The following is a 72089-nucleotide window of genomic DNA, read 5'->3' as shown; positions in this document are numbered from 1 at the left end:
TGTATTGCCCATTTAAGAAATATTACACACCACTGAGGGTCATATGACATTATAAAGACCGGCCAGTCAGCTAACGAAGGTGTCTATTCACCTTCGGGGGCTGACTGGCCGGTCCTTATAATGCCATTTGGCCCGAAGTGGTTTGTACATATTTCTTATATTATACCGAACACTTTATATTACCATTCAATAATTTTAAAGCACTTTTGATGTGTTTTATTGAACATTACTTATAATGTTTACTTCCGTTATTTTTTGTATTTGAAGTTAAACGTCATATACATGTGTTTGCGGTCCAAATCGAAAAAAATCTTACCCGAGGGCAAGTACGGGCGATAGCGAACTGTCTCGACAGATTATAAGTATCTACTATGGCTGCTCGTGCCAACCCGAGCGTAGGGTGTTATGTAGTGTAGTGTGCAATGATGACGACATGTAATCGAAAACGCAATAATTTAGAACTGTAACGTAATGTTATTGTGATTAAAAAAAATCTACAGTAAAAGAAATAAAGCTTTAATTCATAATATACAATTGTATGTGAATTTGAATCCCTTAGAAACTAGCATTCGGATATGACTTTATGGCAAGAATGCTTACGCCATCTTTTACGTATTTATTTTTCAATAAAGGACATTCAAAAAGAAATGTTTTAATGTAATCCGCGGACAAATCCTTAAGTTGAATTTTAAAGCCAAACAACAATCGATGACATGCTTTCAAAATTATTCCAGAAACAGATTCATTTGCCATCTGATCAATCAATTAGTAAACAAGTGGCTAGTAAACAAAAACATTAATTTTATCGAGCGTATATTTGCTCATTTATGTTGACACTTTGCAGAAGTAACGACAAACTGAAATGATCAGCATGGAGTTGATTTATTTCGTAACCTTTATCAGTATTTGCGTTTTGAAGACACTAAATATAGTACTACGACAATTTCAATTATGATAGCAATTTTTAACGAGTGTACGTCCACTTACCAAAATATTTGTATTTCCAAGTCGTGGCAACAATACACGCATTCCTCGAGAGTGACAACAAAACCTGTATTCCCAGTCTTGACAACAAAACGTGTATTCCCCAGTCGTGACAACAATACCTGTATTCCCCAGTCGTGGCAACAAAACGTGTATTCCCCAGTCGTGACAACAATACCTGTATTCCCCAGTCGTGGCAACAATACCTGTATTCCCCAGGGCGTGATTGCAATACCTGTATTCCCCAGTCGTGGCAACAATACCTGCATTCCTCGAGAGTGACAACAAAACCTGTATTCCCGAATCCTGACAACAATACCTGTATTTCCCAAGCGTGATTGCAATACCTGTATTCCCCAGTCGTGACAACAAAACTGTATTCCCCAGTCGTGACAACAATACCTGTATTCCCCAGTCCTGACAACAATACCTGTATTCCCCAGTCGTGACAACAAAACCTGTATTCCCCAGTCGTGGCAACAATACCTGTATTCCCCAGGGCGTGATTGCAATACCTGTATTCCCCAGTCGTGGCAACAATACCTGCATTCCTCGAGAGTGACAACAAAACCTGTATTCCCGAATCCTGACAACAATACCTGTATTTCCCAAGCGTGATTGCAATACCTGTATTCCCCAGTCGTGACAACAAAACTGTATTCCCCAGTCGTGACAACAATACCTGTATTCCCCAGTCCTGACAACAATACCTGTATTCCCCAGTCGTGACAACAAAACCTGTATTCCCCAGTCGTGACAACAAAACCTGTATTCCCCAGTCGTGACAAAAAAAACTGTTTTCCCCAGTCGTGACAACAATACCTGTATTCCTCAAGCGTGATTGCAATACCTGTATTCCCCAGTCGTGACAACAAAACCTGTATTTCCAAGTCATGACTACAAAACCTGTATTCCCCAGTCGTGACAAAAATACCTGTATTCCTCAAGCGTGAATGTAATACCTGTATTTCCAGGTCGTGGCAACAAAACCTGTATTCCTCGAGAGTGACAACAAAACCTGTATTCCCCAGTCGTGACAACAATACCTGTATTCCCCAGGGCGTGCTTGCAATACCTGTATTCCCCAGTCGTGGCAACAATACCTGTATTCCCCAGGGCGTGATTGCAATACCTGTATTCCCCAGTCGTGGCAACAATACCTGCATTCCTCGAGAGTGACAACAAAACCTGTATTCCCGAATCCTGACAACAATACCTGTATTTCCCAAGCGTGATTGCAATACCTGTATTCCCCAGTCGTGACAACAAAACTGTATTCCCCAGTCGTGACAACAATACCTGTATTCCCCAGTCCTGACAACAATACCTGTATTCCCCAGTCGTGACAACAAAACCTGTATTCCACAGTCGTGACAACAAAACCTGTATTCCCCAGTCGTGACAAAAAAAAACTGTTTTCCCCAGTCGTGACAACAATACCTGTATTCCTCAAGCGTGATTGCAATACCTGTATTCCCCAGTCGTGACAACAAAACCTGTATTTCCAAGTCATGACTACAAAACCTGTATTCCCCAGTCGTGACAAAAATACCTGTATTCCTCAAGCGTGAATGTAATACCTGTATTTCCAGGTCGTGGCAACAAAACCTGTATTCCTCGAGAGTGACAACAAAACCTGTATTCCCCAGTCGTGACAACAATACATGTATTCCCCAGGGCGTGCTTGCAATACCTGTATTCCCCAGTCGTGGCAACAATACCTGTATTCCCCAGGGCGTGATTGCAATACCTGTATTCCCCAGTCGTGGCAACAATACCTGCATTCCTCGAGAGTGACAACAAAACCTGTATTCCCGAATTCTGACAACAATACCTGTATTTCCCAAGCGTGATTGCAATACCTGTATTCCCCAGTCGTGACAACAAAACTGTATTCCCCAGTCGTGACAACAATACCTGTATTCCCCAGTCCTGACAACAATACCTGTATTCCCCAGTCGTGACAACAATATCTGCATTTCTCGAAAGTGACAACAAAACCTGTATTCCCGAGTCTTGACAATAATACCTGTATTCCCCAAGCGTGATTGCAATACCTGTATTCCCCAGTCGTGACAACAATACCTGTATTCCCCAAGCGTGATTGCAATACCTGTATTCCCCAGTCGTGGCAACAAAACTTGCATTCCCCAGTCGTGACAACAATACCTGTATTCCCCAGTCGTGACAACAATACATGTATTCTCCAGTCGTGGCAACAAACCCTGTATTCCCCAGTCGTGACAACAATACCTGTATTCCCCAGTCGTGACAACAATATCTGCATTTCTCAAGCGTGACAACAATATCTGCCTTTCTCGAGCGTGACAACAATACCTGTATTCCTCGAGCGTGACAACAATACATGTATTCCCCAGTCGTGACAACAATATCTGCATTTCTCAAGTGTGACAACAATACCTGCATTTCTCGAGCGTGACAACAATACCTGCATCCCTCGAGCGTGACAACAATACCTGTATTCATCGAGCGTGACAACAATACATGTATTCCCCAGTCGTGACAACAAAATCTGCATTTCTCGAGTGTGACAACAATACCTGCATTTCTCGAGCGTGACAACAATACCTGTATTCCTCGAGCGTGAAAACAATACATGTATTCCCCAGTCGTGACAACAATATCTGCATTTCTCGAGTGTGACAACAATACCTGCATTTCTCGAGCGTGACAACAATACCTGTATTCCTCGAGCGTGAAAACAATACATGTATTCCCCAGTCGTGACAACAATATCTGCATTTCTCGAGTGTGACAACAATACCTGTATTCCTCGAGCGTGACAACAATACCTTCATTCCTCGAGCGTGACAACAATACCTGTATTCCTCGAGCGTGACAACAATACCTTCATTCCTCGAGCGTGACAACAATACCTGTATTCCTCGAGCGTGACAACAATACCTGCATTTCTCGAGCGTGACAACAATACCTGTATTCCTCGAGCGTGACAACAATACCTGTATTCCTCGAGCGTGACAACAATACCTGTATTCCTCGAGCGTGACAACAATACCTGCATTCCTCGAGCGTGACAACAATACCTTCATTCCTCGAGCGTGACAACAATACATGTATTCCCCAGTCGTGACAACATCTACCACATTACCTGTATTCCCCTGTCGTGACAACCTGTACAACAATACCTGCATTCCCCAGTCGTGACAACCTGTACAACAATACCTGCATTCCCCAGTCGTGACAACCGGTACCACAATACCTGCATTCCCCAGTCGTGACAACCTGTACCACAATACCTGCATCCCCCAGTCGTGACAACCTGTACCACATTACCTGTATTCCCCTGTCGTGACAACCTGTACTACAATACCTGCATTCCCTAGGCCAAAAGTATTGAAAAAGTGTGTTCTGACAAGAGCTGTTGTAGGTCAATAGACAACATTCGAGAAACGCTCCCTCCAACCATTTCCGGAATTTCCTCAACGAACGAACATAGTAGACAAGTTTATTCATTAAAAGTATCAGAGTCAAAGACATTGAAAACATCATGTTCTTAAAAAGGAACAGTAATTGTCACAAGGAGTATGAAAAACATCAGGAATCTCCCTTGCCAAGCACGGCGTGGGTACATTATCAAAGTCTCGTTGCCTAATTCAATAATAGCAGTGTTCATGAAAACAATCTCATAGCACAAAATACTCATTGATCTGAGCAATGGAAGTTTTGGCATTCTGTATTCCTCACTAGGGTATTTACACTCACCGACAATAAATTGAGACGGGAACTTCAGCAGAAGCGTACACGTGTAGTTTCATAGAAATATTGAAATATAAGAATGAGTCCGAATAACATTTTATCAATATATATTTAGCTTTACAATTCGACTCAATCATACTTGATATTTGTTGAACCGTACACTTTTCACTAAAACTAGAATGATTTCTGTTTGATACGGAGCATAGAAATGTTTGTTTTTTAAATGTACAAAATTAAGCTATAATTTTATATTGTATAATTTGTCGTCAAAGATTGGCCGAATTGAGTTTCTGCCATTTGGTATAGTCAAAACTTTCCTTACAGCCACGTCACGCCACAAACCAAAATAATTATTTCTAAGTATACTGAAACTAGTTTAACAAGTAAGTATTGGATGAAAGTTAGGCTGACTGAAATATACTTTATGAGACTATTTCTAGGTGCATTGGGCACTATCGATATACGAAAAATTAATTAACGGAAACACTAAAGATATACAAGAGACACTTGAACTGTGTCGCAATATACCCCCTCTGCGCCATATCACTGTAAATAAAAGTTGTTTTTGTTGAACTTAAACGATGGCAGAATTACACGATTCATGAACAACTGTGCCGAGTTTGTACGGATATAGGAGATAATTACACCATTTATTCGTTTGTCCCTCATTTAATAATGAACAAAATAATTGTGCAACTATTTCAATATACCACTGAATTTACTATGGTTAAATTTCATGACCTCTTTAGCAGCGAAAGATAGTCGCAGCTTTCATAAATCACGTGTATCTTTAAATCCTTAAACCATTTTAATTAGAAAATGATATGAAATACAGTCGAACCCCGTTGGCTCGAGTTCGCATGGCTCGAATTCCTTATTGGCTCGAACTGGATGTTAACGACCGATTTCTTTATGCTGAATCGAGAATTCCGGATTGGCTCGAAATTTCTGTGACTCAATGTATTTTTGCAGGTCCCTTTAAGTTCGAGCCTACGGGGTTCGACTGTAGTTAAAAAAAATCAAAATCATTCTATGCACGTTTCAACTAAAGTATTAATTTAAAAATTGTCTCTTAAATTTAACCTTTAAATGCTCTCTCCACCATGAAATGAGAACAACGTGCTTCAAACGCAATCTCCACAATGAAATGGGTACATCGTGCCTCACAAGCAATCTCCACCATGTAATGGGTACCACGTGCTTCACACCCAATATCCACAATTTAATGGGTACCACGTGCCTCACACCCAATCTCCACCATGTAATGGGCACCCGTGCCTCACACCCAATATCCACCATGTAATAGGCACCTCGTGCCTCATACGCAATCTCCACCATGTAATAGGCACCTCGTGCCTCACACCCAATCTCCGCCATGTTATGGGCACCTCGTGCTTCACACGCAATCTCCACCATGTAATAGGCACCTCGTGCCTCACACCCAATCTCCACCATGTTATAGGCACCTCGTGCCTCACACCCAATCTCCACCATGTAATGGGCACCTCGTGCCTCACACACAATCTCCACCATGTAATGGGTACATCGTGCTTCACACCCAATCTCCGCTATGTAATGGGCACCACGTGCCTCACACCCAATCTCCACCATGTAATGGGTTCCTCGTGCTTCACACCCAATCTCCGCCATGAAATAGGCACCTCGTGTCTTACACCCAATGTCCACCATGTAATAAGCACCTCGTGCCCACACCCAATCTCCACCATGTAATGGGTACCTCGTGCTTCACACCCAATCTCCACCATGAAATAAGCACCTCGTGCCTCACACCCAATGTCCACCATGTAATAAGCACCTCGTGCCCACACCCAATCTCCACCATGTAATGGGCACCTCTTGCCTCACACCCAATCTCCACCATGTACTGGGTACTTCGTGCATCAAACCCAATCTCCACCATGTAATGGGCACCTCGTGCCCCACAACCAATCTCCACCATGTAATGGGCACCTCGTGCCCCACACCCAATCTCCACCATGTAATGGGCACCTCGTGCTTCACAACCAATCTCCACCATCATGTAATAGCTACCTCGTGCTTCACACGCAATCTCCACCATGTAATGGGCACCTCGTGCCTCACACCCAATCTCCACCATGTAATGGGCACCTCGTGCCTCACACCCAATCCCCACCATGTGATAGGTACCTCGTGCCTCACACCCAATCTCCACCATGAATTGGGTACCTCGTGCTTCACACGCAATCTCCACCATGTAATGGGCACCTCGTGCTTCACACCCAATCTCCACCATGTAATGGGTACCTCGTGCCTCACACCCAATCTCCACCATGTTATGAGTACCTCGTGCCTCACACCCAATCTCCACCATGTAATAGACACCTCGTGCCTCACACCCAATCTCCACCCTCACACCCAATCTCCACCATGTAATGGGTACCTCGTGATTCACACGCAACCCCACCATGTAATGGGCACCTCGTGCCTCACACCCAATCTCCACCATGTAATGGGCACCTCGTGCCTCACACCCAATCTCCACCATGTAATGGGCACCTCGTGCCTCACACCCAATATCCACCATGTAATGGGCACCTCGTGCCTCACACCCAATATCCACCATGTAATGGGCACCTCGTGCCTCACACCCAATCTCCACCATGTAATGGGCACCTCGTGCTTATAATAGGCATCTCTTGCTTCAAACGCAATCTCCACCATGTAATGGGCACCTCGTGCCTCACAACCAATCTCCACCATGTAATGGGCACTTTGTGCTTCACAACCAATCTCCACCATCATGTAATAGGTACCTCGTGCTTCACACGCAATCTCCACCATGTAATGGGCACCTCGTGCCTCACACCCAATCTCCACCATGTAATGGGCACCTCGTGCCTCACACCAAATCTCCACCATGTAATGGGCACCTCGTGCTTATAATAGGCACCTCGTGCCTCACACCCAATCTCCACCATGTAATGGGTACCTCGTGCCTCACACCCAATCTCCACCATGTAATAGGCACCTCGTGCCTCACACCCAATCTCCACCATGTAATGGGTACCTCGTGCCTCACACCCAATCTCCACCATGTAATGGGCACCTCGTGCTTCACACGCAATCTCCGCCATGAAATGGGTACCTCGTGCTTAACAAAACAAAATTCACCTCAAAATTGGACCATTGGTCTTCACGCTCAATTCACGGTCACCATGAAATGGGTACCTCGTAATTCACACGCAGTCCTCACCGTGACATGGGACCTTCGGAACTCATTTGCCAGTTTCCATCGAAAACAACCTCGGATGTACATGGACGGTTTACAATGTTAGAACTCTTTACATTTAATTTCAAGTAGATCCAGCAGGTTCAGGCTGTTTTTCAAATCACAAGTCATTCAGATTCAAACCTATTGACTGTAGCCAATGGTATGAAATGGTATAACGATGCTTTGATTTAATGTGCTAATGAAAGGAAATAAGGTATGCAACAATGGGTATGTACTTTCTGATTGGTGTAAATTGCCCTGAGTGCCTCGTTCATAGTTCCTAGGTTAATAAAATGTTAATAAATTGTACGGATGCAAACGAATGTTTGAATATTAGATCAAACGTTTGGTATTTGAATATTAAAATCGGTATTCGAATATTTGGAAAAAACTGTTGAATAAATAGAATTCAAATCCTTTTGCCAACAACTCTGTTGTTGTCTATAAAGTGCGTTTGTCTTGTTTTTACCAGGATTGTCCCCTAATGATAGAGATGCAAATGTGATGACAATACACTAAACACGCGTCATGTGTCATTTAGGGACATATCGTCAGGTACCATAAAAAGTCCCCGTAATTTTACAAAAACTGACTTTTAGACAATTGATATCAAAATATCATTTATTTTCGGTGAATTTAAATGCCTATGGCAAAAAAGAATTTAAGGAAACGGCCTTCACACCAATGTGTTTGCCTTGGCTGCATATTCAGCTGTGCAACATTGCTTAAATTGCCTCGCTGATATGTATATGTGCTACAATAGTGTAGTTACATGTATATATGCTTTAAACTGTTTTCAATGTTTCGATACAATGCTCGTGCTTTGAAATGTAACTGTATAGTACAGCGTTTTAGTATAAATTTCCTCTATTGATGTACAATAGAAGAGTCAAAATCCACATATGTTTTCGTTTTATTCTTTTACTAGTTCCCGAGTTGGTTTGGTTTTTCCATAGTTATATTTAGTAGAGGTCAATCACAGAACGAGGGTGCTCGTTCTACGGAAGGACCCTTCATTGATGCATAACGCCATTTGACCTGGAAACCATGTAATTTCACATTATTTACAGGCAGCGGAATTGAAATAATTCGATTTTGTTTGTTCGTTAATGTTCGTATTTTGAAAATGGGGAATTTCAGAATCATTTTGGGGAAATCATGGTCAGCCGCGCGTACTGGCGAAGACATGGTAGGGTTTAAATGCCCTGGCTATAACTTTAGCGAATAATTATAATAGTTTACTACAACTTCTAAAATATTAATAAAATAATAGGTAATTTTTTGGTTATCGAATATTCGAATATTTGATAGAAAGAATTACCGAATATTCGAATATTAATTTTGCCATTCGTTTGCATCCCTAATGAAGTGTATATATTGCAATGTTTGATAATCCTTGAATGTGAAAACTCAACATTCTTAGTTCATGTATACTTATGTATTATAATATTATTTTAGCGCCTTATTTTGAAAATGACGGGATACTACAGAAAACAATCAGCGTGGTCCAGAAAACGGACAGGGTACTGCAGAAAACGGGCAGGCTACTGCAGAAAATGGGACGGGAAGGGTAGTGCACAAAATGGGAAGGGTAGTGCAGAAAATGGGACGGGCAGCAGGGTACTGCAGAAAATGGGAAGGGTACTGCAGAAAATGGGAAGGTTATTGCAGAAAATAGGACGGGCAGGGTCCAGCAGGGAACGGGTAGGTTACTGCAAAAAATGGACGGGCAGGGTACTGCAGAACACGGGCAGGATACTGCAGAACACGGGCATGGAACTGCAGAAGATGGGCAGGGTACTGCAGAAGATGGGCAGGTTACTGCATAACACGGGCAGGGTACTGCAGAAAATAGGACGGGCAGGGTTTTGCAGAAAATGGGCAGGGTATTGTAGAAAATGGGCAGGGTACTGCAGAACACGGGCAGGGTACTGCAGAAGATGGGCAGGGTACTGCAGAAGATGGGCAGGGTACTGCAGAACACGGGCAGGGTTTTGCATAACACGGACAGGGTACTGCAGAACACGGGCAGGGTACTGCAGAAGATGGGCAGGGTAGTGGAGAAATTCGGCAGGGTAGTGCAGAATATGGGCAGGATGCTGCAGATAATAGGACGGAAAGGGTTTTGCAGAAAATGGGACGGACAGGATATGGCAGAACAGGGACAGGATACTGCAGCACACGGGCAGGATACTGCAGAAAATTGGACGGGAGGTGTGCTCCAGGTAACGAGCAGGGTACTGCAGAAAACGGGCAGTTATGTAGTGGCATGAGAAAGGAGCACAATGTTTCGGGCTGTGAATAATTTTAGTATTATGGTTTTGACAGAAAAAAACTAGGTTTAACAGTCAAATATAAAAAAAAATCATAACCCTTTAATATTTTGAACGAATCAAAAGAAATATGTGATAACCATTATTGTAGAAGAGAGCACGTGCTGGTAAAATCAACGCCTTGAAATGATACCAAATGTATATGAAGTACCAGCCTTCTCCTGATCGATGGCATGATTTTACCCAGTTTTCCTATGGATTGCAGGATTACAATTTGTATAACTACTTCCTCTTCTAGACGAACATCACAATCACGAACAGAGAATAAGCTAATGAAAAACAAATTTAATATTGCACTATTATTGCTCACATGTTATTTTCATTAACAGAGTTTAAGGCAAAACAATATTATGATCTCATTATACTATAGCACTTACCTAATGCACACTCTTAATTGATTACATGCCTACTATGAGTTCACATTATTTCTTTAAAGTAATTCTTCAAGTTTTTATTGATTTAAAAAAGACCTAAGGTATTCTTATCGTTGTAAGACATTGATCAAAATGAGTGGGAAATCGGTTATAGCTGAAAATGACTACATATAAGGTGACGGAAACAATTATATTCATGAATATCAATAGGTAAAATGTTGATGAATATATAGACTGTTATATGTGCATGCTGTAGCAGCTGAAAGATGTGAGTGGTTTGCCGAGATTTAGTCATTCGCAGTTAAGTTAAACTAAGTCATAATTTCATCTGCGCATTTGGTAGTTTAAATGATTAGTTCCTCACGGTTCAAAACTCCTGATCAAACCATTGTGGCTTTTATCTTCAATTTGGTCAGAGTATTGACAACATTCAAACCTACTATTTAGGTGGTTTATTCGAATTTCAAAGGTTTGTTTATCAAAATGCTTTAACAAGTGTTTATGTATTTTGCAGGGTTAGTTTAATATCATAAATGTTGATGAAATATCACATGACTGTGGTGGCTAAAGAGGCGTGCTGCACTAAAAGCTTTGTTGTGTATTGAAGCCGTTTGGGAACGGATAAATCAGAGCTTAGGTCCATAATTGGTCATACAACGGTCGTTTTTAAGTTTTTATAGCATAGGAGATAAAAGTAATGGTTCCAAACAATCGATGTTGATATACGTGATGGTAAGATTTATTCTAGTGGTCGTGTTAATTGAAAATAAACTACTTTATTAGCCGGCGAAAGGGGGCGTTGACAGTATTTGAACATCCGAAGGATCTCCTTTGTTGTAGAACACTGTTCAGGCACTGATTTATGGATATTATTTTATTTACTGAATTTAACAGTCATTGTATTTATCTCGGTTATAATAAAATTAATAGTGATAACAATAATAATAAATATGATAATAATAATAATAATAATAAAAATAATAATAATAATAATAATAATAATAATAATAATAATAATAATTATAATAATAATAATAATTATTATTATTAATAATTATAACATATAGATCACGACTGACATATGTTTACAGTGTTTACAAGATATTTTGTTTACATTTGTAACTCGAAAAGTATGGCCTCAGAGAAGCCGAGATGATGTATGGTACGTATCGGACATACGGTAGAAGCCGAGATGATGTATGGTTCGTATCGGACATACGGTGGAATATGACACCGGGGCGAACATTGAACGTCAAAGAAGTAGTGGATGACAGATTTCTCGTCCCGAGAGTGCATCAATGGAAGTTAACCGCGCCATGGTCGAGACTGAATTCGTGGTCTTTTAAACGTGCATTATTGCCTGACTGGTAAAAGTTCGGACAGATCATATGCACCCTGAGCAGTATTTACAACCGGCAGAAATCACTAGTTTGTCATAATAACATATGTGTCGATCCACTACACGAGTTAAAATTCGCAAAAAAATGAACTTGTCTTATCCTTTTCGCGTCGCATTTGAGATTGCGAAATATGCACACTTATTTTTTCTTAAGAAGCTAATGGACGATATTTACCAGTTTTGATAATTGTTAAATTTGAAATAATGTGTTGATATAAGAATTATAAATTATATAGAAATAGCAGGACTTGCTTTGTGCAAATGGCTATTTATGTTAAATGCATTTATATCTTGCGGTTTATAGGATTGTAAGGTTAAAATAAAACATAGGCTTGGTTATTCGTGCAAAAATAAGGAGGTTTCGTCGTAGAACAATTGTACTAAGTTGTTTATTCGACACGCAGGCGGAATAAACTAAACATCTAATGGTGTGGGGGGTTTTCAAAAGTGTCAACCTTTCTTTTTGCTCTGGATGTCTATACAGAGAATTTGTGATGCATACATCATTTTTGAACACTGTCTCATTCATATTTATCTTTTCAGCTTGGTATTGTTTCTATGTTGAGTCTAAGAGCGGGTGCAGCAGTGGTTTTGGACATTTTACGACTGCTTCAGTCTAGCAGTGTGTTTTCTCTATTTGTGATATGTACAAGAACAGTAGAACTAGGTCAGTTAGCCGGCACGATTATTTTATAATTTTCATTTGAGAACCATTTGCTTTGCATGTGAGTTGATTTTCGATTCAAGCATCCCGTCTGTGGCACACCTATTATATATGTGTTCATTTTGTTTTATTCTCCTAATGGTAAATAATAAATGACTTATGTTCGGAATGTAATGGAATGATACGAAAAACATAAGCTGCATTGAATACAGATCACTGTAGTGTTGTAGTTTTCTCATAAACAAATCACGTGATTTGGTGTCACCGGAGGGGCTGCTATAGGAACCTGCCTAATGTATTGCCTCTCAGTTCGTTTGATTTCTTCGCATTAATAGACAATGTCTAAATTGGAATGTCACATAACTAAAAGACAATGCTTCCCGGTGGTGTAATATCGTATTCAGAAAGCGAGTTGCCCGATATCCAATAGTTTCGAAAACGGCAACACTAGATTTAAGGGCTTCTTTAAGCAGATAAAATGTATTCAATCTGTCTTCGTCAAATTACTTCTACGAAACACTCATGACATTTGGTCTTGTCTTTGGTGAATTAAATAAAGCAAAATAATAGAATAACTTTAATTTCACGTTGCGTAGAGCAGATGTTCTCGTTATCGTGTATAAAGGCCGGTCAACAATATGTTCATCTCAAAATGCACTTGCAGTGTATTTCTATAAGTTGCAAAGCAAGGAGAGTAAAATCAGCGTCAACAGTGTCGTAAATAAAACAAAAAACCCAGAGCATTGAAGGTATTGACCTTTCTTATAAAATCTGCCCAGCACATATGATGGCATCTAGTAGTCCAACAATACACTCACTGTGGAAGTACAGTGCAAGTATAATACAAGAACAGTGCAAACACATGTCAAGAACAGTGCAAGAATAGAACAAACACAGTGCAAGAACAGTTCACGCATAGCTCAAGAAAAGAACAAGCATAGTGCAAGAACATTACAAGCACAGTTCAAGCACAGTGCAAAAACAGTTCAAGCACAGCGCTAGAACAGTTCAAGCACAGTGCAAAAACAGTTCAAGCACAGTGCAAGAATAGTACAAGCACAGTGCAAAAACAGTTCAAGCAAAGTGCAATTCTCATTTGTCACACGTTTTAAACATATATGTCACAGCTCCTGGGAAGTTTGTGATCGAACCCGTTTTTATGTACCATGAAATCACATTCCTCACAGGTAAAAAATTGCATCATTTTTTTAACAAAAAAAGTAAATTTTACAACTGAGTCACATTTGTCACAGATTGCTATTTCCAGTATTGCAGATATTTTTTGTTGATATACATGTATGCGTATATTTTCTAGTCATAAAGAATCGTTGATTATGTTGGTGTCGTTTCTGTTGTTGTTGTTGTTGTTGCTGTTAGTTGGCTGCAGTTGTAGGCGCATTGGCGGTTGTTGTAGAGATAGTCGTTTTATTTTTGTATGCTGTTGCTGTACGGGTATTAGTGGTATAAATAGGAATAGTATTTATTCTTGTTGGCACCGTAATAGTTGGTGTATGCCTAGTAAAGGTAGATGGCATTGTTTTGTTGTCGTGCGTTGTGTTGGCATAAACAGATGTACTGGAAAAAGTATTTCCAACGCTTTCAACGGCTAAATTTCGGGCAAGCAGTGAATACCGCAGTGCTAGAGGAGCTTTGGTTTAAAGATAGTTCTGTTCCGAGCTTGCCTGATATGGTCGATCATTTACGATAGTGTAACAATTCACACTCAGGGACACAATCTGACCAAGATAAATATAGAGAAAATTTTAGTTTTAAAGGGACTGTACACCAGATTGGCACAAAAAAGTTTTCTTCTGTAATGAATCTCAGGACAATTATTCAATAAAATGGTTTACTCGTTGATATCATAATTGTAAAAAAGAATACCAAAAAAAAAGGGTCGAAGAACCGGTGTCGCCAAAATTGCAGTCCAGCGTTGTATCCACTGAGCTACGAAGGCTTCGTCTAGAGGTGTGATATACTTAAGCTATACACCTAACTCGGTAATATCACGTTATAACATCGACTAGCCAATCACGCATAAGGAATGAATTCTACTATGTAGACATACCCAGTAAAAATGTTTAATGGAAAAATACGAAAACACTGACAAAAAAATAAATTAATTGTAAACTAAGTGGTACTTCAGTTAGTAAGTGTCAATGCATTGTACACATCGATACCAAGATTTTGTCAGTTTTCGACATTTTTTTTTTCGCTATTTCATCATACGGAGTACAGTCCCTTTAATTAAGAATTGGTGATGGTGTTGTTGTAATTGTTGTTGTAGGAATATGTTTTATTTTTTTGTTTGAGACGTAGTTTTAAAAAAGTTGTTGTTGTTGTTGTTGTTGTTGTTGTTGTTCTTCTTCTTCTTCTTCTTCTTCTTCTTCTTCTTCTTCTTCTTCTTCTTCTTCTTCTTCTTCTTCTTCTTCTTCTTCTTCTTCTTCTTCTTCTTCTTCTTCTTCTTCTTCTTCTTCTTTTTCTTCTTCTTCTTCTTCTTCTTCTTCTTCTTATTACTTTTATCATGCTATTATTATTATTATTTTATTTTTTATTATATTTTTATTTCTTTTGATTATTACATGTTTTAATATCAAATTTATCAAACAGCGAGCTATGTCATCGACAAAATCTGTGAAGAATATGATTCTCTTGCTTACCACCATTTTGGTCAATCATATATGTCACAGTTTGAAACTGTGAAGAATAGGATCCTATTTTTCCCAGAACTGTGAAGAATATGATCTTGAAATAATAAGGTCCTACAAAGCACAGTGCAAAAGCAGTACAAGAACAGTATAAGAACAGTGCAAGCACTTTGGTCATATTAAGTGTTTCAGTAAGTAGTGAATACTACAAATTTCATATTCTAGAATACTTTACCTTTTGCAATCGGCAATTAATCCAAAGCTCATGTGAAGTGTCACAAACGTTAACGATGGAACACTGTTACTACCTACAGTATCGTTCAAAATCCTGCTAATGTTGGACATGTATGTTTTCGTTTCAACACTATTATGATTTTAAATATAACAACTAATCCACTTTGTTCTAACAACACTATGAAGAGATATTCAAAATGTATGTCCATAGACTATATTTTCAAACAACACTGTTAACGATAAAACATTTCGCAACTTTGTTTAACTGTATATTTTGCGTTATGTCCAAAGTCTGTTTGTCAGTAAGGCTATATTAGATATAAAACATAAGTATAATCCGATGTGTCAAAACCTCGGAATCGTGCAAATGCTCGAGCCTTTGCCTGGAACGGAAGTAAACGAATACTACAGTACGGCTCGGTCGTGACTCGCAGATTCTAAGCTGGTTGTATTGTATTCTGATCAGGCCAACAATTATCAAAACATCAACGAAGGCCAGTTAACGGCATTAAAACATTCACTTTCGCAACAAAACTCGATAGCTGTTTGATAATTCGAGAATAAGGAACAGCTGTCAATTTCTAGAGAGTTATCGGTAAACTCCGAAACTATTGTTAGAATGTTTTCTTCGGCAGATGGTTTACAAGAGAAATATAGAAAGCATTGGAGAATTTGTTGAGTTCGATACATTCAAAGATGTATTCATTTAAAAAGCAGGGATGAAAAACAATTCAATATAAAATGGTCGCCGAGGCATACACCACTAAAAAATTGACTTTCCTGTTATCTGAGTAAAGATGCTCATTAATATTCAACATAATTATATTATGACGAAGAGACACTGCTTGCTTACACAATTAAACTAACAGACAACCAGCACATGAACCCGGTGTTTTATACAACTGAACAACATACTTGATAGGTTTTGATAGCTAAGTTTGCGTATTATTTGTGTCAATGAACGTATTTGCTTCTTTTTCCAGATTTTGATAGACCGCCGAAAGTGTTGAATATTTCATTTGAACAGAATCGCAGTTTCAAAAATGATCTCTCTTCTTTCTTTTTTTTATCTCAAATCATGTCTTGAGTTTCTGACAGTTAATGGATGCCAAAATGTTGACAGAATTTGCTTCCATATACTTTATTCAATAGCATAAGTCTGGATATCTACTTATATAAGTTGTTGGGGATAAAAAAAAACATGTTGGTTATGAATAAATACTTATTCGATTAGGATGGCTGAACAGACTATTCATTGACAAGTTATCGTTTAAATCGTTTAAATCGATAGATCAGACCATCATCACGTGATATGTTGAGTCGTTGAAGGTTACGCTGCCTGAACAGCGAAGTGATGCGCCAAAGTAGCAAGGAGCTTTAAACAAAAATCTAGTTAACCGAATGTAGTTTGAATATAAATATTTTCGGATTTACAATACAGTCATGTAATTAGGGATTAAATGTCTACTTTTACACATTTAGCCATGAATTTATGTACTGTTGTATTGACGAATTTTTGGATTAATCAATATTTTAGGTACAAGTACATGTATATGCAATATATATGATAAATATGACAGATCAGCGGGAAGCTAACTCCGTAATATACTAAAGGCTGGATGGTCGTGGCGTAACAGCGTCGAACCTTTATATTTATGGTATAAAATCCTTTCGTATAAATTATCTTTATTAATCTTGCTTTTTTGGTGTTTTATAACACTCGGAAATAAATGATATTACAACACACACATGCCCATGAAAAAAGTAATATGTATAAAATTAGGTCTGTTTTATTTAACTTTCAACAAAGTTAGAACATTCCGTAATTGGAAGTCTAAATTATACAATGAAAAGTGCATGGCCTGTAGTCGAAAAATAAATAATAAAAAAAAAAACATTTTTAGAGATACAACAAGGGCGGCCAAAACGATAATGAATAAGTGACACAAACGAATAAACTAAAATTGGTAATGCGCTTAGTTAAAATGATAACTGTGTCCGCAAGGGCATCTAACTCATGAAAGATAATCATACAAAATAGCGTACTCTATCCATTTATGCTATAATAGAATAGTCAAAAGAAATTTTGATTTCATGTTGTTGTTTTCTTTCCAGCAGAGGAAACGCTTACCGGTCAAAATCCGATTTTAAATAATACGTTGTGCATAGCTATAATTTGTATTTCCTGTCAACATCTGTAATAATCGGACAGATTCAGGAAGACGTGTCTAGCAAAAATTGTGTTAACATTTGTACTACCTTGACCGATATATACAATATTGACCAAGATATTCAATACTGACCCAGATATACAATAGCGACCGAAAAATGCAATACTGACCGAGATACTCAAAAGTGACCGACCTATACAATACTGACCGAGATATTCAATAGTGACCAAGATATACAATACTGACCGAGATATGCAATACTGACCGATATCTACAATACTGATCGAGATATTCAATAGTGACCGGGATATACAATACTGACCGAGATATGCAATAATGACCGAGATCTACAATACTGATCGAGATCTACAATACTGATCGAGATATTCAATAATGACCGAGATCTGCAATACTGACCGAGATATACAATACTGATCGAGATATGCAATACTGACTGAGAGCTACAATACTGATCGAGATCTACAGTACTGACCGAGATCTACAATACTGATCGAGATATACAATACTGATCGAGATCTACAATACTAACCGAGATCTACAATACTGACCGAGATATGCAATACTGTCCGAGATCTACAATACTGATCGAGATCTACAATACTGACCGAGATATGCAATACTGATCGAGATCTACAATACTGATCGAGATCTACAATACTGACCGAGATATGCAATACTGACCGAGATCTACAATACTGATCGAGATCTACAATACTGATCGAGATCTACAATACTGACCGAGATATGCAATACTGACCGAGATCTACAATACTGACCGAGATCTACAATACTGATCGAGATATGCAATACTGATCGAGATCTACAATACTGACCGAAATCTACAATACTGACCGAGATATACAATAGTGACCGAAAAATGCAATACTGACCGAAATATGCAATACTGACCGAGATATTCAATAGTGACCGAAAAATGCAATACTGACCGAGATATACAATATTGATCGAGATATGCAATACTGACCGAGATCTACAATACTGATCGAGATATTCAATAGAGAAAATGCAATACTGACCGAGATATTCAATACTAACCGAGATATACAATACTGACCGAGATATACAATACTGACCGAGATATGCAATACTGACCGAGATCTACAATACTGATCGAGATATTCAATAGAAAAAATGCAATACTGACCGAGATATTCAATAGTGACCGAAAAAATGCAATACTGACCGAGATATACAATACTGACCGAGATATTCAATAGTGACCGAAAAATGCAATACTGACCGAGATATTCAATAGTGACCGAAAAAATGCAATACTGACCGAGATATACAATACTGACCGAGATATTCAATAGTGACCGAAAAATGCAATACTGACCGAGATATACAATACTGACCGAGATATTCAAAAGTGACCGAAAAATGCAACTGACCGAGATATACAATACTGACCGAGATATGCAATACTGACCGAAAAATGCAGTACTGACCGAGATATACAATACTGACCGAGATATTCAAAAGTGACCGAAAAATGCAATACTGACCGAGATATACAATACTGACCGAGATATGCAATACTGACCGAAAAATGCAGTACTGACCGAGATATACAATACTGACCGAGATATGCAATACTGACCGAAAAATGCAGTACTGACCGAGATATACAATACTGACCGAGATATGCAATACTGATCGAGATCTACAACACTGACCGAAATCTACAATACTGACCGAGATATGCAATACTGATCGAGATCTACAACACTGACCGAAATCTACAACACTGACCGAGATATTCAATACTGATCGAGATCTACAACACTGACCGAAATCTGCAATACTGACCAAGATATTCAATACTGATCGAGATCTACAATACTGACCAAGATATACAATACTGACCGAGATATGCAATACTGACCGAGATCTACAGTACTGATCGAGATATACAATAGTGACCGAAAAATGCAATACTGACCGAGATATACAATACTGACCGAGATATTCAATATTGACCGAAAAATGCAATACTGATCGAGATATTCAATAGAGGAAATGCAGTACTGACCGAGATATTCAATTGTGACCGAAAAAATGCAATACTGACCGAGATATACAATACAGACCGAGATATTCAATAGTGACCGAAAAATGCAATACTGACCGAGATATACAATACTGACCGAGATATGCAATACTGACCGAAAATGCAATACTGACCGAGATATACAATATTGACCGAGATATGCAATACTGACCGAAAAATGCAATACTGACCGAGATATTCAATAGTGACCGAAAAATGCAATACTGACCGAGATATACAATACTGATCGAGATATACACTACTGACCGAGATATACAATACTGATCGAGTTCTACAATACTGATCGAGATATACACTACTGACCGAGATATACAATATTGACCGAGATACTAGGAAACAATACTGACTGAGGTTAATAATACTGTTATGGTGAAGCCTGCAGACACGTTTATGTAGTGGTAAGCCGATGTAATGGTGAAGCCTGCAGACATGTGTATGTGGTGGTAGCCCAGTGTAATGGTAAAGCCTGCAGACACGTGTATGTGGTGATAGTCCAGTGTAATGGTGAGGTCTGCTGACACGTGTATGTAATAGTAACCCGGTGTAAAAGTGAAACTAGCACACCGCGCTCTGGAGAACCGGGGGCGCGGGGCGAAATAGCGACGATGTTCAACTCAAATCACGTGTTTTTTGCTATGAAAAGAAATAAAAACACAATTAAAAATAAAAAGATGCACGGATGAAATGTTGCGTCTATTTCATACATTTTTATGAGTGAAGTCATGTGATTTACGTAGCGTACATACAGGTTGGGGGCCGGTTTCTTGGGCAACTTCAGGGGGCGAGGGACGAAGATGACCCTAACAGGATTCCGACAGTACATATACACAAGTAATGTAAATGTAGAAACAGTTGAATGAGTTATGCATATGATTATCTTAAAAATAGGATGCACTGTATTAGCGAGATATATGGAGCTACACTGTGTAATGTTTAGAATCGGAAAATTTACTCCCCGGAGTATTGCACTATACATGTTCTTTGGTAATAAATCTCCTAAAATATCATTATAATTAAAACGTTTGCCAAGTTGGGGTTCTGTTGTATGCTCCAGGAATGTCATAATTATTTAAAAACCATGCTAACTGTTTCAGACTCGTAACATTGATTGCTTAACGTTTGTGAAACTAAACAACGTAATCATATTACCAGAATGTCTGCAAACAGTCGATTTTTATGTACTGGGTGAATGGTTACTGTCTTCTTTGAAATAAAACAAGTTCGTTAACGTTTTAGTATTTAATTGTGTGTTGTTGTTTCTTCTTCGTCATATAGTTCGCATGTTATATTGAACTCAATCAGGAACAACAATTTGAGAACAACAACTGTTGGTGGAAATATCCCTGGTAATTTTGAGTAGCACCTATTTCAAGCGCAACAGAAACCCGGAATAACTGTGTGCATGTACGTGTAGAGATAAAAAGTACAGGGTCACGCTCAGAAGATTACTGATGTAGTGCATAATGTCACAAACAGTAACCCCCCGGAACAAACTATCTAAAATACATAGTAACTTCAATCAGTTTTAATAAAGTATTCGTGTGTAGATATCAAACGGTGAAATAATCTTATTCTATTCATATGAAATTTAAATAACTCTACTGATTATAACGTTACTAGGCGAGTGACTCTTGTTATCGAAAAAGTGCGAATTGGATTCACATTTCATTTGTTACTACATGTCTAATTGTAAATAACACTGTCCAACCACTGTGTTGGTAATACAAGCACAATAAGCGTTTTTTTGAACAGGGTTGTTTTCAACCCTGTTCAGTGTAGCCACAAACTCGACACTCACAACATAAAATTCCTATTTATAGAAACAAATGTCGCCTGCCCGTTTACCACCAAAAATATAGTTTGAGAAAGTGCAGACTATATAAATTGCAAGCTATGTTTCCAATAACCGAGGTAGATTTGACAAAGCAAGAAGCAATCATAACGCAATATCTATTTAAATCTTTTAATCTGTTGAACTTAGATAAAGATAACATTAAAGTAGTATCCCTGCGCCAAAAAATGAATGAACATCGAAACGTAAACTTAGAATTAATATCCACTCAAATCACGTGACACAATGATGAAGCCAAGTGAATTTTCAGTCGACGAGAGATAATCCTGTAATGAGATAATGTTGTAAGTTAATCAGATTTCTCTCCCTTGTAAAGAAGAAGCGGGAAATCTCAAGCTTGCTTGATTGATTGAAGTCTACAGAGATGTTTGTTTTACTTTGTTTTAGAAAACTTGATTGTTTTACTTGGAATCTGATGTTCTAATGGTTAGTATTGATTTGCATTTGTAGTCTTTTGTGTTTGTCTTGGGTTAGCAATGGATTGGAATGAATATTATTTCAGTCAGCTGCATTTATTTAGTTTTGTCATGTATTTTCATGACATCAGCAGATTTTGTATTTAAAACGAGATTGGCAGTTCCGTGATATTTTTTTAGCCTCTTTCCATATACTAATACAGTCGAAACTCGTTGGCTCGATATCTCATGGCTCGAACCAAATTAAAAGGACCGATTTTTATTTACTCTTCATATAAATTTCGATCGGATGGCTCGTTATCTTGAGGGTCGATATTTCTCCACGCTCGAAGTCGTTTTCGCGGTCCCAAACAAGAATTTCACACTTTGATTTGATTGCTTGGGTCGATGTCATTTTCGCGGGTTCAGTTAAGAATCTCACGCCTTGATTTGTTTGATTGGCTTCATTTAGCACAAGGCGCTAATCGATTAAAATTGCTTGACTGATATTATAATTATTATCGAATTTAAATGGTTTAACAGTTTGAATAAACATGCCATGACTTTAAGTTATGTCTCTAATTGTTATCCATCCCTAAATTACTATGCATTTTGATATAACTTTTAAGCTATGTTTGTGTTACCCACTGTTTACAATTGCTTGTTTTCGCATAAAGGTATTTTTATTATAAATAAAAATAAATTGATATTTTCTAATAATCGAATAAGTCATATATCGAAATTTAGGGTGCGTAACTATGCCCAATAAATACTCTTCATTCTCTTGCGGAGATAGCATAGCCAGTAACAAACGAGGTAAATAAGACTTTATGAAACAAATGAAAAAATAACATTCTGTAAGCAATCCCGCTTGGCTCGATATTCTCGAGGCTCGAAGTACTTTGGCCGGTCCCTAGAATATCGAGCCATCGAGTTTCGACTGTACATGTATATGTGGGTTTGGCTACGGATGATAACATGCATGGATAACAGAAGTCACTATGGGAGTACGAGGGAGTAGGAGTGTTTGATTCCATAAATCAGTAAGTTACATGTCAATGTTTTGTTTAATGATGTACTGTGCTGCTGTTGTTGTAATCGCTTGTATAATATGTGTGTTTTATATGCTTTAATCTGCCACTGCACACGATTAAATCATATAAGATATAAGACTGTTTACGATGTTAACTTATAAACATGTTATTATTCATTATCTTATGATTGTTCATATTTATATTTTCAGGACGCACCGATATTATATCTACAATCAATAATGTTGAATATAGAAATATTGAAGAACACTGTGTTTGTTGTTTGAACTATTAAACTGCTACATATGGTAACCTGGACATATAGACCCACCCTCGCTTAGGAAATACAAATGTATTCTCATCTTAAAACCTGGAATGACCTAGAAAGCAACAATGGTCTCAATGTTGGAATAACAAACGCACGCCATTTTGACAGGCACGTACTAAAGTGCTGACGAGTTACCTGACGATATAGAAATAGATGAGAGTTGCTGACCATATAGACAATGAAGGAAAAAAAGTTTTGAAATTGAAGATTTTACGATAACTTTATTTTATATATATACCCTTTTTATAGTGTACGTATAGACGGATGTTTGTGCATTTATTTTTGAAAATGGAATTTTATTGAAATGAATCGATTTCTATTTTTGCTGGTTTGGTGTAAATATGAGAAAATTTAGAGAGGATTTAATAACTTTTTTAGGTGTTTCATCTACAATTGTTTTAAATCATTTTTTTTTTAATTTTCATCATTTTAATTAAGAAACTATTTCTCTTTAATCTGTTGTATTTTCGAAGTTGTTTTGTGAATAACAAGGCAAACATAGGCAAACTCTTTCTAATGAGTAAAGTTTGATTAGTATATATATATATACTCATATGTAACACCATATGATGGAGTTCTGCTTGGATTGGTTACATTCTCTATCCTTGTTTGCCTTCTTACACAGCGACATTAATTTTATTGTCAATAAAATATTGATTTGTCATTTACCATCATGCTTCAATAAACCTGGGGCGGCCCCTGTGGTTGTTTTACACGGGGACTCATGTGCAACATATCAGCACCTTATTAATACACACATGATCGTGAATCATAATGGTGAAAACCCGTATAAAACCCTGTTCATGCAGCGCTATAAGCGTTTTGATATTATATACCCATCATAAATCCACACGGAATACATATCGCAAAATACGGTAGTCCGTATTCCACCCCAGTGCAATTCGGCCGTATTCCACTCATGTGACGTCACGTCATAACAAGTATCGTTGCACGATGTTAAAATGACGTCATGAAACAAAATAGTGCGTCGTTAAAATGACATTTCTTATGAAAAACATGCAGCTTTTAAGTAATATAACCAGTAATGTATATAATAAAAGTGTTATTAGTACTGCGTTTTGATCCAAAATGTCGTATTCGACTCGAGTTGATTTTTGCAGATTGGGAAATCAAAATCTGCAAAAATCCACGCGAGTCGAATACAAGATTCCGGATCAAAACGCAGTACTAATAACCCTATTGTATTATCCTCTCCCCTTCCCTCTTTTAAATCAGGTTAAGATATACTGGCTTGCAGAAAGAAGTTTACGACATCTCCTTCTCGGTAAACTTATTGTCCCATGTAGATGATACATGGCGTTCCTGAATATTAATGTAAGGATTAAAATCAAGGCAGTAAAAAATAAAACGAAAATAAATCATTCTTTTTATTATCTCATTAAAATGCAAACTAATGTTCTGGTCCGTATCTTAAATGTTTTTGTGAGGGATGAAGACATTCAATCCTCAGAGGAAACCACATTACAGAGGGGTTTATTATGATGGTTTAATAAAACAAAAAGACCGTTGATAACTTACAATCATGCATACAGATGAATCAAGTTGAGTGTCCATGGTTATAAAGCGTTACTTAATATGATGATGTGTCATGCGATCCTCAGTGTTGAAGCACCTTGTTAGTGGTTGTGCCGGGTTGTTGGAGCAATTGTCACAAGAATGGGTCGTAAGCAATATCTTACTGTTTCGGATGTCTTCGTATTGGTGAGTTTCATGTTTTCTCTCTCTTTTTTTTAAATCCGACATTTCCAAACATGATTGTGAAAATAAAAACACGAAACACATTGTAAGATTGGGAAGTATGTCCCCGATCTAGTATAGCATTGACTAATCTATATCATTAAACATTGCAAAACTTGAATGAATATACGTTATTTGCTTTTCAAGATATCAGTTTTATGCATAAAATAAAGCAACTAACAAGAGTACGGCTATTATTTGTTACTCCAATGGGTCAGAGTGAACATTAAGTATCTAGGTCGGAGTTTACATAAATTATCATTCACGGTCTGGAGTGGATATATAGTGTGTTTCTTGGGTCGGAGTACACGTAAGGTGTCTTCCATGGGTCGAAGTGGACATAAGGTGTCTTTCTTGGGTCGGAGTGGACATAAGGTGTCTTTCTTGGGTCGGAGTGGACATAAGGTGTCTTTCATGGGTCGGAGTGGACATAAGGTGTCTTCCATGGGTCGGAGTGGACATAATGTGTCTTCCATGGGTCGGAGAGGACATACGGAGTCTCCCTTGGGTCGGAGTGGACATAAGGTGTCTTCCATGGGTCGGAGTGGACATAATGTGTCTTCCATGGGTCGGAGAGGACATACGGCGTCTCCCTTGGGTCGGAGTGGACATAAGGTGTCTTTCATGGGTCGGAGTGAACATAAGGTGCCTCCCTTGGGTCGGAGTGGACATAAAGTGTCTTTCATGAGTCGGAGTGGACATAAGGTGTCTCTCTTGGGTCGGAGTGGACATAATGTGTCTTCCATGGGTCGGAGAGGACATACGGCGTCTCCCTTGGTCGGAGCGGACATAAGGTGTCTCTCTTGGTTCGGAGTGAACATAAGGTGTCTTTCACGGGTCGGAGTGGACATAAGGTGTCTCGTTCGGGTCTGAGTGGACATACATGGTTTCCCTTGGGTCTGAGTGGACATACAGTATCTACCAAGGGATGGACTTGACATGAGATGTCTTCCAATGGTTGGAGTGGACACAAGGCGTCTCCCTTGGGTCGGAGTGGACATAAGGTATCTCTCTTGGATCAGGAGTGTGTCTTCCGTATGTCGGACTGGACAAACTGTGTCTTCCATGGGTCGGAGGGGACATACTGTGTCTTCCGTATGTCGAAGTGGACATACAGTGTTTTCCGTATTTCGGAGCGGACATACAGTGTCTCACATGGGTGGAAGTGGACATAACGTGTCTTCCATGGGTAGGAGTGAACATAAGGTATTGCCATTGGGTCGGAGTTGACATACAGTGTCTTACATGGGTCGGTGTTGACAAACAGTGTCTCCCATGTGTCGATGTGGACAAACAGTGTCTTCCATAGGTTGGCGTGGACAACAGTGTTTTCCATGGTTCGTAGTGGACAAACAGTGTCTTCCATGGGTTGGAGTGGACAAACAGTGTCTTCCATGGGTTGGAGTGGACAAACAGTGTCTTCCATGGATCGGAGTGGACAAACAGTGTCTTCCATGGGTTGGAGTTGGCAAACTGTGTCTTCCATGGGTTGGAGTGGACAAACAGTGTCTTCCATGGATCGGAGTGGACAAACAGTGTTTTCCATGGACTGGAGTTAAGAGAAGGTATCTTCCATGAGAAGAAGTTGACAAACATGTCGTCTGTCGGTCGGAGTGTACATATGTGTCTTCCATGGGTCGGAATAGATAATCAGTGCCTTTCATGGGTCGAAGTAGACATGCCGTGTCTCCCATGGGTCGGAGAATACAAACAGTGTCATCAATGGGTTGGAATAGACATGCAGTATCTCCTATGTGTCGAAGTTGGCATATAGAGTCTCCGATGGAACGGAGTGGACATATTGTGTCTCCCATGGGACAGAGTGGACATATAGTGGCTTACATGGACGGAGTGGACATATAATGTCACCCATGGGACGGACAGGACATATAGTGTCTCCCATAGGACGGACAGGACATATAGTGTCTCCCATAGGACGCAGTGGACATACAGTGTCTCCCAATGGGCAGAGTGGACATAATAATAGTGTCTCCCATGAAGCGGAGTGGACATATAGTGTCTCCCATGGGACGGAGTGGACATATAGTGTCTCCCATCAGATGGAGTGGACATATAATGGCTTACATGGGACGGAGTGGACATACAGTGTCTCCCAATGGGCAGAGTGGATATATTAATAGTGTCTCCCATGGGGCGGAGTGGACATATAGTGTCTCCCATCGGATGGAGTGAACATATAGTGGCTTACATGGGAAGGAACGGACATATAGTGTCTCCCATGGGACGTAGTGGACATATAGTGTATTCCATGGGACGTGGTGGACATATAGTGTCTCCCATTGGACAGAGTGGACAAATAGTGTCTCCCATGGGACGGAGTGGACATATAGTGTCTCCCATTGGACGTGGTGGACATATAGTGTCTCCCATGGGACGTGGTGGACATATAGTGGCTTACATGGGACGATGTGGACATATAGTGTCTCCCATGGGACGGAGTGGACATATAGTGTCTACCATGGGACAGAGTGGACAAATAGTATCTCCCATGGGACAGAGTGGACAAATAGTGTCTCCCATGGGACGGAGTGGACATATAGTATCTCCCATGGGACGGAGTGGACATATAGTATCTCCCATTGGACGTGGTGGACATATAGTGTCTCCCATGGGACGTGGTGGACATATAGTGTCTCCCAATGGGCAGAGTGGATATATTAATAGTGTCTCCCATGGGGCGGAGTGGACATATAGTGTCTCCCATCGGATGGAGTGAACATATAGTGGCTTACATGGGAAGGAACGGAAATATAGTGTCTCCCATGGGACGTAGTGGACATATAGTGTCACCCATGGGACGGACAGGACATATAGTGTCTCCCATAGGACGCAGTGGACATACAGTGTCTCCCATTGGACAGAGTGGACATAGAGTGTCTCCCATTGGACAGAGTGGACATATAGTATCTCCCATGGGACAGAGTGGACAAATAGTGTCTCCCATGGGACGGAGTGGACATATAGTGTCTCCCATTGGACGTGGTGGACATATAGTGTCTCCCATGGGACGTGGTGGACATATAGTGGCTTACATGGGACGTAGTGGACATATAGTGTCTCCCATGGGACGGAGTGGACATATAGTGTCTACCAAGGGATGGAGTGGACATATAGTGTCTACCAAGGGACAGAGTGGAAATAAAGTGTCTCTCATTGGACGGAGTGGACATATAGTGCCTACCAAGGGACGGAGTGGACATATATTGTCTCCCATGGGACGGAGTGGACATATAGTGTCTACCAAGGGATGGAGTGGACATATAGTGTCTACCAAGGGACAGAATGGAAATAAAGTGTCTCTCATTGGACGGAATGGACATAAAGTGTCTCCCATTGGACGGAGTGGACATATAGTGTCTCCCATTGGGCGGAGTGGACATATAGTGTCTCCCATTTGGCGGAGTGGACATATAGTGTCTCCCATTGGGCGGAGTGGACATATAGTGTCTCCCATTGGGCGGAGTGGACATATAGTGTCTCCCATTGGACGGAGTGGACATATAGTGTCTCCCATTAGGCGGAGTGGACATATAGTGTCTCCCATTGGGCGGAGTGGACTTATAGTGTCTCCCATTGGGCGGAGTGGACATATAGTGTCTACCAAGGGACGGAGTGGACATATATTGTCTCCCATGGGACGGAGTGGACTTATAGTGTCTACCAAGGGATGGAGTGGACATATAGTGTCTACCAAGGGACAGAGTGGAAATAAAGTGTCTCTCATTGGACGGAGTGAACATATATTGTCTCCCATGGGGGGAGAGGACATATATTGTCTTCCATGGACTGGAGTTAAGAGAAGGTATCTTCCATGAGAACAAGTTGACAAACATGTCGTCTGTCGGTCATATGGACATATTGTGTCTCCCATGGGACAGAGTGGACATATAGTGCCTTAGATGGACGGAGTGGACATAGAGTGTCTCCCAATGGGCAGAGTGGACATAATTATAGTGTCTCCCATGAAGCGGAGTGGACATATAGTGTCTCCTAAGGGACGGAGTGGACATATAGTGTCTCCCATCGGATGGAGTGGACATATAGTGGCTTACATAGGACGGAGTTGACATACAGTGTCTCCCAATGGGCAGAGTGGACATATTAATAGTGTCTTCCATGGGGCGGAGTGGACATAAAGTGTCTCCCATCGGAAGGAGCGGACATATAGTGTCTCCGATGCGACGTAGCGGGCATAAAGTGTCTCCCATGGGACGTAGTGGACATATAGTGTCTCCCATGGGACGTAGTGGATATATAGTGTCTCCCATAGGACGTGGGGGACATATAGAGTCTCCCATTGAGCGGAGTGGGCATATAGTGTCTTCCATTGCACAGAGTGGACATATAGTATCTCCCATGGGACGGAGTGGACATATAGTGTTTCCCATGGGACGGAGTGGACATATAGTGTCTCCCATTGGGCGGAGTGGACATATAGTGTCTTCCATTGGACAGAGTGGACATATATTATCTCCCATGTGACGGAGTGGACATATAGTGTCTCCCATGGGACGGAGTGGACATATAGTGTCTCCCATGGGACGGAGTGGACATAAATTGTCTCCCATGGGACGGAGTGGACATATAGTGTCTACGAAGGGATGGAGTGGACATATAGTGTCTACCAAGGGACGGAGTGGACATATATTGTCTCCCATTGGACGGAGTGGACATATATTGTCTTCCATTGGACGGAGTGGACATATAGTGTCTACCAAGGGACGGAGTGGACATATATTATCGCCCATTGGACGGAGTGGACATATATTGTCTTCCATTGGACGGAGTGGACATATAGTGTCTACCAAGGGACGGAGTGGACATATATTGTCTTCCATTGGACGGAGTGGACATATAGTGTCTACCAAGGGACGGAGTGGACATATAGTGTCTACCAAGGGACGGAGTGGACATATAGTGTCTACCAAGGGACGGGGTGGACATATATTGTCTCCCATTGGACGGAGTGGACATATAGTGTCTACCAAGGAACGGAGTGGACATATAGTGTCTACCAAGGGACGGAGTGGACATATATTGTCACCCATGGGACGGAGTGGACTTATAGTGTCTACCAAGGGATGGAGTGGACATATAGTGTCTACCAAGGGACGGAGTGGACATATATTGTCTCCCATTGGACGGAGTGGACATATATTATCTCCCATGGGACGGAGTGGACATATTGTATCTCCCATTGGATGGAGTGGACATATAGTGTCTACCAAGGGACGGAGTGGCCATATAGTGTCTACCAAGGGACGGAGTGGACATATAGTGTCTACCATGGGACGGAGTGGACATATAGTGTCTCCCATTGGGCGGAGTGGACATATAGTGTCTTCCATTGGACAGAGTGGACATATATTGTCTCCCATGGGACGGAGTGGAGATATAGTGTCTCCCATGGGATGGAGTGGACATATAGTGTCTCCCATAGGACGGAGTGGACATATAGTGTCTCCCAAGGGACGGAGTGGACATATATTGTCTCCCATGGGACGGAGTGGACTTATAGTGTCTCCCATGGGATGGAGTAAACATTTAGTGTGTTCCATGGGTCGGAGTGGCCATTTAGTAGATTTCATGGGTCAAAGTTGAAGTACAGTGTCTTCTATGGGTCGAAGTGTACTTAAATTGTCTTCCATGGGTCGGTGTCTAAATAAAGTGCCTGTCGTAGGTTTGAGTGTCAGATAGGTGCAGACTAATATAAGTTCACGGAAATGATCTTTTCTGTAAAATATCCGGAACGAGAGTGTGGATGAATGCATAAGCAACAAATAGGCAGACAGACAAACATACGTGTTAATTAACTAAACCTGTACTGGGCGAGTACCTAAATCGGAACAGTACCTAAATATGGAACACCCATCATAAATGTGTTTTTCCGATCGAGATCAGTTTATTTACGATTTTAATCAATAAAGAAGCTTGCTTCAGATACAAGTTCCAAAGAACACAATTCTCCGGTAAGTATTTCAAATATTGCGATCATTTAAAGTTTTTCAAGTTTAAATGTCAAAACATGGCACGCGGGGGAAAGACTCCATGCTTGCCACAATCACAGCATACTGGTACAGCCTGTATTTTATTGAAATCATCAAATTTTACTGACAAAAATTACAAAAAAGACAAGCTGGAAATAACATAAATTATTGATTTACTTAAGCAAAACATGGAGCAATAATTTTAAAAGAATACATACAAATAAACAACGAATTAAAACTGTTCCATATTTAGGTACTCCGAGGACGAAAATGGCAGTTCTTCATTGTGCGGTTAATAAAGTACTTTTCATGCAGATTGGTAGTCTTAAAAATGCCATTTATATCAACCAATTGGTCTTGAATCCTAGTATACTGATGGAAAATTTTGTAGTTGTGGTGCAAGTCTAACTAAAAATATTTCAAAAATAGTGCCGAAAGTGTTCCGATTTAGGTACTCACCCAGTACAATTTCTTGGCAAAAATAATATGTATGGTATTAACATGGCCACAGTGGTTTATGGAAATTAGCATCATATGAGGAGAAATAATTAAGAAAAAAAGGAATATATTAGTATTAAAGTGATATCGGGAGGCTAACAATAATAATAACTTATTCTTACATGTTCTAAACTATGGTATTTAGGATATAATTTCCAACGGCAATATTTGAGATATCTAGTATACATGTACTGAGATTTCTGGTCCATATGTATTTGATTTCCGGTTTCAAAAGACAGTATACTTATAAACATACGTGGGCTGCTTATGTAGTAAAAATGACTACGTCGGTTTAATGGGAATGATATGACTTAAATTTCAATATTGTAGGTGATGTTACTGTCGCTTGACTGCGGGATTGGAACTCACGCGAACCACATGGCGTCCGAGACAGTCAAAAATCAATGCTCGGTACGTATAATATACAAAGCATAATTATGACGGACAATTTTACAAATTGGGTGAAAAAAACACAATATAAAGTCTTATAAACCAATTACGTTGTTGTACGGTTTAATAACATGAATGGGTAAATATATTTTCGAATGATTGTGACCGAATCGTTGATGATATTCATCGGTAAATGTCTGACAGTTAAAATAAAAAAATAAAAAAAATAAGAAATAAAACAATAATAATAATAATAATATTAATAATAATAATAATAATAAGTTTCAAGTTTGCAAGTTTTATTGATAATAAACCAGAAGGAGGTCGTAGACCCATGAGGCATAGAGTGCACAATGTAATGGTGACAAATACAAATAATATGTAATTATGCGGTAACATATTGACTAATAAATTTTATGGCAATAGCTATAATACTAGACTGTTCAAAATTGTCTATTTGACATAATGTGAAAAGCTTTGTAAACAAATACACTCAAATTCTTCAATGTTCCTTCATTTTTAGTGTTAATCAACTCTATAAATGTGTGCATACTAGGAAGTCGTAAATAGTAGGAATGCAATAAAGAGTTTCGAATATCATTATATACAATGGACATTCAATAACACAATCGAATTCGTCTTCTAAAATATTACAATCGATATATTTTCTCTCGAACAAAAATATGTGTTCCAAGTTGGTTTGCCGACCATGTTATTACATGTTATATAAAGAAACATTATTAAATTGAGTTGATATTGTACTTTTTCAATGAGTGTAAATAACATTTTGATACTTTTCAGGGTTTTTTTTAATTGGCTTGGACACAGTTTTTAATGACGTCATTTCCGAACTGGCGTTATGTTCTCATACAATTTGGCGCGATTTTCAGAAAAACTACAATTAAATGTCATTTTATATCCTTTTAAGGCATATAATAAAAATATAAAAACTATTTCAGTGTAAGATCACTTTATTTCACATCGTAAACACTAAAATTGATTATTTAACGAGTGGCTAAGCCACTTTGTTTCTCACTCGGTGAAATGTACTTCTATCTTACACTAAAAAAACAATTATCCTCTGTTTAACACCAAAGTCAGTGTTCTTGTCAATGTGTTCTTGTTAAAACCTTGTTTTTAGATTGCATGTCCTCGAGCTCATGCCTGTCAGCTGATCAGCCGGACGGGAAAGTTTTTCTTGCGGTGTGCTCGTATGTATTCCTGAACTCATTAGTATATTTGATATTCCAACTAAGGGACTAGTACATAAATTGCAGAACTATGCTTTCAATAGTTTCCACGTTGAAAGATATAATATGAAGTTTAGTATATTTTATAAAATTGTACACTTCAGTTGATAATGAATACTTAAATCATAATAGCTCAGCTTATCATTTTAAAAAAAAAATGATTTTTAATACCAACTCAATCATAACAACTCGGCCATCTCCGAGATAGATACAGGCCGAGGTGTTCCGATTGATATCAATTTCCGCTCAAATAGATGAAGGTAACACGGTACTATTACAATATCCTTTGTTTGCAAACCTCCTACGCAGTAGTCTCCCCTGGCGACAGCAAAAATGCCGAGTTTTAAAAAATTAACATTGAGCTAAATGGTTTGTTTAAAAAAAAATCCATTCGAAAGAATGAGCTCCAGATAATTCCCTCTTGATGTATAGTTTTTTTTATCCCCGTTTTATATACTCATATGAGTGAAATGTGTTACAAAAACTTATACAAAATATAAAGCAAGGAATTCACATAACATGCCTGTACAAATAAAAGGTGAATTTCATGCTATTGAAATTTATGTATTAGACCATTGACTCTTATATTCCGAAGAAACGTATGTATAGTTTTGGTATAATTTAGTTTTAACCGGAGGAATAGCTTGAAAAAAAACCCCACAGACTATCTATAATTCCGGGCTTAAACTGTTGTAACAATATTATTAACCATAATGTCATTCGAGCATATGTACACCCAACATAAAAAATATATTATCATTGAAATAATTACAATTTTTGGTTGTCTGCATGCACGTTTTTCTTCTAATTTCATTGCGCCGACTTGATGCTATGCATCAACTTTTTTCTTGTTTATCTTTAAGAACACTATTCGAGTAAACATTTACACACACATACTGCCAATCTACCAAACGTTTCCGGTTCCGGTTTAAGTTGTGTGATTTTTTTTTTGGAAAGAAAAAGAATATTTTCAGTGAGGCATTTGGATTTAATTGAGCTATGTTTGGAAAATTTTACTTAGATTACAAGTATCTTCCATGGCCGAGAGTGTAAGATAGGTTCATTCCGACCCGAGCGTAGGGTGTTTTGCGGAAATGAGTTTCCGCAAAACACCGTGCGCGAGGGTCGGGATGAACCTATCTTACACGAGCGGCTATGGTAGATGCTTTTTCTCCCACCTCAGTTAAACAAAATTAAGTAAATATGTATTTTTTGCCGGAACTCTTTTGTGCTTAGTGAAAATAATTGCGTGTGGAAATGCGATAATTCGTGGTTGTCATAGATATGCGCGCAGTGATTCCGATTATGTTAATAGTCAAATCGGTCTTAATAGTTCTAAGGAGAGAGAAGCATTATTTCTTGAAAAGTGCGTGAAAACTGTTTTATTGTTATTGGATCTATTTATCTGAGGTGGGAGAAAGGTTTTTCCTACAAACCTAAGGAATGTTCTTGAAAGAGGGATAAATTGATGCAAGATATTTTATTAAACATCGATGGCCCATTGTGTAATTACAATAACAATAGAATGCTGAACAGTTGTCAAGGTTGTTCATGTTTATATACGAGGAATTGCCAAGGGTACAATAGTGTATTCAAAATGGCAACAGTCAAACATCTTCGAGGATGAACGATGCTATCTTTCTGCGTTTGACAATCATTACACATGATAATATTGTCATTTCCAGGGCTTGCAAATATCGCAAATATTTCCTTTGTATCTTCTCCGCACAATTATGCATTTATCACAAAGCTATTATTCGCATACTTTTTTCCCTGATTGCTTGAAACAAGTTCCTATGATTAACAGGGCGGGTGCGCTGGCAATCCGGAAATATACGCGCTCTCTCCCGAAAAGCCAATGCCTTTACTCACCAAACATTGTATGGTTATTGCAGCATCTTATTATCTCAAGGTAATTCTCCTCACGACACAATCCAGCGAGTTTCTCATCAAGTTCCTCAAAGAAAAGCTGGGGATGCGGGGCCCGTGATAATTCTACATGAGGGTCCGCGAACCTGACTTATTTGCACTCATTTCAAATATGAACTCCGAAATACTTATGATACCGGCACAGCAAGCTAAAGACACAGTATTTGAGACAGCTATTTAACCAGGCATGGTACCGATCGCGAAACTCATAGAGTGCTTGATGTTACGTTTAGAAGTGTTTTTGAGAGTCAACCGTAAGCAACCGTTACGTCCGAAATCAGTAAGTTTCAGTATGATGTGCTGCGGCTCTTTCATAGCGACAGTAAAATTATAGCAACGACCTGTGGAAGGTGCTGGGAATAGAACGGACGATGCGCCTGTTAGCCATAGTGGTCATGATGCATGGGTGAATATATACACTCCAAAAGGTACGCCGATGCTTTTACGCTGGGAAGTGCGGTGCGCGTACGGGAACAAAAACTATCTTATAGTATAACTACCGATTACTAAAAAATGACGCTGATCTCACAAGACAACAAGAAGCCATTGTCATTTGTGAACCGACATGAAGCAGGCCTTGATTTCTCGAAACTTCTTAAGCTTTGCAGTCTGAAGTAGCTTATTTTGTTAAGCAATTTTACTTATACCTAAGGTTATAATTAAAACTTAGTTTTTCGTTATTGTCAGACAGGTACTTCAATAAACATTAAAAAAAGCTTCCAAAAAAGCAACTTTTTCACAAATTATAACAGAAAAGAAATATTGAACTTTATCGTGTTATAATGGACTTAAAAATTTTGAGAAATCGGCCCCAGCGACCTTGCAAAGTTCGATATAGTCCAAAACGTACGCCGAGCTATGACGCTGGAAAGTGCGTTGCGCGTACCGGAGTAAAAAATATCCAAGAGTACAACGACAGATTATTCCTAAATGACGTCTTCGTTTTCGCGATTATTTGTATGACTCGGCGATTATCTGTTTTGGGGCCGGGGCCGTTTGTCGATTAACATTCTGCGGCCCGTAGAATGTTCGCACATTTTAAAATTCAATTTGGCGACTGTGATATAATGTCTTAACTAAATAATCACAATTTTTGATTAGCTTGAACAAATTAATTACGAAGTCGTAAAAGGGAGGCAAACGCGAATATGCTAGTGTTCGATAACCAGTGAAGGCATTTAAGGAGGCGTTTTTATTCAGCGTTTACATTTAAAAATCAAAACAAAGACAAACGAAGCGGTAAATTGTATTTACTTGAAAAACAGCAATACTTGCAGGTTAATACACGGAGAAGCCAGGCCGTTGAGTGATAATTGGCCCGATTGACTCATAATGGTCCGAGACAACTTGGGGGTCTTTATGAGCACAAGGGACAATAATCACACAACGGCCCGGCTACGCCGTGTATTAACCTCTTTACTACATATGTTTTTGTGTGTGTTTTTTTTTGTAAGTTTAAAGTCTTCTTTTTAAAGTTTACCTGCAATCCAGTTGTGGATTCTTATTTCCTTCTGGCTTGACTACGATAAACTCACCCTCAAATTAAATTCAGTTTCTGAGAGTAGGCCAAAAAGCAAACAACATTTTGTATTCATTTTATGTTCGCATCAATTTGAATTTTTCACCTTGAAAATTCCAGAACACGTCTATCCGATTTGTTTTTGTACGAATTATTGACATGGATCTGTCTTTTCATATCTTGAATGTCACAATTCAATTCAATAAACATGAACACGTACAAGTTGAACGACTGTTTATACTTAAATAAACAAATACCTCGTAAAATTGAAGTCAACATGTGTGTACAGTAACTGTTGTTGTTTTTCAACTAAATGTTAATTCAATTTAGCCACTTCCTTTGTTTTGTGTTTAGAGTGTCAACGCTGAGTAAAAAACGCCGTCCTAGTAGTACACACTGGTTATGAAACATAGCATTGATTCTTAAACTGCGTTCGCGTTTGCCCCCCTTTAGGATTTTAATAATAAATCTGTTCAAGCGGATCAATAAATTGCGATTATTAAGTTAAGACATAATTTTACAGTCGCCAAATGTTTAAGACAAAAAAATCACGTGCGGACGTTCTATGAGCCGCAAAATGACAATCGATAATCGGCCCGGGCCGCAAAACTGATAATCGCTGAGTCAAGCGGAATTCCTGCACAAATGTGTTACTATAAATAGATGTATTAATGTACATGTATGCTGACATCTAGAATATGCGATATTTGTTTACTTTAGTACAAAAAGTTGTTCTTCTTGCTACGAGTTTTTAAAATGAATTATGCAATTCAAGAGATGAAACGGAACATGTCAGTCGTCCGAACACAACAAATCTGGATAGATGTGTTGCTGAAAAATTCAAACAGATCTAAATATTGATTGGCAAGAAAAATATTTTGCCTCTTTCCCAATCCTGGCTTACTCTCAAAAACCCATTGAGAGTAACTTTACTCATCGTCGTCAAGCCTATAGAAGATATCACTGTACACGGATTGCAAGTAAACATTTAGAATAATAAAGTGTTTTTAAAAGATGAATAATCGTAATGTATTAAACAGATTAATACATGGTGAAGCCGGGTTGTTGCGTGGCACTTGGCCCTTTTGCTCATTAGGGCACTCGAGTTTGTCACGAGCTGCTACGAGACACTCGGGCAAATTATCACACAACGGTCCGGTTCCGCTATGTATTAAGCTCTAAATAATACACACGTTACTATATTTAGTATCATTTTACTATAGGAATCAGCCAAAAATTTCTTAATATCGTTTCCACCCGTGAGATTATCACGGCACGTGTGGGCGATTATAGTATAATTGACCGACGAAGACGAGAGCGTGCATGGCGTCATTTTCACGACACTAAAATGGCCGACGGATACCTTGTAGATAAAAGTTACACAAGCAAAGCTTTTTATGGATATTTACGAAACTATCGGTGAAGGAGACATGTTTGATCATGAATTTCGGGTGATAACTGCCCCAGTGAGAAATAATTACCCTCAGGCAAATATTCTTCCCACGCGGGCAATTATCAACCGAAACTCATGGTCAACCATGTATAATTCTATAAATGATAACAGAATGGCGAGTGTTTTGAGCACAGGTCACTTTAACGAACAGTATCTAACGAATGAATGCAAAGGGAATGGCAAACATGAGCATTCAGAGTCAAAAGGAAAGCGAACGTGAAAATAAATACTTAGATTAACTGAATCGCACCACAGAGTTAGATTAGACAGTTTTTGAAAAAAAATAAAAAAGTAAGAGTAGGAAACCACGGAAGTTTGCACTAAAGTATTAGTGATAATGTGAAATATACTTAAGAAAAGGTTGTGATAGGGTTTCAAAAATATTTTGAAAACGTGTTCGATTACAACTAGTCGCCTTCTTCAGATCATGATTGAAACTGTACAGAAGTATTGCAAACCTTGGAAGTAGGATTTAAGTACTGCCGAGACAAATATTATCGTAGGCTTTAAAGCGCAGATCCATACTTGTTGCAAGACTCATAGGGACAACAAGTGCATACGCGAACCACTTCGGTATAAGGCATTACTCGAATTTGAAACACAGCATGCGAATACTAGAGAGGTTACAAAAGGCCAGAAACGACTTCCTCTCTATGGCAGCTCAAGGTGTCAACCCGTATGGTGCAACTCCTTTAGATAATGTAAATTTGTTTGCAAAGATAGTAAAACAAATTGGATTATATGACTCTGCACTATGGTGTTGTTTAACTTTACACAACGTGTAATTGATTGACAAATTCCAACATATCAGTGTTAAGGAAGTACAGAAAGTTCATGTTCGTACAAGGTCAGATATGTGGGAAGCAATGGTTGGGTTGTACAAACTTTGTTTTTATGTTACTTTAAGAAAGCTTATCTTTTTACACACAATTCTTAGTCTGAATTGTAAATGCACCTGTCGTAACATCTTTATTCGACGATACCTTTTATTTATATTTCCCAACTTGGTCTCCATACTTGTATTAATAATGTTCTCATCAATCCTTCTTCGTTACCGAGCAAGTTGTTTCGGAAGAGGACTGTCAGACAGCTAGTGTTACCGGTGGAAGCACACAATAGGAAACATAGAGTAATGCCGGACTTTACCTACTCAAGGGTATTACAGCCAACCGTCGCTTCTTCTGTTTTGTACAAACTGTGCAATAGGGCAGTTTTATTGAAGCATTGTGCATGTGATCACATAAATATGGTGCCGCGGTTATCAATGGACGGAGTTACTTGTTTGTAAACACTGCAATCTCCAGATATTTGACAGCATTGTGCATATTACTAGCGAATGCGAACCGACAACCTTCTGAGGTCTAAATTATTGCATGACATCGTGCTTTGTGGGTTTGACTTTGTTTCTGGGTTTTTGAACATGAACCGAACTGAGTTAACGTTAAGGCTCATGGGCGCTCCGATACATCCATTACCAGGATGATGTGAACATATGTCATTCTTACTCATAGCATTTCGTACATTTCAAATGTGTTAATTATATTTCAGATCAATGTGACCCAAATGTTACTCATCCTATTGTTTATTTTTCATTTATTTATTTCAATGAATTGTACGTAGGGTAGATTCATCCGAGTTCAACAACATCCTTAGCTGTCAACCAGAATGGTTACTTCCTGCATGAGGGAACAGCGAACTATGCAAAATAGACGACTGTAGGAAATCATGAAGACCGACAAAATTCTTTACGAAAAGAAATGTTTGTATTTACTGTATAATCTGCTCTTCATGTGTGGAGCTTCAGTAAATGGGATAGATCCTCGATTGTCATTTCTCCACAAATACCTGGATGGAATGAGCTTTTTCGGCCTTTAGCCTCGCTGCGCTCCCTCCGTTTGCGTTAGTTCGCCAAAATGAACTCTAACATATGTAGAAGGAATTGGTTCTATAATCGTATCTAATTGTGTTAAAATAGCTTTACATGTTTCAAAAAACATTCTTTAAAGTATACGATGTGATTATTCTGTATTTAAAAAAAATATTTAATAAAACCATTTTGCAAGAGAAAGATTATTCTTTCATGCTTAACGATGAAATATGGGGTTTTAACAGTGAAATAACAACAGTGAAAATTTGATATTTTCACTGCAAAATAAGGAGTGAAAATATCAACTTTCAGAACTACTTTTAAATTCATTCGTTGTTACATGTACTTGCCTTGATCAAAACAGAACACTGGACTTCAGTAAATTGTCAAAAATGTTAAAAAAAATAAAGAAATGTTTTATAAATTGAAATAAATATATAATTGGAAATTAACAACTTACCGTTTATTACCGGTTATCCCGTTTATCAAACATTTTACTGATCTTTGAAGCTGAATGTTCGAACATTTGCTTTCATACCAAACAAATTACAGACAAAAACAACTGTTCGAACATAAATAAAAATTTATATCATCGTTTAAATGTATTTTGAACTGTTTGCCGTTGTAGTACGTAAAATGAGCTTCCTGGAGAATTCACACAACAATTTACAGATAGATCCGGTATTTTTTACCCCACCCACAACTCAAAATGGGTCAACAAACTAACGTGGCATTTACTCTTTATCTGGAAAACAAACATTTTAAAGCGAAACAGACTAGTCTCTGACAGTAAGATGACTGAATATTAACTTGCTATAAAAACACGCGTACATGCAGGCTTAAACTAAGAAGAATGGTTAATATCCAATGAGTATCCACATTTGTATTGCTTACACATTTGATCTTCCAAATTTTCATTCTTTAAATAGCGGCGTAGTAATTTGGTTATGTATTCATGCCCATCTTAAAATAAAAAGTTTTTTCATTATTTTTTGGAAAATATGTGCACTAATAATACTTCATTGTTTACTGTTCATAAAGCTTTGCAATAACAAACGAGCGAATATTAAGCTATAAGAATGAATAGCAGAGAACTATTTCTCAGCAAACCGAAAGTAGAAAAGTTGACAGCTATAATGCATGAGGGGCGCCCCACGGGTAGCGGCGTAAAGTCCACCCTTTTAAAAAAAAGGGAGTAATTCAGAAACAAATAAAACTCCAAAAATAAGCATAAAAGAAACAGAAAATTTGTTTATTTCAGTGTAAGATTGATTTTAATTTCACTCGTGATCATAAAAAAACTGCATTTTCTATGACACTCGTGAAATAAAATACGATCTTACACTGAAATAAACAAATATCCTCTATTTATTTAAATTATGGATATTTTTATTTTATGTTTTTGCTTTTTCAATGACATCAGTACATCGTTTAAAACGCTATTTTTTGTGCGATTTTTAATACATGTTGATCCAAGTCGAATCATGAACTTTTCTTTGTTTGTTAATCAAATTATAATTACTTTTGCAATAACCGCAGAATATAAATTTATGATGATACATTACTGGTATTAGGATTAATTACGTGACATGCCTTCACGTCCGTTTTGTTTAAATGATTCAGCACAATTATATCGCAAAGTTTCGGTATATATTTGTGAGTTAAATTAAAACCGTATTAAATGAATTCATCATTAAAATTTGAAACTAATGGCTGACTTATGGCACCAACGTAACACAGCGAACATTTGTTTGGGGGATTTTACGACTTATAATATGTACGAAATATGTTTGAAATATTTAATGTCGATGTTTTTCGATCTAATGAGATGTTTATATAAAACATATTTAAAACTTTTTTATCTAAAATACAGGCCTTGGAGGACAATACAAACTCCATCCCTACGTGGAAACGAGATCCACAAGCCGCCATGCAGAGAAAAAGAAAGACCGATTACATAATATCGTTAAACAAGTAAAGACAGGAAATCCAAACCTCATTGGAAATAATCAACAGCAAGGAAGCTCTTTCAAATCCAACACATTTGCAGAAATATCGCAGCCAAAGGGTGTCCAAAACCAACTATCAATGTTGATAAATCTTCAAAGTGAATTGAAAAGTCAACTAGGACCTGCAATGGGACTGTTGCCACGCCAGGCATTAACAGACGCGCGCGTCAAGGGACAGAAAAATACCGGGCAACGCGTGCCACCGAATCCAGGACCGGTGGATAATCCCCAAATTAAGGCGAATAGCATTCCACTATCAGAATTTAACCCGGCTGTGCCTGTGGTTGAAAACATGCGTTATGTACCAGGAGAGAGAGAACCAGTCTTCAAGGGTCTCAAAATAGGCCCAGCAGTGCCGTCAGATGTCATCATTGTGAAGAACATCCCAGATACACTAGCACACGGTAACATTTCAGGCAAAAACGGCTTATTAGTGCAATGATAACATTCTTTCACAAAATCAGTATATCTATGGACAAAACGAATAGTATTTGTAATAATGATAGCTGTTGAATTGATAAACGACAGGCTGTTTAAACTACATTAGCTTAAATATGCATATTTAATTACAAAGTAGTATAACCGCCATTCATTACGTTGAGTATTATGTAAATGTCGTATTTTATTGATAATTGTATACTGCTTGTTGTTACGAATTTTACGTAAACATATAGCATTGCCCTTGGTGTATTTAATTCACGAGCATCAATCGTCAGATTAAGAGTGCATGACGTTTTTCAGAATATATTCCTGAAAATATACCAGCACCTCAGACAAACGACATAGGTGACCTCTCGGGATTACTAAACTTTTCACCGTTTGGAGACAATCTTGGCAACAGCGCAAACATGGCAAGAACAAATGGGGCAAGCCTTCAGACTGGCCAGTCAGCCAGGCGACGTGTGAATACTGTTGATTCTGTTGCCTCCCGCATTCTTGCTGGGAGGAGGGACTCCTTGCAGTTTGCCCCATCTATCAACGAGTTGCCTAGTAAGTAAACTAATGAACGAATTGTATAAGAAGTTGCATATACACCGAGATAAAACACAATAAAACGTTAGTGCATGACTATCATTCTAGCTTTCTATAAACTTAGGTACATACAAGAGACACAATCTCTATATCATGGAGGGACAGGGTCGGTAACCGTTTCTTAAATGAAATCATTTTCTTTTGGCTTTTTGACACAATTATTAGTTTTAAGCTGATCGTATTGTATGATTCTAATGGATAGGTATTAAACAAAACGATGATTTGATGCTGAAACTACACACGTTTTACATTGCAGGTGGTAATCCAGACTGAAACTACACACGTTTTACATTGCAGGTGGTAATCCGGACTGAAACTACACACGTTTTACATTGCAGGTGGTAATCCGGACTGCGAGTACTGTGAGACATCAAACAACTGCACCTCACCGGAACGGCCTTACTGCTTCTTCGCGGCCAATTGTGCCAGGCAGGCATGTCAAGCAGTGTAGGAAAAACAGACCACTGCTCACATACATGCCAGTTACTAAAAAAACTATTTGTGGTTGAACATACTAATAGTTGCATGTAAATGTTTTGTAAAATGGCTATTTTCCTACAGTAAGCGGTGTGTGTAAATATCCTATTCAGGATTAAATAATTAGAGAAAAAATTAGTGTCAGATTATATAACTATGAGAGGGTCTCACATAATGTCTTGATAAATTCCCGATGTCCACAGGTCTTTATTAAAAAATAAATGTAGGGATAATACCAACGAAATTCCAAACTGGTCCACTGACACATGCTAATAAGGCAAACAAGTGGGCGGAGCATAGCAACACTGTTGTTTTGCTAAAAATCATAGATAGGTTCTCGCTCGTGTTTTTGTAAAATGCATATGTTTGTGCATGCCGAAATAAAAGGGTGGGAAATCATAAGGAGTGTTAAAACCCAAATACTACCGTTGGAACCCTTCAGCAAATGTTGATATTTCCTCAAATATCGTCTTTGAAGACCACAATTTCCATGTGTTGTTGTTGCGTGCTTGGTTGATTTACATTATCACGTGATCTTATGAATGTATGTTCAAGATATCACTAACATGTTTTGAAGTCCTCGTGACCTGGAGGATCAGGGGTTGGAGATTCAGATTTTTCTTGACTTTAACGGCGTAGGTTCGCACTCCACTACAACCAAAATATTTTTTATACTAGAACTGTGTCTTTTTCTGGAATTTCGATATCATAGAGTAAAATTATGACAAAATAAATGTTAGAAATATATCACTGGGAATTTTTTTTATCCAAAAACTATTTATTTAAAAATGCAGATCCTGAGTTTTTAAAGGGGCTGTACTCCGTATGATGAAATAGCGTAAAAAAAGAACATTGTCGAAAACTGACATAAACGTGGTATCGATGTGTACAACGCATTGAAACTTACTAACTGAAGTACCACATAGTTTACAATTAATTTATTTTTCGCAGTGTTTTTTTTGGTATTTTTCCATTAAAAAAGATTACTAGGTATGTCTACCTAGTAGAATTCATTCCTTATGCGTGATTGGCTGGTCGATGTTATCACGTGATATTACCAAGATAGGTAAATAGCTGAAATATTCAAACCGTTAAGAGTAAGCCTTCGTAGCACAGTGGATACAACACTGGACTGCAATTTTGGCGACCCCGGTCTCCGAATCGATTTTTTTTTTACATTTTGGTATTTTTTTACAATTATGATATCAAAGAGTAAACCATTTTATTAAATAATTGTCCTGAGATTCGTTACTTTTTTTGGTGCCGATCTGGTGAACAGTCCCTTTAAAACCAGATAGAATTTTAGGTATTCAGAAAGTCACCTGATATGCAAATTTCATAATGACTTTATACGCGCTAAATTTAGATTATACTTTCGGTTTTGATTGATTTTGTAATTGCATTTTATCATCCTCGGGGTTTAAAATGTCAAAAAGGTGAAGAGAAGTCATTTGGATATACAAGTTTACATCACTAGAACATAATGGGAATTTAGCATTGTATTACTATATGTGTTCGGAGAGTTGTTTCTCTTCGTGAATGTTTATTTACAAGCATGTGGCAATACAACACATAAGTGGGAGAATTTTGCTGGAAATGATAACCTTCCTTGTCTGACAAACTTGCGTCAGAACTCTTGGGTTTCAATTGCCAAGTAACTTATGAGAACATATGCTTGGATACCGATAGTTGAAAGATTATCATTAACTTGAAATGCTCTTGCTGCAAAGTTAACCTAGGCATTGTTACCTCCTCATCTGAAAACTAAAAACCAATGACTAACGTCATTAGAAGCAATATGGATATGCTATGTACAGCGTACATGATGATAATATGTTTTATTAGTATATAACATCCCTACAAGCGAGTCACCAAACGTACAGCATTATTGTTATACAATGATCAATTTATTTCATACTTAATCTGATAATCGTCCAAATAATTGTAAACATCTTACCGCAATTTGGTTTAATTAAAAGTAACACTAACACATGAACATTTACCAAAAAAATGAAAATGAAAACAAATGTCACATTTGTTAGACTTTGTATTCACTCTCGGTTGTTTTGTTGCGGGTAATTTAGAAGACTATTTACACATGTATCACCATGGCACGTTCTGGTAAGAGTACGTATTAAATCCATCCCATACAGAAATGGTCAATCAATCCATATTACTAAGCTTTATATATACATAATATATTATATATAGTTGTTTGTAATATATATATTTCTTGATAGAGTTTCTGATATACAGAGAATATCCAAGTGCATTGCGCGTTAACTTGTTGTTAATTAAGATGATTTGGCTACACACAAAATCCGTGAATGACTAGATGAAAGTCTGCGGCTAGATGTAAGAAACGTCTACGACACGGCATTAACGTGTTGTATTTCATATTTAATTCATAATGCTCTTCAGATTGTTCAACTATAATACCGTAAGTTTGATGTGTCGCCAATCGAGATCGCCCATCGTCGTCGAACCCATTTTAATACATATATTATTGTAAGATTTTTTTTTATTTATTATTTATAAAGGTTACTAACTACCAAGAATCAATAGGTATGTATACTGATCACAATTAATCAAAATACAAAGCACTTTACAAAGTTTGATAACTGTATGGTTAATCAGCTTGGATATCTTGAGCGGAAATCGTGTTTTGATTCAGCTGTGTGAAGTTAGCTAAACATACGACATTGGACATTGGACATTCAAAAGTGAAAGTCGTGCTAGCACGACATTGGACATTGGACATTCAAAATCGAATGTTGTGCTGGCACGACATTGGACATTGGACATTCAAAAGTGAAAGTCGTGCTAGCACGACATTGGACATTGGACATTCAAAATCGAATGTTGTGCTGGCACGACATTGGACATTGGACATTCAAAAGCGAAAGTCGTGCTAGCACGACATTGGACATTGGACATTCAAAAGTGAAAGTCGTGCCGGCACGACATTGGACATTCATAACCGAATGTTGTGCTGGCACGACATTGGACATTCAAAAGTGAAAGTCGTGCTAGCACGACATTGGACATTGGACATTCAAAATCGAATGTTGTGCTGGCACGACATTGGACATTGGACATTCAAAAGTGAAAGTCGTGCTGGCACGTCATTGGACATTCAAAATCGAAATAGCACGACATTGGGCATTCAAAATAATATGTTGTTCTGGCTAGTTGTCTTGGTAATAAATATAAATTTTGGACCCATGATATACAGAGACTTCGAATGATCCTTTAAGATAGATTTGAGCAGTTTACGCGTCCATTAGCTGAATATTATGTGGCCAGTATTGTAGTCGAATTGAACTGCTTGTTTTATATTTGAACATTTATTGAGTGCGACATTTATAAAATGTTGCAGATGTTAGCCCCAATAAATTGAAATCCAAATTGTACATATAGTCATTGTATACATAAAGGCAGTAGATATATCACTAAATAATGATCCTTTACAATTGTAATTGTATAAACTCAATATGAATTATTGTTTGGTGGGACGCAATTTTGCAATCGATTGTGTTTTCTTTTACTCATAAATTGTGTTGATTGCTTTAATTGTTGATATACAACATACGCCTTATTTCAATTTGGATATTTTTAATCCATCAAAGGTGGACACCCTGCTGAGAGCCGGAATATGTTCAGTAAAGGTGTTATATTTTTATTGCTCAATATAATCCGCAGAAACAATAGCGCTTTAACTAGCTCTTTCATTTCACATTTTATTACTTTTATAATCATCAAAGACTTTTGTTTGAAAAATAACTTATAATGAAACGACAACCAGTATACAAATAATAATTGTTGGACTTAGGTCATTTTTACTCATTAATTATCTGTCAGGAGTACCCTTTAAAATAATACCAAAATTATATGGGATCCCCATGCGTCAAAATGTAGCATTATTGCCAATGGTTTATGCATTGACAAGTTTAGCTGTGTGTATGTTGCCTTAAGTCACATCCATGTCCGACAATATTATACATTTGAGGTACCTAACACATATTTAACAAAGAAACTTGTATTTGAAAGTCCGCAACATTGTTATTGAGAGTTGTATTAAAACAATCCTTTCGATTGATATACATACATATCCCCATGTAAATGCAGACACATTCATTAATGTAATATAATTATTCTAAAGCTCTGTAGATAAACACATACTGAAGTGCACATTTGTTGGGTTTACATAATTATTTGCGCTTTGTTTCCTTTCAACCCTTTCAACCATTGTCAGTTCTGCCCAAGATGCCATTTCCAATGGCTCTGGTGTCACATTTTACATGTATAAATTGTATATTCTGTAAAACCTATTAGAACTTATGTCGTATGTGATGAAGACGTCATTTTGAATTCTTTAATAAAACGCTTTGTGTAATTCTGTCGACTTATAAATATCAAAAAGGTTTATCGAACACAATTATTTCATATAAACTTTACCAAATGAAGACGACGTAGCATGTTCGACTAACTGAGTCGATAAAAAAAACAAGTCGACAGGCAGGAATAGGTTACTTTATCGACTCATTGACAATATTTTTTTGTGTTTACGTAAAACCAGATAAAAAGATGTACGGACGATTACATTTATACTTGTAGGAATCATCAATGCATGTCTATATTTTCCATATGTCATTATATACTGTGGATATAATTATCTTCACTTCCTTTATAAATGGTACTAGATGTGTAGCAGTGGTGTGTAAACAATTAAGCTTATTAAAAATATGCCATTTTGAAAGCATTATCACTGTTTGTCTACATATAATCCACGACCATTCATAAGTATATTCATTTGAATCTTTCTCTGCATATGTGACATCATATATATCTGAATCATGCTTAAGTTTCAAATATTGCGATGGAATCGTCATGACAATGCTCTCTTGGTGTTAATAAATTTTATAATGGTTCATTGCTTTGTGATCTCTGACCCTTTTCAAATAATTTCAAGACAATATCTCAAACAAACAGAAAATCCGAATATTGCATGCCATCAAAATTAATTTAAAGTCGGTAAAAGAAAACATTCATTCACAAAACATGTCATACATTGATTTGAATGTGCTAACTGCTAGCACGACTTTCACTTTTGAATGTCCAATGTCCAATGTCGTGCTGGCACAACATTCGATTTTGAATGTCCAATGTCCAATGTCGTGCCAGCACAACATTCGATTTCGAATGTCCAATGTCCAATGTCGTGCTAGCACGACTTTCGCTTATGAATGTCCAATGTCCAATGTCGTGCCAGCACAACATTCGATTTTGAATGTCCAATGTCCAATGTCGTGCTAGCACGACTTTCACGTTTGAATGTCCAATGTCCAATGTCGTGCCAGCACAACATTCAATTTTGAATGTCCAATGTCCAATGTCGTGCTAGCACGACTTTCACTTTTGAATGTCCAATGTCCAATGTCGTGCCAGCACAACATTCGATTATGAATGTCCAATGTCCAATGTGGTGCTAGCACGACTTTCACTTTCGAATGTCCAATGTCCAATGTCGTGCCAGCACAACATTCGATTATGAATGTCCAATGTCCAATGTGGTGCTAGCACGACTTTCACTTTTGAATGTCCAATGTCCAATGTCGTGCCAGCACAACATTCGATTATGAATGTCCAATGTCCAATGTCGTGCTAGCACGACATTCACTTTTGAATGTCCAATGTCCAATGTCGTGCCAGCACAACATTCGATTTTGAATGTCCAATGGCCAATATCGTGCTAGCACGACTTCCACTTTTGAATGTCCAATGTCCAATGTCGTGCCAGCACAACATTCGATTTTGAATGTCCAATGTCCAATGTCGTGCTAGCACGACTTTCACTTTTGAATGTCCAATGTCCAATGTCGTGCCAGCACAACATTCGATTTTGAATGTCCAATGTCCAATGTCGTGCTAGCACGACTTTCACTTTTGAATGTCCAATGTCGTGCCAGCACAACATTCGATTTTGAATGTCCAATGTCCAATGTCGTGCTAGCACGACTTTCAATTTTGAATGTCCAATGTCCAATGTCGTGCCAGCACAACATTCGATTTTGAATGTCCAATGTCCAATCTCGTGCCGGCACGACAATCGTTTTTGAATGTCCAATGTCCAATGTCGTGCCAGCACAACATTCGATTTTTAATGTCCAATGTCCAATGTCGTGCTAGCACGACTTTCACTTTTGAATGTCCAATGTCCAATGTCGTGCCAGCACAACATTCGATTTTGAATGTCCAATGTCCAATGTCGTGCTAGCACGACTTTCACTTTTGAATGTCCAATGTCCAATGTCGTGCCAGCACAACATTCGATTTTGAATGTCCAATGTCCAATGTCGTATGTTTAGCTAACTTCACACAGCTTTTTGATTCCATATATTAGTCATGCAAAAAACGCCATTAGGGTTGAGGGTTTATATGGTAAGCATCTTCGATAGTATGCGATGACACGAATGGTCGGTTAAAGGTCATTCCAAACTTGGGATTCTGATCTTAATATCAATATGGGTCATCAACTGTCTAAATAGTTCTACTACGATTGAGGTTCTTTTGACTCAAAAGCAATATTGTGCATTTTCTAACCATCACCAATGTGCATACAAAGTCAGAGGTCTCTGCATCAAGTCATTCTGTCATTCGTAAGTGGGGAGGAATAAAGTGGGGAAGAATATATAGTATTAATATTAGAAAGGCAAAATCCTTTAAATTTAAGACAAACAAATCGATTTAAAAGGAAATTCAGAATTAATATTTGATTGTACTGACATTTCACCATAATTCTGAAACTATCATTATTAGTCAGTTTGTGTTCATTTACTACTTACGAAGGCAATGCCACTAGTGGAGATTATTTTGACAAATGTAAGTCAAGCATCATCGTCCACGTAACATCGTTCTTATACCAAATACGCACTGAACCGATAGTTGGTTTTAGTAAAATTTTACCCATGTATGATATATCGATACACTCAGTTTAAAATGCCGAAGCTGAAAAAAGTAAGTTTTTCAGGAGAAGGAAAAAACCGTTTCTCTGAAAAATTAAAAACGCTATACACATCTAACATGGACCTAAGTAAACACATTTTTAGCATTTTTTAGGAAATAATATATGTGAATATTGAAATACTTGTATTCAATCAAAATTGTAATTTCGGTATTTTCTGATTTAGGAAAATGCATATTCGGTTATTACCAATGCAGCTTTCGGGTGCTCATGTAACAGTCATTTTAAGCATAGTAATCGTTGAAGTTATATCTCTGTTCGAAATAAAGACGTGCAGTTAATACTAAATGCTTTTCCTTTTACAACATTATTTTCAGCTCACCAGAGCACGAAGTACCCAAGGTGAGCTAAAGTGATCGGTCTTTGTCCATCCGTCCGACTCTCTGTTTTGCTTAAAAAAAACATCTCCTCTAAAACTACCAGTCCAAATTAATGAAACTTTACAGGAAGCTTCCTAGGGTGACCCTCTACAAAAATACAACAAGGGGTCCCGATTAATCAACAAAAACAACAACAGCAACAACAACAAAATGGCAGACTTCCTGTTTTGCTTTAAAAACATCTCCTCTGAAACTACCACTCCAAATTCAATTAAACTATACAGGAAGCTTCCTTGGGTGACCCTCTACAAATATTCAACAAGGGGTCATGATTGATCAACAACAATAACAACAACAAAATGGCCGACTTCCTGTTTTGCTTTAAAAAAACATCTCCTCTAAAACTACCACTCCAAATTCAATGAAACTTTACATGAAGCTTCCTTGGGTAACCTTGAACAAAAATACAACAAAGGGTTACGATTCATCATCAACAACAACAACAAAATTTGCTGACTCCCTGTTTTGCTTAAAAAAACATCTCCTCTGAAACTACCACTCCAAATTCAATTTAACTTTACAGGAAGCTTCCTTGGGTGACCCTCTACAAAAATACAACAAGGGGTCACGATTGATCAGCAACAACAACAGCAACAAAATGGCCGACTTTCTGTTTCGCTTTAAAAAAAACATCTCCTCTGAAACTACCACTCCAAATTCAATTAAATTTTACTGGAATCTTCCTTGGGTAACCCTCTACAAAAAACAACAACAAGGGGTCACAATTGATCAACAACAACAGTTGCAACAACAAAATGGCTGACTTCCTGTTTGCTTTAAAAAAAAACATCTCCTCTGAAACTACCACTCCAAATTCAATGAAACTTTACAGAAAGCTTCCTTGGGTGACCCTCTACAAAAATACATCAAGGGGTCTCGATTGATAACACAACAACAAAATGGCCAGCTTCCTGATTTGCTTTAAACAATCTCCTCTAAAACTACCACTCCAAATTCAATGAAACTTTACAGGAGGCTTTCTTGGGTGTCCCTCTACAAAAATACAACAAGGGATCAAGATTGGTCAACAACAACAACAACAACAACAAAATGGCCGACTTCCTGTTTTGCTTTAAACATCTCATCTGAAACTACCAGTCTAAATTCAATGAAACTTTACAGGAAGCTTCCTAGGGTGACCCTCTACAAAAAATACAACAAGGGGTCCCGATTAATCAACAACAACAGCAGCAACAACAAAATGGCAGACTTCCTGTTTTGCTTTAAAAACATCTCCTCTGAAACTACCACTCCAAATTCAATTAAACTATACAGGAAGCTTCCTTGGGTGACCCTCTACAAATATTCAACAAGGGGTCATGATTGATCAACAACAATAACAACAACAAAATGGCCGACTTCCTGTTTTGCTTTAAAAAAACATCTCCTCTAAAACTACCACTCCAAATTCATTGAGACTTTACAGGAAGCTTCCTTGGGTAACCTTGTACAAAAATGCAACAAAGGGTCACGATTCATCATTAACAGCAACAACAAAATGGCCGACTTCCTGTATTGCTTTAAAAAAACATTCCTTTGAAACTTCCTGGCCAAATTCATTGAAACTTTACAGGAAGCTTCTTTGGGTGACCCTCTACAAAAATACAACAAGGGGTCATGATTGATCATCATCAACAACAACAACAGCAACAACAACAAAATGGCCGACATACTGTTTTGCTTAAAAACAAATCTCTGAAACTACCAGGCCAAATTCAATGAAACTTTACAGGTAGCTTCATTGCATGACCCTTTATAAACATGAAACAAGGCAACGTCATTAGTACAGATATGTTTAACATTTTTATTAATGCTTTATCACAGAGTTGTGGCACTTTGCTTAGGTGAGCGTTTTAGGGCCATCAATGGCCCTCTTGTTATTTTTATTTCTGGTTATTTATGTATGGTATATAATTATTTGGTAATATACAAAATACTTTCGCACGCAGACCGCATTTACCGTATAAATACAATCACTGATTCTGGTCGATATATATTTGCATGATAATAGATATAAAGTTAAAGGACATCGATGGGTCGCATACACAGTCAGATGTAGTAACATCTTATGTTGATACATCTAACTGACATTTATGTCAACCGGAAATGTTAATTAGTCTACCTGACATTCTATTATGTCCAACAAACATATTAACATATTAACATATCTTACTTTCATCGTTATGTCAGGCAGATATGCTATTGTTATGATGTACGTCATGCCATACTTTGGTTAAAATTGTTTTGTTAATTGAACCTAGTTTCATAATTTCAGCGTTGGGTTATTTACAAATTATTTGTTAGATGTTTTTACACCTGTTATTTGAAATATGCAACTGTGTTTGTAACAGGTTGGCAAACGCCAACGAATGGGATTTTGCTAATAACCAAACAAAGGAGGTGTCAGTCGAAGCCAGATTTACTTAAGCTAACTGTTTTATTGTTTCTTTGTATCTAATTTAGCACCATGACATATGTTTGATTGAGAACTATTTGAAATCAGAAGTAAATAGTTTGAGCTGAGCTGAGCTGAGCTGACAGTCTTTTTGAAGTATTTTCTGATTTTCTATTGGTTGAATTTATGTAATGCATGACCGGGCCGCACAATATAACGTAACAGAATTTTAAATGTTTAAAGAAGAGAAAAAGGGTAGTTTTTTTTCAAAGAAAACGGACTCTTGAAATTTGTCTAATCTAGGGCGCTTTCCTTTACATATTCATGCTTCCAAACGATGTCTAAAATATTGGTTTAAAATTTTAAAACTTCCTAATGATAGATATGTTAAGTTGTGTTATAATATGTTGAAATTGTATGATAGTTAAGGTTATGAAAACTGGGTTACTATTTTACGCATGAATTTGTATAAAAATGGTTTTGGTTATATTTGGGAAGACCAGTATGTTGAAAACGAATTTGTTTTCTTAATGAGAATGTTACTAGAATAAGGGATCAGCATCTTCAAACATGGAATCATAAGTGTGCAGAAAACATGAAACTTAATAAATTGTATGTGCATGTAAAATCGTGCTTAAGTGTAAATAAATATGTGAACTGTATTACTGTGAACAAGTTTCGAAGATGTATGGCTAATTTTAGATGCTCTTCGCACCACCTGGCTATTGAAACAGGCAGACATTCTGGAATTGCTAGAGATTTAAGATTGTGTTTATTTTGTAAAAACCTTGTAGAGGATGAATACCATTTTGTAACCAAATGCCCATTGTATAAGGACATACGAGAAGTTTATATACCTCCGAAATATTATACTAGTCCTAGTCTTCATAAGTTTTTTTTTGCTAATTGCATCTGAAAATGAAACAATTATTAAGAAATTGTCTATGTACTTGTTTTATGCTGATAAAGTAAGACAAACCTTTGTGAATAGCAACTAACAAGTATTTGATGTATATCGTGGTACTACTCCAATGCAAATTTGGTCAATTTGTCTGATGCATCTCATATTTGCCTTATGTGTCAACACTCTCGTTGTTTATAATTGATTGTATGCATATGTGTATATGGGCTGGAGGCCTTCATGCAATAAATGTTTGAATTTGAATTTGACCTTTTGATCCCATGTCAGCCACATTTAAATTTGTCAAAAAGTTCATCAAGGGGAAACTGTCTGATTAACCTGCCTCTAGTGTTTTTCAAATATTTTTCTAAGATTTGACCTTTTGACCTAGTTTTTAACCAAATGTGACCTACTTTACAAGCGGTTGAGACTTGATCATGGATAACATTATGACCTATTTTGAACATTAGCTTAACAATCCTTTCCAAAATATGATGATACGGCTCCGGAAAAAAATCTAATATTTGATCTAGTGACCTAGTGTTTACATTTCATGAACTAGTTTCAAAGTAATCCAAGAGTTCATCAATAAAAATAGTATTTTTAGATTTGATCTATTGACCTAGATTTTGACTCTATGTAACCAACGTTTACATGCGATCGAGATGTCCAGCGGGAATATTCAAACCAAGGTTAAACATTATTCAATCCCTACAAGATATGACGGACGGACGGACGGACGGATAGATAACGCGAAAACAATATCGTCCCCGAAACCTACGGTTTGATGGTAGATAATTTTAAGAGTTTCTCGATTACATTTGTGTGTATTTTTGTCTAGTGCTTTTTTTGTATATTTGCGTTAGGGATGTTTGAAGCTCATTTTTAGGAAGGGTGGACAGTCGGCATGAAGCAGGTGACAATGGTAACCAAAATAATAACTAACATGACCGCTGTTTTCTTAGCCCATGACCAATCTTATAAAAGTTTTTATGGCTAATTAATACAAACATGTATTGCCTTAAATGCTTGAAAGTAGTTTTGTAGCGATGTCAAGCTGTTATACTGCCCCAAAGGGTAACTAATGGTCAAGGTCATTTCAAGGTCGAAATGTGAAAAAGTGTTAAACAACAGTGAATGATCTTAAATGTTTTTTTTACCATTTGCAAACTATTGCAGGTTTGCATAAAAAGAGCATAGTTTTATAACACATCCCCTATCTGGAGAATCCAAATCCACATAAAATATATTGGTTAGAAACACCAACCAATTACGTACCATCTCCTTGTAACGATTTTTCTGGAAAAAAATAATAGTAAAATTATTCAAGAAGGAATATTCTTTAAAGGTTATGCGGCATTTAAAGGTTTTAAATTATTAACATTTATGGTTTAAATCCTTGTAAATGAATGTATCCTGTATGAAGCAATTAACATGTGAACAAATACTACTAAGGTCATTTTAAGGTTATATACCACATGTATGGGCATAAATAGTTGAGTGTCAATCAGTAGATTTTGATGAAAAGTGGCAACAAACGTTGAACAAGCAATGTAACATACCCAAATATTTGGCGTCATGATGCCAACATGTGGTGATGACCGAGAAATCCAAGATGGCGTTCAAGGTAACCGCCATAAATTGCAAATTCAGTTAAAACATTATATTGGAATGTGGCAATTTTCACATAAAGATAGGGGTAAATATTCACATGGATTTAATTTCTCCTATAATGTACTTCAAATTTATTTATATCATTTGCCACTTTAAGGTCATATAATATGATCATCTCTAACCCTAAAATTGAAATAAAAAAATAAGTTAATCACATTTGTCCTTACTTTCCATCATCCAGTGCTTAACAACTACATGTATATTATTTGTGTGAATAACATATGAGTCAATTCAGCTGGAAGTCACTGTACAAGCCAATCAAGTGCTTTGCCGACCTAGACTGTAAATATGTTGGTACCAAACAACCCCAAAAAGCAGCAGCGACGAAGGAAGTTTTGAAGTAAAAAAAACAACGTTTTATCGGTTGTCTAGATGCATGTTTTTTCTTCCTTTTTAATGTGCCAACTTGATGTTATTAATCAACATTTTAGGCTTTTAAAAGAACAGAACAGAACAGAACATTTATTTACAAGAAGGTTATAGACCCATCTGGCAAAACATGTACATATACAATGGCGACAAAAGCATCAATAAAACAATAAACACAATTTATGAAATATCATTGATATAAATAAATCAAAATAAAAAAATACATAATAATGCAGATATAGAGAGGTGCACTTACACTGTGTACTTCTTAACAAACAAATAGACGACAATTACAACAAACCTATATACATTACATGGAATATAACGTAGTATTTCTTAATTCAAATGCTTTAAAAATATACACACTTACATTTTTCAAAATAGCTTCATTATCGATATTAAAAAGTTCCATTAATTTATGCATACTTGGACGTTGTCTATAATACCTAGGTAGATATATAACTCTGAGTTCAGTATACAATGTGCACTCTAAAACAAAATGATACTTGTCTTCTAATAAATTACAAATGGTACATATACGTTGTTTAATGGTTTTGATTGCGGTCTATTCCATCTACCTGTTTCAATGCTTAATCTGTGTGAGGATAGCCGCAATTTAGACATAGACTTACGTAACTTTGTAACATACAATATTTTGAGGTATGGCTTAAGTCTAAAACTTGATACATTAATATAAAATCTAGCTCTACTCGATGCATTAAGTCTACCATGCCAATCCTGGATGAAATTATCTTTTAGCCACTGTTTCACTAATGACAAAAATAATTCAACATGACCTATTACTTGATAAAACCATGCATCAAATAAACCTACACTACAAAGAAGGTCTTTAGTAAGTGGACACCAATTCGGCTTGTTTGCATTTCGTTCCATGTCATTTTTAAGCATAATATAAACCTTTTTATGTACTTGTTATTTTCTGTATACAATAGTTTGACCCAGAATTTAATTATATTCATATATCTTATTAAAACTTAACCTTCCTAATTCTCCGTAAATAAAATCATTCTGGGTTGTCTTTTTGACACCTAGTAGACGTTTGCAGAATTGTAGATGAACACTTTCAACTGCATTACCTTGGACAAAACCCCAAACTTCTCCTGCATAATTTAAAATTGGGACAATAAGTTTGTCGAAAAGATCAAGTCTATGCTTTACTGATAGACAAGTGAACTTGTAAAGATATTTATTCATTTTGAAAATGTCTTTAAGCGCTTGGCCTGCTAATGTAGTTTGGGCACCCGAAAAAGATCCTCCTTTACTAAACACACCACCAGGATATGAAAACCCACTGGCGATTCCTAATTCCTCGTTATTGTAATAAAACTTTAAATCATTTCTCAATCTCCCTGCCTTACTTAATATCATTATTTTTGTTTTAACTGTATTTACAACTAATTTCCATTTATTGCAATATTCAAGCAGAGCATCTAAACTTAACTGAAGCTCATTTGCTGAGTTGGCAAATATAACAATATCATCAGCATATAAAATAAGGAATACCTTAAACATTTCGACATCGATCCCATCTAAACCTTTATGTATAAAATATCTTCTATGTCATTCAGAAACATCGAGAAAAGGAAAGGCGACATACTTTTTCCTTGTCTTACACCAAAAGTACAATTAAATCCATCCCCTACATTATTATGCTTTACCTTTGATTTGACCAATTCGTACATAGATTTAACATATTAACCCTAATTCAAAGCTTTATCAATTTATACCACATATTTTCTCTCACTATATAATCAAAGGCTTTTGTATAATCTATAAAAGCACAGTACAAACGTTTGCTTTGATTCAACATGAGTAGATATAAATTGCCGGTTCTGGGACAAAAAGCTGAAAAAAACATGAAAAAACATGAAAAACATGAAAATCGTTCGATTCTCCATTGAGGAATCGAAAAAAAAATGACCATCGTTTCAAGCTAACGGTAACATCAATGTATGATTCTACCTAAATTCGCTCCCTAAATTCTTAACGGTCAGGCAAGCGTGCGAGCCCGATAAACCCCAAGCGCCAGTGTCCATAGGCCAGCGTGTGCACCCCATCCTCCTGAATGACCCGCTTGTCATCGTTTGCGTTCAATGCTACCTTGTTTACCTCCTCCGTGAATATTTCATGGCTGCGTATTACATTCATTTTTCGTATCTGCTCTTTTCAGACAGGCCTTGTAGTCATCAAAGTTAATCTCCTTTTTGACCACACTCTGCTTAACACCTTTGCACCGTTTTTCTTCCTTAGGCCTCGCCAGGGGCTCGTTACCTTCATACATCCTATAACTGTAAAGCTTAGCTCTTAGTCCTACAAACTCATGCATAATCTTTCTACCACATTCATCCTTAAACATTCCTACAACCTTTTTGTTCACACCAGACTTGATACCAGATGGGTGATCAGCTGGGAAGTTGCTGGTATCAAACATTTGTTCTACATTTTCATTTATATCTGCGTAAAAGTCCACAGTTTTAATCTCGTATGCTAAACTGTCAGTGTCAGTAAACAAAAGCTTAGCGCCGGACGAGCCATAAGCGTCCAAAATGTAGTTAGGTTTGATATAGTTGTAGTGAAAGTTATACATCAAGGTTTTGCTCAGGTCAAGAATACACATCCCCAAGTAAACCGGCTTGTCAAACCTAATCTTGGTCTTTTTCATATGTACCGCTACGAGATTTTCGTCAAATATGGTACAATGTTTGTAGATTGGCTTTGCAGATAATTTTACGGCCTTTGTTTCGTTGTTTACTAGTCTTATGTCAACCCTGTTTCGGATATTTCCATAGCCTTTCCAAAAACAGAGTTGTTCATGAGCTTAAAAAAGTCCTTTTCAAAGTCATTGGTTGCTTTAGCTCGAAGAGATGTGTTGAGATCAATGTAATGTCTGAGCCAAGTACATTCGATAAATTTGATACCTCTATGGATTTTTGTTATTTTCAAACCCAAGCTTTCATAGAGCTTAAGATTTTCGTAATGCACTACGTATTTAGTTTTGTTATTGAGATTAGGGATAAGTTTTTCAACCTTATTAACAGTGACTCGTTCTGGGGCTAGAGGGTAGTCGTTATGTAAATCATGTAAGTCATCCACTCTAACCCACTTGTGGGTAGAGGCTTGCCCTTGGCCCATCTATACAGATTGTTTGCATCAAGATACTGTAGATACGTACTACCCTTTTTAGGGTCAAACTCGTCCCCCATGTATTTATTATTGGCCTTTCCATACCGTGTCATGACGGTTGAAACGCCTCCTCTAATCCCCTTTTCAATCATGAGTAACATGTCTGGATCGGTCAACAGTTCTAACTCAACCTCAGTCAATTTCAATGCAGCGTCCCAAGCCAAACCCGGTGCGGTGTAGTACCAGGCAGGGTCTAAGTCATAGTTTTTCAAGCAGAGATTACGGAAGGTCTCAAATACATCTGCCAGAAGCAATACATCTGACGTGAGGTATAGATTGTGATAGTCTCTCATCGTCTTACATTCAAACTTTTTCCAGACCTGTTGTGCGTGTACATAGTCTTCGTTGTTTGGAGGTAACTGCGTTTCAGCCAACTTTTTAAGACCATCGACGTAGTCATAGGGATAGACACCCTTACGTTTTAGCAGCGCAAAACGGCTGGCACTTTGTGCCAAACTCAACTGCTTACCTTTATACTTACTTTGGCACAAAGTGCCCGATGCTCCGCATTCCAAGTTTATAAATTGATCTTTTTGAAGGTTACCGACCAGTTTATCTAGACTAGAAGCCATGAACTTGAAGCTGTCAATAAACCGCAGCTCATGCTTTACTTCCTTTTCTTCCCCCTTTTTGTCAATATAATGGTCAATTACATACTGTTTGGTGAATGAGGTGTATTTTTCTTCGTTGTTAGGAATGCACTTAATATTACCCTCGAATTTGCCTAGATTTTTAATAAACAAATGACTGTCATACCCACTCAAGTTATGAAATACGACGGGGGTAAACTTAGGTTTTCGGTACTTGAGGTTGCAATCGTTATGAGCAGCTCCTCGATACTTACCAGAAAAATGGCAGTGATCTATTACCTTCTTATCATTTTTATCAAAAACTCCTTGACATATCCAGCATACTGTTTCCTTCTCGAAATCTCTTTGCTGTATTTTGGAGATGATCATCTTAGCACATCCACATTTTGCGTAGATGTCTTTAATTTGTTCCAGCCTGTCAACAAAGATCTGAGATACATCCTCATCTTTAGTTTGCTTCGTGTAAATGACAGGAATTTGCTTGAGCTTAATCCTTTTGTAAACCTCATCATCAAAGCATTTGATGTAGTAACATAACCCACTAGGCGTATGCTTTTGATACGGTTTGGTGTGAGAATCGTCGGGGTTGGGTTGGGTAGCATCCAACTTTTGTGTGAAGCTTTTAAAGTCAGCATACACAATAAAGGGCACTCTCATTGACTTGAAAAAGTGTTTAAAATTTAAGGTTGATCCTTTTTTCGGCATTTCAATCTTTACAGCATCATTGGAGTCGCAGTACTATTTATGCTTACTTAAGAAATCCTCTGAGATGAATGAGTTAAGGCAACGGAGACAGTAATGTCTTGTATGTTCGTTTTTACTCGATTGAGCGGACATCAATCTGCTCATGCTCTTAATGAGACAGTAGTGTTGTTTTCCCCATCATCTATAAGTAAAAGGTTGATAACAGTTTCATGCTCATGCTTGCTAACTCTAAGAGGATAGACGTCTCCATTTTCATAGCCGTAGACATTGACAGAGATGGTGGCATTTTGTCTTTCAAACCTATCTATGGGTTGAAGGTTAACTGGATAATCAATACCATCCATATCTAAGAGATCTTTATGATTCTTTAGTGATTTATCGATACGTTCTGCATGCTTTTCGATAGGATTCAACGCTCGCAATACACTCCACATAAAGCACATGTCATCCTCGTTTTTCATGTTTGTGATTGCCTTTTTCAATGCAAGCTTTTGGGGGAGTGGACTATAAGAGTTACCTCGCAGTGGTTGATACTTGACTGTATGAATCTGCAGACTGATGAACTCTTTGTATATTCAATTACTACCCAGTCTTTGAAAGTTTGATATTGCTTCCATAATCCTATCAGCCATTGTGGTATACATATCACTCGCATCTGTTTCTTCTACATTAACCTCAATATGAGAGTGAAATGATGCAAGCTCTGATATAACATGACCTGTTAGTATACTAGTTCTCTCCATCCTACAGTTAAGTATTAATTTAATTTTTGTCATACGGTTTGCGGAAATAAGTCTAACAACATCGGGTCTTACAGCATCGAAAAATGTTTGTGGAATGTAACCGCTTCTTCCTTCAATCTCGTTTTGCGTAGTAAATCTTCTTAAAGCCGACCAACTTTCCTTAACTTCGAAAGGTTTCACTTTCTTGTATGTCTTTTTCACATGCTCTTTGATCTCATCCAATGTTTGTTTGAAGGTTTGTGGCTCAACATAATCACTAAGCCATTCAGTAAATTGTGTTGCCTTGTTTTTGGTAAACTGAGGCGTCACACGTGTTGCTGCGTGTTTGATAAACACTCAATACAGCATTCAAAGCTGTATAACCGATTTTTTTAACATATCCATTTTTATTACATATATATTTTTCTTTAAGTCATTTTCATAAAATTCAATTTTTTCATAAACTCATCAAGACTGGTATGAAGTGGTACAAAGTGCCCGATGATCCACATTGCCTGATGCTCCACAATACATATGATGTAATATATTCATCATATGTAATAAACTAGGTTAAAAACAAAGTGACCTGTGGAGTCGACTCCGAATAGTATTCATCTACATCAGACTCTGAATCATATTCATCCGAATCGTATTTCATCTTCATAATATCATCAATTTCTTTTTGAATGGTATCAATGTTTTTAATGGTTTAACCTATTTTTGATTGGTTACAATCTTTGCTTTAATGGTTTTAATCTCTTTTTGAAGGATTTTAATCTCTTTTTGAAGGGTTTTAATCTCTACTTGAAGATAAAGCTTTAATCTTTGCTTGATTGACTTGATACTTTTTTATATTGAATCCTAAAATCTTTTACAGTTTGCCTATTCATTTTATTATATATATATATATTTTTAACTCATTTTCAAACAAAATATTACGGAAATATTTTTCTTGAAATCACATAAAGAAAAATGTTATACTAAGTTTTGTATAACCTTTCCCGATTTGGCACGAAGTGGCACGAAGTGCTCTGCACTAACTTTATCTTTATCCTCCCCCTCCTGAACTTTAACTAGGTACTTTTTATTCCAAACCCTATTATTCCAAAATGTTATGGTTCTTGGCGACTTTTTGATGAAATGAGCTGCCTTGTAGATGGATGGAAATTTATACTCCTTATCTAATGTGACATCCGTTAATGTCACATGCTTCGGGTTGTTTCTGTTTGTATTTAGTGACGTCTGCGACTCCATAACCTCCTCAGGTAGAAGACCTCTTTCTTCCAACAGTTCTATCAATTGAGGTTTGTTGCAGCGAAAGTAGCCTTCTATTTTGTTGTCTTTCAAGATCTGTCTTAGTACTGATAGTTTGGTTGTCATTTTATATCTAAAATACATTTTCTTTAAGTCATTTTCAAGAATTTTTTTTTGTAAGGCAAGCGTGCGAGCCCGCTAGGAGGTCGCATAGCTCCCTTAATAGATATCACTCATCTTCTCTCCATCTGACTGAAATGATAGCATCTTGTCAGAGATGACTAGAGCAAATGCTTGTGTATCCGCGGGTACATTTGCATTGAACTGCGCTTTGACCTTGATGTCTGTCACAGAGGTCTTTAGCCTCTCACTCTGCTTTCTCACATCAAACACAAAGAGTGGGTATAAATCCTTGTAATCGCTCGGAGTGATGTTCGGATTACTCACCAACTCATCCATGTGAAAAAATTTGGATCTGAATGCTGCAGCGTCGCCATTTACCCGACTAAACTGTTGCTTAATAAATGAAATATTGTAATCAATAGCGGGGTATCTAGTTTCATTTAACGTGACGTGTTACTCACATTAACGTTGTCAAAGATAGCCGGATTCTTCACCTGATTTGATCTTTTTCAGTCTGGAATCCAACAATAATCCAACGAGGTTTTTCTGGTGAATACTTGACACCCAGTCTCCAGGTAAAGCTGGTGCTCTGAGGGACGATGATGTTTTCACATTGTCTCATTCGGTAACCAACCGGTAGAGTCAGCTTAGATTGAATCGTCTTGTATAGCTGAAACTTTTCAGCATCAGCTGGTAGCACGTGTGCCATAAACCATGAAAGCTTATCAAGAGTTACTTTACCAGCCCCTCTCGCCGCCTCAGCTGCTAAGCGGAAAATTGCATCATTCTAACCCTTTCTGGTGAGAGTCAACGTTTGCCTCATCCCATACAAGATTTTATTGTAATCCTCACAAAATCCAAAGATATGCTTGAGAGGTATCCTGAAACTAAAGGTTCCTTTAGGATCTGGAGATTGAATGATGTACAGTTGTCGAATACCAAACCCTGTATTATCTTCAAGATGAGCAGCAGCGGCCGTGTCTTTAGACCACAGCTGATTTATTCCCTGACTTTTGCTAAAGTCATCGGTATATTTTAACAAACCTAACATGGTAGTCCCCTGTCCCGGAGAATTGATAGATTCAATCTCTTGCGAAGAGATCTGATATTTGATGTTACTAAACAAATACATAATTGCATTGTTTGTTAGAGAAACGACATTGTCATCAGCATATGGATCGATATTAGCCTTTGTGAGTCTACCTTCGACAAGGAGATAAGACTCAGTCGGATGTGTGAATATATCTTGCGTCTCGATGCTGATTCTGATCTCACCACCAGAATTGTTTAGACTTGCCCCAGTAACAGGTTCATACTCTTTGTGTTCGTATGATTCAATACTTTCATCTTTTATAGATGCCTCAGTAAAATTTAGAATGTCTAGATTACTCATTTTTTTTAAAATAACAAGATAAAAAAAATTAACTCATTTACGAGAGTAAAAACAAAATAATTTTCAAGATCAGATTTGAGATCACAATAAGTCAGATATAGTTGTGGGGTTGCCTTTGCACCTGCGAGGTATATGCTCCTAAGCTTAACGTATTTTACCCTATTGACCTTAAATCCTATATTTTTCTTAAGCCTTGGGTAAATCCTATTACCATATACAAGCGTTACCTTTTGCTGCTGTAGATGAAAACACTCTTGAAAGCATACTCGCAACAGAATCTAGGATTCCGGAGCCGCCAATAACATACCGACGTTTAAATCCGCGATTTTTTATAATCAACATGCTGTTTTATAGTTGTGAAAAAATCTTTTTAAAAAGTTTCCATGTTTATCATATATCCCATACGTCTTGTCAACACCATCCTTTGATGCAAACTTTCTCAAGTGCTGTTACGCAATAGGACCAATAAAGTTGGTTTCTTGAGTTTGAGAGACTTCAGGCTCCAGTACCTTGATACTTGGCAACTGAGGAAATGATAAGGACTCGTTCCTTGCTATCGCAGTTGGAATCTCTTCAACCCCCTTTTTAATAGGTTTAAGCTCACTAAGAACATCCTCCGTCATCTCCCGCTGAGTTGATGTCACGGGTTTATAAAACTTTGAGAGTTCACCTTGCATATTTCGTTTATCTACACGCTCGGTGATATTGTTTTGCTGAATGTTTCGTTTGGTTTTTAGATACTCTTGAACAATAAAGTCCCTTTTCTTGGGGTCTGTTATTTTTAGAAACGACATTTTTTATAGGGCTAGATTTTTTTCATCATGTATTTCATCACGTTTTTCATCAAGCTTTTCATCACGTTTTTCATCACGTTTTTCATCACGCTTTATTGTTGACACTCTGATTCTTTTCAAACATTTTACGAAAAGACGTTCTCGCTTGTTCATGTCCTTGTTCTAATAATGTGTTTTTCATCTCGGAATCCATGGTTTTCTTACTGCTACGTCTCAATCCTTCTTTCATCTCCCTAAACTTTCTCAGCTCAGAAACTATCACGGTGATCTCTTCATCAGATATATAGTCATCTATAATAGCTTTGGAGATGTGTTCTTCGATCGTGTTTAGTTTTGATTCCGCCATTATTTGAATCTGTAAATGCTTGCTTTTCTGCTTTTAATGAGAGTTTCTTATTTATAAAACCTCCAACGATGCTAATATAATAGTTCGACCTTTACCCCTGACCTTTGTGAAGGTCTATAATAGTCAATATATTATGAGGCAAGACCAAGCCGTGGTTCGTAGTAATTGTCCGATTAGTGTGCGGTGTTGACTAACAAAGACTAGTGCTTTCAAGATTTTACTGTTTATACGATTCACATATATTACAATGGCTCCAGTTCATTACAGTTGAATCTGATGATTCTACACACTGAAATATAACATAAACAGTATTAAGTAATATGCAACATCACATTTAGTTATAATAAATAAAATGTTAAAGAATAGATTTATCTCATACAATATCGTAAAGTGCTTAGTGGCCCGTTTTAACAAACAACCATTGAGATAAATGACATTCAATAAAAAGGTAAAACACATGACAACAACAACAAAACATACATGACATCTGCAGCTACATACAGTACACTTATAAGTTTATGGAACTGAGTGTTCTCACTGGCAACCTCGGTATCTCTCAACTCACATCCGTGATAACTATGAAACTGGTTACTTCTGTAAACAAGTGTGCAAACAGTGAAACACATGCAAAGGGTTACTTAAAAAACACTGCTATCTTGAAATACTGATATGTAACAGAATTTACCAAACCTTCCAAAAATACAAAATACGAAACCAATACAACATATTGCAATTAAAAGAATAACTCCCTACAATTCATTTAATACATACCAAACATAGAAATGCTCTATGGAAATGACTCCAGATCTCAGTTAAAACCAAAGAAATAAAATGCGCCAAAACCCTGCAGATTGCTATTCTCACAACATCAAATATCAATCAAGGGAAGCAGACAACACAAAATATGAGAAATGCAGCAGACAACACTTTTTAAAGAATGTTGAAATGTTCACAGGGCTACACTAAGTAATCCTATACCTGTAGCAGTGGCTTCCATAACAATTACCGCAGGAGCAGCAATAACGGTTGAAAGTAGACCTACCCCACCTATACCAAGACTAATACTCACGGTTATGAGACCTGTATCAATTATCTGTATGATGTTGCTTGCGCGGTAATACTTTTTACTTAGAGCTTATCACGCTCATCCTCAAGCAGTCTTTGAATTTCACCAATTTTCTTTAATCGATATCCATGTCCTTTATCTAGTGGAGGTGCAGAAGCTATTGCCGAGCCCGCGAGGCTTACCGAGCCCGCGAGGCTTACACCAACATTATCGAGGGATGGATACAGTTTGTTGTTCTTTTGCTCTATTTCCATATTTTTAGTATGGATATATATTTTTTAACCCGCCTGTGGGGCGCAGCCGCACCCTTGCGAGGGACGAGCCCTTGCCATCATCGTGTGTGGGGCGCAGCCGCACCCTTGCCCTCCAAGACGGAGACCCTATTTTTTAACTCCTCCATATACTGTCTGAGATTAGTATATGAATCTGTATCCAGAGCATCCGTATACTTGTTAGCAGCATGTGTAGCAGCTAAATCCGCAGCCTCATAATCTTTTCTAACGTCTTTAAGTTTAGTATCTACATACCTTTTAACCCTTTCATCACGATTATTCGCATATTTTTTAGCAGCTTGAATGACGACAAGATCAGCATCATCCGTATATTTTTCAAGGGCGGTATCTGCTCCAGTAAGGATACTTTGAAGTTGAAGTACTTTTATACCGATAGAATCATCGAGAGCACTAAGACTATGATCTACATACTGTTTAGTGGATGCATCTTGATCAGCACTCGGGTTAACTAAATTCATAATTCTATTTGTGCTCATATTAATAGGACCGGTTGCCGTACTTGTCCCATCCCTTCTTAAAAAAATATTGTTTATGTAAGTAACTGAAACTCCAGAGACTTCTGTAGGCCGATCCCTACTACTACTACCAAATTTATCAACAAGCATTTTTTATAATGTAGTTCTTTTTTAAATCAGATTGTTGATAATGTTTTGCAAGCTGTCTCCATCTGACAATAGTTTCAAAACATACAAGCATAGATGCCCACATATAACTGTTCCAGACTTTTCAACTTGATGAGTGTTGTATGTAATTGGCATTCGGGTGCTTTGCACCAAATATTTTATCATCTCAGTACGTGGTTGTACACCATAGCTATCAAAATAAAGCTTGTTTTTTCATCTTTCCACCATGCAACCCAATGTGTACCACCACCAGTCCTAGTTCCATATTGATCATTTAGGTTGTCGTTGTCATCTAGGTTGAGTATACCACACTCCTTTTTTTGTCCGAGCCCCTGGCGAGGCTTTCCGAGCCACTGGCGAGGCTTAGGAGGTCGCAAAGCTTCCTTACTTAGACGACCATCCAACTCATTGCGCATAAACACCCCTTTAAAATGTGGTATTTTTAATAACTATCTATCAATTCTAGATTGCCTAATGGTTTGTTTGTTTGGTAAGACTACCTTGTCAACTGATATGTTCATTTTATAGAAACTATATTTTTGTTTTTATGTCAGAAAGGTCACTTCGTTCCACCCATGAATTAAACGACTCTGGAATAACCGAGCCACTTTACAAGAGCCTTTTTACCCTTCTTTTGTATCACCCTCTCAATTCTAAAAATCTCTTGGTCAGTCTTTTGAAGCTCCTGCTCGTAAATTGTACCTTGAATTTCTTCTTTGTTGTAGTCTTTAATTTTGTATGTTACAGGGTTGGTATACTGAATCTGTGACACTGTAAACACCTCCTCAGTCCATCTCGGTGTGTAACCCTTTTCAAACGTTTTCTTTTTATTGGTAATCCTAAATCTATCACCAACAGCAAATTTTGGTTTTGAGCTTGTTGGCATCGGTGCTTTGGAGTCGCAGACGCAACTTTCACGTTCGGCAAGCCTCGCCAGGGGCTCGGTTAACAGATTTTTATACACACGATTCTCATTCTTTTTCATATTAGCTTCTACAGGAGTCATCTTTATCGAATAATGCTTTGTGTCGTTATATTGATCTACAAGATCATTCAATATATCAATGTACTTGTTGGTAGAATTAGCGCTAAAGTACTTCCACCTTTTCTCCTTCATTGTTCTGTTCCATCTTTCGACCACAGATGACTTCTCTTCATTTTCCGTACTGTAGATCTCAACAAGGTTTTGTACATTCTTGTTATAGAACTCTTTACCCTTGTCCACCCACATTTTCCTCGGTTTCCGCTCCTTTAAGATCTGTTTCAATGCATCTGCAACAGACTTCCCACTCTTATCTTTTAGCGGTATCATCCAACCATACTTTGAGAAGACGTCAATTACAGTCAGAAGTTACTTGACGTTTTTGTTTTCTCTGGAAAAGCTCTTCATGTCTACTAAATCAGCGGCCCAAATTTCATCTATACCCTTAACGTAGACCCTTCTTTTTTGAAATTTTGTATTGACTGGCTTGTGTAGTTCGTTAGCTAATTGGTAAGTCCAAACTATTTGAGCTTTTTTTTAAGGTTGTTTAACACCCATCCCAAAGTTCATCTTAGTTCCAAATATTTTTTGGACGATGCTTCGGTCTAACCTTTCACGTAAAGAAGGGTTGTAAATCCCATCCATCTCTTCTATTATATTTTTATCACACACACGATTTCGCGTACCGGTATCTTTATTATTAGCGTAGCACACATTATGATGATACGCGGCATTATCAACACGATTTATTGGAACGCTCCAAGGCTTAGGAGTCATGTCTTTATTCAGCCTTTTGTTTAGATTTGTCCCAGGCCCCGTGAAATTATGCCCTGGTAGATGCATTTCGAATGGAAGCGTCGGGACGAGACGTCGGAGGATGTACCAGATCCGCGGGAACTTAGCTCAGACAACAAGAACCTCATGATCTTTGATGACATGTTGCTTGAAAAGCAGAACAAATATGAGTCCTATTACATTCGTGAAAGACACTCAAACGTGGACTGCTTCTACCTATCACAAAACTACTTTAAACTCCCTAGACAGACTATCCGCGAAAATGCAAACTTTATCTGTTTGTTTTCTCAAGATCTCAAAAATATTAGCCACATCTACAACGATCATGTCAGCAGTGATATGACAAAGGATGAGTTTAGAATTTTATTTAAAAACCCTTTGGAAAAACCACATGGTTTTGTTGGAATTGACTTGACTTGTAAAAAATATAATGGAAAGTATAGGAGTGGGTTTGATAACTTTTACATCCCGGTTTAGTGCAGAAGGGTGCGACTGCGCCCCACAGAGCACCCGTTATTTAATAAAAATGATGGTGTATTAAAAAATGAATGCAAACAGTATTGATCTGTTAGAACGGATAAGTTGCCCCTGCGACTCCATAGCCAAAAATACAAAGCCTAAACAATCATTCCAGATTGTGGTGAGTGATAATAAAACTGAAATTAACACCCGGTTTAACCCACCATTACAATTCGATAAGCCTAAGAAATATGAAATGGCTCAAGTCAACCTTGAGACGTACTACAGCTTTCCAAACATCGATTCTACAAACAACGTCTTAAGGTACTCTCATAACAACGGTGCTTCATGGACAAACATTGATATATCTGAAGGTAGCTATGAGCTCGAAGATGTTAACGATCTCATTCAGTTAAAAATGAGACAAAATGGTCATTACGACGCCATAAATGATGAATTCAATATTAGATTATCGGCTAATCCCAACACCCTTAGATCCATACTTACGCTGGAAAACAACTACCAGGTTGATTTTACAGAAGCAAACTCTCTCAGAACTGTTTTAGGGTTTGACAGTAAACTTTACACTGATGTCTACAACGAGTCTGAAACTGTGGTCAACATCTTATCTCTCAACAGCATATTAGTCAACACAAATATAACTGCAGGCTCGATTTTAAATGGATCATCATCACCTATAATATATAGCTTTTTCCCAACGTCTCACCCGGATATAAAATCATTGAAAACCCTAAATACCTAGTCTATCTTCCTACTATGATGGACACAATCAATAGTATGGAAACAGTGTTAACTGATCAAGACGGAAAACAGCTTAATCTTCGAGGAGAACAGTTGACTATACGATTCCATATTCGAGAGACTTAAGGGCTCGTCCCTCGGTAGTAGTGTGTTACCGAGCCCCTGGCGAGATTTAAAAAAATAATGTCAATTTCGGACGGACAAAAGGAAAAGCTCAAATCAGCTCTTCAATTTGGAGAAGCTGTTTCCATAAGATTAAGTCATCACGACCTTAATGGGGGAGATGTTCTTGCACTAACAAAAGCTCAAGTCACTAAATTGACAAAAGCATATCAAAATGGAAAAGGGGTAACAATCAAAATGAGTAAGACTCAAATCAGACATAATCTTAAAGTGGAGGGGGTTTTTTCCTATGCTTGCGGGATTAGCAGCTACAGTAGCACCCATTTTATTGAAAACAGTTCTGTCAGCTTTGTTGGTGTTGGAGCGATGTCAGGACTGGCATGTATGGGTGTGTCAAAGTTAATGGGTAATGGACTATACCTTAAAATGAGTGGATGTGTTTGTCAGGTTGAGACGGAAGGGGTAATGTTTAGGACAAGCAAGCGGTTCTGGTTTTCAATCGGTAGGGGACGGCTTGTACTTGAAAAAAGAGGGCGAGACTTATGATGGACGAGGGTTATTGCTTGGTAAAAACAGCCTGACCGTTAAGAATTTGGGGAGCGAATTTAGGTAGAATCATACATTGATGTAACCGTTACCTTGAAACAATGGTCATTTTTTCGATTCCTCAATGGAGAATCGAACGACTTTCATGTTTTTCATGTTTTTTTTCATGTTTTTTTTTCAGCTTTTTGTCCCAGAACCGGCAATTTATATCTACTCATATGAGTTATAATGCCATGCAGGACGAAAATATTATCAACAGTTCCCATACGTGATCTAAATCCCACCTGTGCTTCTATATATACATTATATGTTTCTGCCCAATCAGTCAATTTATTTTTTAATATTCTCGTAGAAAATTTACCAATAGTACTCAGCAATGTGATTCCTCGGTAGTTATTCTCATCATTGATATTACCCTTTTTATGCAACGGTATAACAAAACCCTAAGACCATGCCGGAGGAAAATACCCTATTTCAAAAAGCTTATTAAACAAAGTAAGAAGATGTGGCAACAAGACGGATTTCCCGTGAATGAAAAATACATTTATGTGCATATCTGGGTCCCCACTTTTGTTAGTATTCAATTGTGTAAAAGCATTAAGTAAACAATCAGAGCTGATGGGCGTATTCAATTCTGCAAACATAACATCAAACTCATTTTTCTCATATCTATCTATAAAATCAACAACATCCTCCTCTACGCAGAAAAAAGGATCACTAGGATTATTCACACTCTTAAAATAGCGTTCAAATGTATCTATTGAAATATTTTTACTCTTGATATTAGCACAACCTTTTAACATATTCCAGTATGTTTTTGCATTTTTAAATCTTGACTCGTTTAATCTCTTTGTTTGTA

The 72089-nt window shown here is 37.6% G+C and overlaps 1 protein-coding gene across 2 annotated transcripts; it reads left to right on the top strand.

The window, feature by feature from the left end:
* Nucleotides 1-25085: 25085 nt before the first annotated feature.
* On the top strand, nt 25086-44454 carry LOC128220566 (uncharacterized). 2 transcript variants are annotated; one of them, XM_052929009.1, is made up of 6 exons: nt 25086-25239; nt 32112-32192; nt 33313-33382; nt 42063-42602; nt 42940-43188; nt 43569-44454. In XM_052929009.1, exons 1-6 carry the CDS (start codon nt 25195-25197, stop codon nt 43679-43681), a joined length of 1098 nt encoding a protein of 365 aa, XP_052784969.1. In that variant the 5' UTR covers nt 25086-25194; the 3' UTR covers nt 43682-44454. The 2 variants fall into 2 exon arrangements, with proteins under 2 accessions (XP_052784969.1, XP_052784970.1); XM_052929010.1 differs by having other exon boundaries at nt 43528-43660.
* Nucleotides 44455-72089: the final 27635 nt, after the last annotated feature.

The sequence above is a fragment of the Mya arenaria genome, chromosome 15 (assembly GCF_026914265.1).
Source record: "Mya arenaria isolate MELC-2E11 chromosome 15, ASM2691426v1".
NCBI lineage: Eukaryota > Metazoa > Mollusca > Bivalvia > Myida > Myidae > Mya > Mya arenaria.
Note: the sequence above shows the minus strand (reverse complement) of the source record. Positions and strands in the feature narration are given on the sequence as shown.

What these genes read in the sequence shown, in the direction of transcription:
- LOC128220566 (XM_052929009.1), top strand. Translation starts at nt 25,195, where the DNA reads ATGGGTCGTAAGCAATATCTTACTGTTTCGGATGTCTTCGTATTG. An exon ending in CAGTCAAAAATCAATGCTCG is followed by an intron (nt 32,193 to 33,312) that starts GTACGTATAATA and finishes CCTTGTTTTTAG; the next exon opens with ATTGCATGTCCTCGAGCTCA. An exon ending in ATCTATCAACGAGTTGCCTA is followed by an intron (nt 43,189 to 43,568) that starts GTAAGTAAACTA and finishes TTTACATTGCAG; the next exon opens with GTGGTAATCCGGACTGCGAG.